Source organism: Schistocerca serialis, chromosome 8 (assembly GCF_023864345.2).
Source record: "Schistocerca serialis cubense isolate TAMUIC-IGC-003099 chromosome 8, iqSchSeri2.2, whole genome shotgun sequence".
NCBI lineage: Eukaryota > Metazoa > Arthropoda > Insecta > Orthoptera > Acrididae > Schistocerca > Schistocerca serialis.
Window position 1 is genome coordinate 82062993 of NC_064645.1, and position 72089 is coordinate 82135081.

Below are 72089 nucleotides of genomic sequence, written 5' to 3' on the forward strand. Positions count from 1 at the left end.
TCAGAATGGGTACACATGTCGACGTCACAAGCAAGGGAAGAAGAAAATATTGAAGATACTGAATTATGAAAATTCAGTATCTAAACGGAGAAAGTAATAATCTTGGGTGACTGGAACGCTTTAGTATAGGAATCAATAGAAGGCAGAGTTATAGGGGAAATAGGCTCAGTAGTTGAAATGAGAGAGGAAACCGACTGAAAGACTTCCACAAAAATTTCAGCTAATAACTGTGAATAAACTGTTCAAAAGTTACAAGAGCAAGAGGTATACTTGGAAAGCGCCTAGACTGTAGAGAAACGGCTGGATTACATTATGGTGACACAGAAATTAAGAAATCAGGTACTGGATTGTAAGGCGTGCCCATGAGCAGATACTGTATAGACTCAGACCACAATTTAGTCATGGAGGGAGTACAGTGAAGTTTTTAGAGAATCGTCGAAAAGAATCAATGCAATAATAATGGGATACTGAGATATTGACATATGGTAAGGTGTTTGAAACTGTGTAAGGTTGTAGCTAGCCGGTTAGTGTGGCCGAGCGGTTCTAGGCGCTACAGTCTGGAACCACGCGACCACTACGGTCGCAGGTTCGAATCCTGCCTCGGGCATCGATGTGTGTGATGTCCTTAAGTTAGTTAGGTTTAGGTAGTTCTAAGTTCTAGGGGACTGATGACCTCAGATGTTAAGTCCCATAGTGCTCAGACCCATTTGAACCATTTGCTGTAGATTCTGCGATAGTTAATACCACTGTAGGCAGCTCAGTTGAAGAGGAATGGAGACCTGTAACAAGTGCAGCCACAGCACTACGACAAACTAATATATGTACATGGAAGGTGACATCGAAGGAACCTTGGCTAATAGAAGAAATACTTCAACCGATCATCGAAAGAAGGAATTATAAAAACGTACAAGGAAAGTCAGGAACACAGCAACATAATTCACTTAGAAATGAAGTTAAGAAGTGCGGGGAAGCCAAGGTGAAATGGCTGCAGGAAAAATGTGAACGTCTACGAGGGAAAGGACTCGTATGATGGCGTGATACGGGAGAAATGAACGTCAGTATGGGAAACATAAGAGATCAAATATTACCCTTATTCTCAGAGTTCGGAAGATTTGCAATCACATAAGGCAGAAGGGATTTATAACATTCCTAAGGAATTTCTAGAATCATTGAGGGAAGTGGCAATCAAACGACTGTCCAGGTTAGTGTGTAGAATCTATGTGACTGAAGACATATCGTCAGACTTTCGAAATATATCGTCGACACAATCCCGAAGATTGAAAGAGCGAAGAAATGTGAGAACTATCGCACAATCAGCTTAACAGACCGTGTATCCAAGTTGATGACAAAGAAAATATACAGGAGAACAGGAAATGAAACTGAAGATCTATTAAATGATGATCAGTTTGGCTTTAGCAAAAGTAAAGGTGCCACAAAGGCAGTTCTGACGTTATGATTGGTAATGGAAGACTTAAAGGTAAATCACGACGTCTTCATAAGATTTGTCAGCCAAGAAAAAGAATTCGACAATGTAAAATGGCAAAAGTTATTCGAAAATCAGAGAGAAACAGGACTAAACTACAGGGAAAGAGGGGTAACACATAAAATGTAGAAAAACCAAGAGGGAACAATTAGAATGGAATACGAAGAATGAAGCGCCCGGGTTAAAGAGGATATAAGACTGGATGCAGTTTCTCGCCCCTGCTGGTCAATCTACAAATCGAACAAGTACTAACGGAAATGAGCGAAACTTTCAAGTGTGAATTTAAAGTTTGGGGTGAAATGAGATCAGTGAGAAGATTCGCTGATGACACTGCTATCCTGATTGAAAATGAAGAAGAATTGTAGGATATCTTGAATGAAATGAACGGTCTAAATAGTACAGATCATCGATTGAGAGTAAATCGGAAAAAGACAAAAGTAATACAATGTAGTAGAAATGAGTATAATGATAAACTTAATATCAAAAATGGTGACCACAGAGTAGACGAAGTAAATGATTCTGCTACCTTGGAAGTAAAATATCGGATGAAGGACGAAGTAAGACCATAAAAACGAATTTAGGACAGGCAAAGAGGGCGTTATTGGCCATGAGAAATCTAACAGTTTCAAATACAGGCCTTAATTTGAACAGGAAATTTCTGATAACATACATCTGGAGCGCTGAATTGTACGGTAGCGAATCATGGAGTGCAGGAAAATTGGAAAAGAAGAGAATGAAAGCATTGGAGATGTGGTGCTATAGAAAGGTTTTGAAAATTACGTGGACTGGTAAGGAATGAGAAGGTACCCCGTAGAACTGGGGAGAAACGGAACATGCAAAAAATACTGACAAAAAGGAACTGGATGACAGGTCGTGTTTGAAGACATCAGACAGTAACCTACTTGAGCGAGACGTAGGGTGTAGAATCTGTAACAGAAGGCGGAGATGGAACATATCTAACCAGTACTCTGGTATCAAAAATTAAATCAACAAATCGCTATTTCCCCGTCCTGTGTCACTATATAATCATACCAACTGTCAACAGATTTCCGCATGAGAGTGTTCTGCACGGAAGATGGCATTCCGGTCAACGGACAACCGCGCCAGCTACGACTTCAGGACAGCTACCAAACGCGGTAGTGTTTGTCGGTAGTCCCACATCCACAATTGGTGTGCACACAGTCGCAGACGGTGCAGTTTGGCACAGAGAAGGCGCTTAGCTGTCTCTCTGCAGTGGAGTGCCATAGGAAGACTGCAGCCAGACAGTCGGAAACTGATGTGGCCAGGTGGTTGTTTCTCAGATGAGGCGAAGGTTTATAGAGACGACCAGGGCACAGCCGACCACGTGTGACATAAGAAAGAGAGGACCGTTATTTGGCTGTAAGGACACGACGGTATTGCCTCAGTACTGCACGGCAGCTGGCATCTGACCCCACAGCTTCCACAGGACGTGTTGTAGCGAGGCAAACTGTGTAGGGAAAGCTTCGGCAGAGTGGCCTTACTGTCGGAGACCTGCTGTATGTCTACCTCAGACGCGTCTTCACAGAAGGGAACGTCTACAGTGGAGCCGTCAACATGCCACCCGGACAGTCGAACAGTGAGCCAATGTTCTTTTCACAGATGAGTCCCGATTTGGTCTGGAGAGTGATTCTCGGCGGATTCGCCTCTGGAAGGACCGTGGAATAAAATTTCGCGACCCAAACATTGTGGAAACAGACCGATATCGAGGAGGATCCATAATGGTGTGGGCAGGGTTATGTTGGCCACTCGAACAGCTCTTCATGAGGTTGTGCTGGTGAATCGGCAAGGTTTAACTGCTGTCAGGTATCGAGACTAGATATTGAGATGTGCGGTTGCTGCGAGGTGCTGTGGGCCCAGACTTCGTATTGATGTACTTCTTACTTTCTTGGAAACGGAAGATAATGCATGCCTGGTGTGGCCTGCTCGCTCTTCCGGTTTGAATTCCACAGAGCATGTCTGGGGCGCACTGCGGAGATGGGTTGCATCACGACAGCATCCACCAACCACTCTCCAAGACTTGCCAGCAGCTCTGCAGGAAGAATGGGCGATACTGCCTCAACATGAGATTGATGACATGACATGACGTCGTTGTCAGGCCTGTATTGCCGCCAGAGATCGTCACACCCCATACTGAGCACATTAACCAGTTGTCGAATTGTACAGGGTTATTACAAATGATTGAAGCGATTTCACAGCTCTACAATAACTTTATTATTTGAGATATTTTCACAATGCTTTGCACACACATACAAAAACTAAAAAAGTTTTTTTTAGGCATTCACAAATGTTCGATATGTGCCCCTTTAGTGATTCGGCAGACATCAAGCCGATAATCAAGTTCCTCCCACACTCGGCGCAGCATGTCCCCATCAATGAGTTCGAAAGCATCGTTGATGCGAGCTCGCAGTTCTGGCACGTTTCTTGGTAGAGGAGGTTTAAACACTGAATCTTTCACATAACCCCACAGAAAGAAATCGCATGGGGTTAAGTCGGGAGAGCGTGGAGGCCATGACATGAATTGCTGATCATGATCTCCACCACGACCGATCCATCGGTTTTCCAATCTCCTGTTTAAGAAATGCCGAACATCATGATGGAAGTGCGGTGGAGCACCATCCTATGGTACGTTTAGCTCCCTGCTTGCTTTATTCGTCGACTTCCGCGGGCTACGCGTGAAACTTGCCCGCACGTGTTCAACCGTTTCTTCGCTCACTGCAGGCCGACCCGTTGATTTCCCCTTACAGAGGCATCCAGAAGCTTTAAACTGCGCATACCATCGCCGAATGGAGTTAGCAGTTGGTGGATCGTTGTTGAACTTCGTCCTGAAGTGTCGTTGCACTGTTATGACTGACTGATGTGAGTGCATTTCAAGCACGACATACGCTTTCTCGGCTCCTGTCGCCATTTTGTCTCACTGCGCTCTCGAGCGCTCTGGCGGCAGAAACCTGAAGTGCGGCTGCAGCCGAACAAAACTTTATGAGTTTTTCTACGTATCTGTAGTGTGTCATGACCATATGTTAATGAATGGAGCTACAGTGAATTTATGAAATCGCTTCAATCATTTGTAATAGCCCTGTATATGCAAAACCGTTAACTTGAAAAAAAAAAAAAGATCAATTTTGTCTACTGTTACCCGTTGTGCATTCATTACATTGTTTCTACTTTACTATCACCTGTTTTGTGGCAAATTAACGCAACCTTGCAAAATTTACGTTTGTTACTTTAATTTTGGACACCAGCGTAATTGACGGTGCAGTGTACAAGTGATGCTCTGAGATCAAGAGGTGGGCACCAGAGAGAAATTCGTGGCGTTCCGAAACGAACTAGTCACAAGACTGAGGAAACACGGCGTGCTGCGGTTCAAATGGCTCTGAGCACTATGGGACTAAACTTCTGAGGTCATCAGTCCTCTAGAACCCAGAACTACTTAAGCCTAACTAACATAAGGACATCACTCACATCCATGCCCGACGCAGGATTCGAACCTGCGACCGTAGCGCTCGCGCGGTTCCAGACTGCAGCGCCTAGAACCGCTCGGCCACTCCGGCTGGCGCGTGCTGCGGTTATTGTTGCGCGTCGCGCCGATTTCACTGTGCACCAGCATTTCAGACAGGTAACTGCAGTTTTTTCCGATTCTCCGATGGGCCAACTAAGAATCACGTTCCATTTTCGATGTCCTAGTTTTTGTTCGCCTTTCTGTCAGTGTTTTTCCCTCTGTTCACTATAGTTTTTTCCTGTCTCTTAACCACTTAAAAAAAGGTTTTTTTCACTTCTCTAACCTGCAATCCTTCCATACCTTTTCCCAAAACACCTCTCTGACACCCGTTTCTTCAGATTTTATGTTAGTTTATTCTAAATCCATTCTTACTTCATGTATCCAACTTTCTCGTGATTCTTATCCCACAAATATTTGAATATCTGTTTTGCTAATTTACTGTATCTCATCATATCCTAACGTCCACAAAGATATGAGTCTTATTTTTCATAGTTATTCTAATATGTTGTGTAAGTTTCGTAAATTTCATCATTACTAAGTAATTTTTAACTTTCAATAGTTTTTCGTGGGCCTAATATTTTACTAACAGTACGCCTTTCTAGCATTTCTAATTTATGTAAACTATGGTTTAAAACTACATACTCGCTTGTTCATAGACACTCTGGTTGGACTACTGTTTGTAATACCTTATTTCTGCAATTTTAGACAACCTTTTTTTTGTGAAAGTTTATTAATATACCATTTGCCCTTCCCATTTTATCTACTGTTTCCTGTATAGCACCTTTATATAGAACATTTTCTTGGCTTTCTCTTCAAGACATTTCAACTTTTTTAACCTTTCATTTTGTCTAATATCTGTTTTCAGAAATGTCACTGCATTCTAAATGTTTGTAAAAAATTGTTTTTGTGCAGAAAATCTCTAATCCGCTCTTACTATCTATTTCTTCTAAAAGATTAATTTTTATTACATGAGCTGTCAAATTTTCAGAAAGTATAACAAAGTCGTCAGCAAATATGAGTCACTTTACTCCAGTATTTTCGTTTCCACCTCCCAACGTTATTGGTGACATCTTAAATATATTCTGTTTTTATTCTAAATTATCGGTTTTTTCTAGTACAGTTAAAAAAATTGGCGATGGACCACCGCCCTGTCCAACACCTGTGTTTATTTCGATGGGCTGAGACGTTTCTGGATAAATCTCAGTTTAGATATTGTGTCTTTAAATGCTTCACGAATTAGATTAGCTAATTTAGACTTCACTCGAAGTTGTCGATGTATTTCACCCATAATTTGTCTGCCAACGGTTTCAAAATTACTTTTCACATCAATAAACATTTCTACAATATTTTTTGAATTCAGTAATCTGTGGCGAATGACTCACTCCAGATTAAATTTTTGTTCTGAACATGATCTTTCCTTCCTAAGAGTATGTTGATACTCACTTAAATGGCTGTTCTACTCTCTATAGAAAAATCTTGGAAAATATGTTATACGTAAGTGGTTGCAAAATAAATTCATCTGTGGCTGTCAATGTCCTAATTATTGTCTCTCTTAGGTAGTGGCTGCATTTTCTCAAAGAGTAATCTTAGCTCAGAATGAGATTTTCACTCTGCAGCGGAGTGTGTGCTGATATGAAACTTCCTGGCAGATTAAAACTGTGTGCCGGACCGAGACTCGAATTCGGGACCTTTGCCTTTCGGGGGCAAGTTCTCTACCAACTGGGCTACCCAAGCACGACTCACGCCCCGTCCTCACAGCTTTACTTCTACTTGGTATAGCACTTGCCCGCGAAAGGCAAAGGTCCCGAGTTCGAGTCTCGATCCGGCACACAGTTTTAATCTGCCAGGAAGTTTCAATCTTAACTCAGTTCTTATTTTTGGAACAGACCATTTCAAAAGCTCCGCTGTAAAAATGTCTTCTCCACTAACTTTATTGGGATTATTTAGTTTTTTAGTTTTTAATTACTTCTTCAATTTCTCTGATGGTGAGAGATAATTTTCTTCTAGATTTTCATTGGTGTTGGAGAGTTCCAACTTAAAGATTGCTTGTGGACAATTAAGAAGCCGATCATAAAATTCTGTAAGTATTTCGCAATTTGCAGTGTTCCTTAAGCTGAGTCTCGCATTTCCATTTATGAACCACACACTTTTGGGTTTCGTATCCTTTCAGTCTACCCTTAAATGTCTGATAAAAATCACGGATATTACTGTTTGAAAAGGTTTCCTCAAATTCTGCAAGTTACCTCTTTTGAAACTGTTGTTACAGTGTTTCTTAACATTTTTGTGTTTACTTTCTTTCCGGTTTAAATTGATCACAGTTTTCAGTTTTTGTTGACGATTTCCACTTGTTCTCAGTTAAAGTTTCCTCCTATCAATTATTTAATTTCAATTTCTTTAGATGATAATTAAAACTTTATGACTACCCCTATTGTAGTCGTATTAACACAGCAGCATGTCATTCTCAATGGAGAGAAGTCTTCCGAAGTAAGAGTGATTTCAGGTGTGCCGCAGGGGAGTGTCATAGGACCGTTGCTATTCACAATATACGTAAATGACCTTATGGGTGGCATCGGAAGTTGACTGAGGCTTTTTGCAGATGATGCTGTGGTGTATCGAGAGGTTGTAACAATGGAAAATTGTACTGAATTGCAGGAGGATCTGCAGCGAATTGACGCATGGTGCAGGGAATGGCAATTGAATCTCAATATAGACAAGTGTAATGTGCTGCGAATATATAGAAAGATAGTTCCCTTATCATTTAGCTACAAAATAGCAGGTCAGCAACTGGAAGCAGTTAATTCCATAAATTATCTTGGAGTACGCATTACGAGTGATTTAAAATGGAATGGTCATATAAAGTTGATCGTCGGTAAAGCAGATGCCAGACTGAGATTCATTGAAAGAATCTTAAGGAAATGCAATCCGAAAACAAAGGATGTAGGTTACAGTACGCTTGTTCGCCCACTGCTTGAATACTGCTCACCGGTGTGGGATCCGTACCAGATGGGGTTGATAGAAGGGATAGAGAAGATCCAACGGAGAGCAGCGCGCTTCGTTGCAGGATCATTTAGTCATCGCGAAAGCGTTGCGGAGATGATAGATAAACTCCAGTGGAAGACTGCAGGAGAGACGCTCAGTAGCTCGGTACGGGCTTTTGATGAAGTTTCGAGAACATACCTTCACCGAAGAGTCAAGCAGTATGTTGCTCCCTCCTACGTATATCTCGCGAAGAGACCATGGAGATAAAATCAGAGAGATTAGAGCCCACACAGAAGCATACCGACAATCCTTCTCTCCACGAACAATACGAGACTGGAATAGAAGGGAGAACCGATAGAGGTACTCAGGGTACACCGTCAGGTGGCTTGCGGAGTATGGATGTAGATGTAGATGTAGATGTACAAATAAAACTGCTTTCAGAGGACAGCATGTGTCGGTGCAGGCGTTCTATACAGCTGTTAAACGTGAGAAGCAGAATGGGAGCGTCTTAATTCCCGTTATCTGCGTCTCCCAGCATCCCAGGCGGATACGGCCAGCTAGCGGTCGTAGCCCTCACTGCCCAAAGAGTCTTCCCAGAATTCGCCCCAGGGGGCCAGACTGCTGGCGCCAACGGCCCTCCACGGGAGGCGCAATAACGACCAAGGACACCCACAGACCCTTCCTCTCAAACTGGCGACTTTTTCATCTCGGTCGACCACTTCTGGCAAGCGAGTCTGCAGGAATTCCCGGAGCTACGAAGAGAATGGAATCTTCTTGCCACGGCACACCCCTGCATCTGAATACGATAACCCTGCTTAAGTTGTTCTGCGTGTGAAGTGTTAGGTCTACAACTTTACTTCCACCGTTTTGCAATAGGCGGCAGTAGCGGTAAGTGGGGTTCAGGTGGTTGGTCATAGGTGTAATACAATAAGCTTAGGCATCTGTAAACATAATGCCATAAAAATATTAGTCGATTTGTGATTGCATCATAAGGTTATTCTCGATTAAATAGGTCAAGTTACATACCCATTTCTAGTCATTTGCGGGAGATTTTAATTTTTTGCTTTAACATGAAGAAATCTGCGGCTGTGGCTCTTAAAATGCTGGGTAAGACCGATGGTGAGGAAACCATTAGTGGAACAACTGTAAGTAGGCTGTTTATTTATTTATTTATCCTGGCAAGATTAGGGCCATCAGGCCCTCTCTTACATCTAACCAGGCATTCTACTTATTTTACATTCATTCGTTTTAGTAGACATGTTAAACTACATCTAGTACAAAAAGTGAAATAAACAATTAGAAAGGTACACCTGGAAAAATAATACATATAGAGTTTATATTCGTAGATCATAAGTACTGTTATAATTAGACGTTATTGAAGAGACAAATTTTAGATAGGAGTGCTGGCAGCAGGGAGTATGAGGGAGACTCATGGTGAAGAGAGGAGAAGAATAGACATGATGAAACATAATTAAGGAAATATAAAGGAAAAGAAGATTGCCTGGCTAATAGAGATAGATGAAGAGGAAGGCATCTCAGGAGCAAGATAGGAGACGCTAGCTTTGCTATTTGACAGATGAGAGGATTGGCCTGGTACATTAATTTTGTGGAGAACTTTATGAGGATGATAGTAGGAAATGTTTCAACTTCTTCTTAAAAGCAGCAGGAGATTGAATTTAGCGCAAGGTAAGGGGCAGTTTGTTCCAGAGGTGGACATCGGCAACTGAGAAGGAGTTTGCAAAAGTTTTTGTTTTGTGATTGGGCACAATTAGGATACCAAATAAGAGTGACCTCGTGTTTCGATTATGATGGCTGTTTAGGTTTTTATGTTGGTAATGCCACGTAGCGCTCTGTATGAATATCACTGACTGTGCTGTGTGAAGTCCGTGGCTGGTTTGCATTGTTGGAATATTTGCTATTGTAGTGTTGGGCAGTTGGATGTGAACAGCGCATAGCGTTGTGCAGTTGGAGGTGAGCCGCCAGCAGTGGTGGATGTGGGGAGAGAGATGGCAGAATTTTGAGAGCGGACGATCTGGACGTGTGTCCGCCAGAAAAAAAAATTGTAAGACTGGATGTCATGAACTTTTGAACACTATTAAGGTAAACACATTGTTTGTTCTGCAACAAAATCTTTCATTTGCTAACTATGCCTATCAGTAGTTAGTGCCTTCAGTACTTAGTATCTTTTATTTAGCTCGCAGTATTGGCGCTCGCTGTATTGCAGTAGTTCGAGTAACGAAGATTTTTGTGAGGTAAGTGATTCATGAAAGGTATAGGTTATTGTTAGTCAGGGCCATTCTTTTGTAGGGATTATTGAAAGTCAGATTCCGTTGCGCTAAAAATATTTTGTGTCAGTTTAATGTTGATCAGAAAAAGTAAAGAGAGAGGTGTATGAGTACCTTCAGTTTTGCTCAGCTGTTTGAAAATCAAATAACGTAAGAGATTTACCAGCACAGTCATTCATAAATGTTTCTAAGGGGATGTTTCACAACGTGCAGAGAATGTTTTCAACGCCTTAAGAACGGTGATTTTGATGTCGGATACCGGCATGGCGGTGGAAGACAGAACATTTTCGTAGCTACTGAAACAGACGAAGACAGTCACAGGACATAATTATCGAAAGCAATTGATGCGTTAGAGCCCAGCACTGAAACACAAACGGCCACAATACAGCGATAGAAACGTAAAGGTAATTTTGCAGCAGGTCAGTGCTCGACCCCATGTCGCAAAACCCTTCAGAATATACATGGACACGTGGAAATGAGAAGTCCTACCCCTCCCGCCGTATACTCCGGACGTTGCTCTCTATGACTACCACCTTTTTCTATCAGTGGCATACAGTCTGGCTGAGCAGCACTTCCGAGCATACGAACAATCGTTTCATGGATCCCCACAATAGACGCCCAGTTGTTCCCCCACGGGATTCGTATGGTATCCGAAAGATGGGAGAATGTAGTGGCCAGCGATGGGCAATACTATGAGTCATAATTTTTTGTAAGTTTTGCACAATAAAGCCCCGAACTTCGTGGAAAAAAGCGGAAGCAAAGTTTTAGACCTAGTAGGACACGGAGAAACCGCGAGAGGAAATCCTGATAGTCTGTACTCGCCTTCAATTCCTCTCCATAACTCTTGAAACAAAGATGTTATCAACAACGAAACTAAGTGTGGTAACTGAGGCCATTACTACTATCACTATTACACTGAAGAGCAAACGAAACTGGTATACCTGCCTAATATTGTGTAGGGCCCCCGCGAGCACGCTGAAGTGCCTCAACACGGCGAGACTTGGACTCGACTAATGTCTGAAGTACTTCTGGAGGGAACTGACACCATGAACCCTGCAGGGCTGTCCATACATTCGTAAGAATACGAGGGGCTGGACATCTCTTCCGAACAGCACGTTGCATGGCATCCCAGATCTGTTCATGTCTGGGGAGTTCGGTGGCCAGCAGAAGTGTTTATACTCAGAAGAGTGTTCCTGGAGCCACTCTGTAGCAATTCTGGAATTGATTGTATCGCATTGCCCTGCTAGCATTGCCCAAGTCCGTCGGAATGCACAATGGTCATGAATGGACGCAGGTGATCAGACAGGATGCTTACGTACGTTTCCCCTGTCAGAGTCGTATCTAGACGTATCAGGAGTCCCACATCACTCCAGCTGCACACACCCCACACCATTACACAGCCTCCATCGGCTTGAACAGTCCCCTGTTGACATGCAGAATCCACGGATTCATGAGGTTGCCTCCATACCTGCACGCATCTATCCGCTCGATACAATTTGAAACGAGACTCGTGTGACTAGACTACATGTTTCCAGTCATCAACGGTTCAATGTCGGTGCTGACCGGCCGAGGCGAGGAGTAAAGCTTTGTGTCGAGCAGTCGTCAAGGGAACACGAGCGGATATTCAGCTCCAAAACCCAATATCGTTGATGTTGCGCTGAATGGTTAGCACGTCGACACTTGTTGATTGCCCAGCATAGAAATCTGCAGCAGTTTCCGGAAGGGTTGCACTTCTGTCTGAACGATTCTCTTCAGTCATCGTTGGTCCCATTCTTGCAGCATCTTTTTCCGGCCGCAGTGATGTCGGAGATTTGCTGTTTTACCGGATTCCTGATACTCACGGTGAAAGTCGCGAGCTCTATCTTCTTATCTCGTGTTTTCTACTGAAAATCTCGTGCTTGTACTCTTGTTAACTTTACTATTACAGAGATCGCCAAAACGTTATTCTTTTTTTTTATTGGTCCTGTGCGCAACAAATAACTTACTTGGTCTTTTTGCTGCCACTGCTTGATCTGCTGCATTCCATTATTTAACAAAAACATAAAGAAAACCTATTATTCATGCTGAGTGCAATGCATGTTCTGTATGGCGGCTCCTGCTGTTGCTGTGGCTGCTGCTGCTTACTACAACTACATATAATTCAAGAGAAAGGGTTTGGTCAAATCTAAACTCGATAAATGATAACCCAAACACATAATTCTTTTTTTTCCAAAACTATATTCTGAAAGCGATTCTTTCTCATTCAGTTAACAAAACGCTAGAAGCTCTTTGAACAATCGCTTCGTGTGTAAATCTGCCTCCAGTGGCATTAAAGCAATATTACAAATTATTCAAACTCTTGAAACAGACTGAAATACTTCTCAATTGAATACATAGTGAAACAATTCCCTGACAGTTACAAAAGAAATCAATGACAAAAATCAATACTTAATCTAACAATGGTTTCCCCTTAAGAATTCAATTCCTATCATTATCAAAATTACCGTCTGCTGCTACGCACATGCGCAAACCCTTTTATTTAATTGAATAAGCGCGCTGCAAATTATAAAAAATATGAACTCAATACCAAATCCTGTGCCGCTGCTGGCGGACAGGGCAGTATGGCAGCTGCAGCTCGTGGTCGTGCGGTAGCGTTCTCGCTTCCCACGCCCGGGGTCCCGGGTTCGATTCCCGGCGGAGTCAGGGATTTTCTCTGCCTCGTGATGACTGGGTGTTGTGTGCTGTCCTTAGGTTAGTTAGGTTTAAGTAGTTCTAAGTTCTAGGGGACTGATGGCTATAGATGTTAAGTCCCATAGTGCTCAGAGCCATTTGAACCAAGTACGGCAGCTCGGCGACGACCCCTCGCCCAACACACGTGCGCACCACAGCAGGCGGGCAGGCGGGCCCCTACACTGGCTTCAAAACTGCCACTAGTTAATCCGTGCGCTGCGAGGCGCGACAACAATATCTTAGATTCCAGAGTTTGTGTATGCGCGCTGTAGCCAACCTTTACATCCTAAGAGAGTATTGCCAACTCTCAACGGTACACTCGTGAAATGGTCGTACGAGAAAAATCCCACTTCATCGCTACATCGGAGATGCTGTGTCCCATAGCTCGTGCGCCGACAATAACACCACGGCCGGCCGGTGTAGCCGTGCGGTTCTAGGCGCTTCAGTCTGGAACCGCGTGACCGCTACGGTCGCATGTTCGAATCCTGCCTCGGGCATGGATGTGTGTGATGTCCTTAGGTTAGTTAGGTTTAAGTAGTTCTAAGTTCTAAGGGCCTGATGACCACAGATGTTAAGTCCCATAGTGCTCAGAGCCATTTGAGCCAATAACACCACGTTCAAACTCACTTAAATCCTGATAACCTGCCATTGTAGGAGCAGTAATAGGGCTAACAACTGTGCCAGGCACTTGTTGTCTTATACAGGCGTTGCTGACCGCAGCGTCGTATTCTGCCTGTTTACGTATCTCTTGTGTTTGAATACGCTATACCAGTTTCTTTCGCGCTTTAGTGTATAATGTTAACAGTTTTTTTTATCTGAGGAATGTGAATGCCTCCTAATTTATTTCTTCAGTCCCGTTAAATAGGGAAAAAATTCCTGCCGACATGCTTAAATCAATGCAGCGTGAGAGTCCATAAAAACCCGTAAGTCACTGTTACGACAGCGGTGTACAATCACAATATCGAGAATCGCTCTGCTATACTTAATTTTTCTATCTTTTCTACAGAGGTATTCAATATCTCAACAAACGTGGCCAGGGACAAATTTAACGTTTATTTCGTGCGATAACGAAGCGCGCGATAGCACCAGTGGGCAAAATAAAAAGTAACGCCAAAACCTGATGACATAGTTTTGTCTCTTATATTTTCCTCTTTAACAAATCTCGGGCGCTCGCTGCCCATTGCATCAGCTGGAAGTATCCCTTGAAGTCGGATCTCTGCTCTCCGGCATAAATTCCCAAAGCCTTCCTATTGGACCAGTAAGAAAAGAAATTTATATAAGTCATTTTCAATATATAGGGTCATTTTTACTACCGTGTACAAAGTCTAGGCACTGACCGATGACAGGATAAGGAACAAAAAATGTCTAATGAACTTATGTCCGGAAGTGCATGGTTTCCATGCTAGAGACCATTTATTCAATTATATTTTGTTATAGAGACTGCGATCTAATACGAACTGTACCATGCAGCCACAGTTGCAGTATGTGTTGAAATTGGTTTCCACGTCCCTCAGCACATGCGCGTACGCTCCGTAACATATTCTGTCCCACACGTTCACATCGGCCAGGAAGCATCCGAACAGTGTCAAAGGCAGAATGCATACGCTACTGCATTGTCTCCATATCTGAAACTGGCTCTGCATACACGATACTTTTGAGATGGCCGCGTAACCAGAAATCGCACGGATTAAGATCTGGTGAACGAGCAGGCCATGCAACTGGACTCCCTCGTCCGATCCATCGACCAGGGAAGACAAGATTGAGATGCGTCCGGACGTTAACAGTAAAGCGAGTCGGAGCACCATCATGTAGCAGCCACATAACCCTTCGAATCATCAATGGCACTTCTTCCAGCAGGGGAGGCAGAGTCATCCTCATGAACCGCCTACAGTTCCGGTCTGTTAAGCCGTCGGCACACGGACCGTGCTGTCGAACGTTAACGTTGAGCGTGCCAAGTTCAACGTGCTGCTGAACGCTCAGAAATGATACGACTTGTGCACACGGTACGTGGGCCCCAACGTGGTATACGCGATCGCAACGCACTACAGCGGCAGTTGAGCGATGTTTCTAGTTCGTAAATCACACTGTTTACTCAACGGGCGCGCGTAAAATTCCCACGTTAGCACTATTAAAACGCACATTTCCTCCATCGTCCACGAAAAGGAAAGTACCGTGTCCAATCAATAAGGACAGAGACATATAAAAGTTCCATTACAAACAGTGCGGTACAAATTTGGAATACTTCTCCGCATAAGATAAACATTATTTCATCATTCCCACATTTTATTAAAACCCCAAGGTCAGTCTTACTCAATCACTGTTCCTAACCAACAGCAGAATCTTTGCAACATGTGAATTACGAAGCGAAAAAGAAAAGGAGCAAAATATCTTTATGGAAGTAGCGCAAGCTGTCCTGTAGATTAAGCCAATCGAACAAAGGCACCCCTCAAAAAATGGTGAACTTATATTTACATAATATCAAATATCATAGTATATACTTATATTAAACTAATAATAAAGTATCAGAACCTAATAAAAACGCTAATGTTAAGAAATAAAATACGGAAGTGTCAAGAAGCGAACCACCGCCCCAAACTAACAACTGAATAGGAGACAGTTTCGCTACTCATTACGCTAATCCAACAACACGTGGACACTTCTCGCAAGTAATTCAAGTATGTTACCCGTTGCAGAAAACGTTATCGTAGATACGTTACTAATTGAAATTTAATTATAACAAATTGTACAAGAACAATGCGTTTTGGGTGGATCATCCTTGTGTCACCGCCTTCAAATAGCCTACTCTCATAAGACGCAAGTTACAATAATTCTTTTGCCATGAATATGATGTTTCTCGTTATTTTATTGGAACGAATCACAGAATTAACAACGGGTTTTCCAATGATTCTCAATTTGCCGGTGCTCAGAAACGGCATATATACATATAGGCTTGAAATGAACGCCAATATGGCGCCTCACAACTCTGTACTGAAGGGAGACGGCGTGCGTGTGACGTAGGTGTCGTTGTGCCATCTCATTGGTCAACGCTCAGACGCACGCTCAGAATATCTGACATGCCAGATATTGCTCTGCACGTTCGGAAAGACTCCCGAACGTGCTATTCCACGCTATGACGTCAGAAACTCGGCACGCTCAACGTTCAACGTTCGGATGCACGGTCCGTGTGCCGACGGCTTTAGGTGACGTGGTAGGAAGACTGGTCCCAAAGTACGGTCGCCAGTTATCCCGACCTACACATTCCAGCCGCAGCGATGCTGATGATTCGCTGTCACCATACCATGGGGGTTCTGCATGCTATCCCACAGATGACTGTTATGAAAGTTGAACGTACCACTCCGTGTAAAGATGGCCTCATCTTTGAATAGGATGAGTGACACATATCCGAGAACAGTGATTGTCTGGTGAAGAAACCAGTGATAAAACTGATCCCGATGTGGAAAGCTTGTCGACAGTAAGCCCTGCACGCACTGTAAGTGATAAGGGCAGTAATAGTTGTCATGGGGAATGTTCCACACGGTCGTCTGGATTAACTTGTACTGGCGGGCCAACTGCCTGGTACTGACACAGCAGGAGCCTTCTACAGCATTAAATCACATTTTCCTCCAAATCTGGTGTCCGAACATTTCGGGTACGTCCTTCATGATTTTCTGCTTCCTGAGACGACCCTGTCTGAGGCAAACGTCGAAACACTGTTGCAAACATTGAATGCTGTGGCCGTTGTCGGCGAGGATAGGTCTCCTGATATAACCTTGCTGCCCTCCACCCGTTGCCATTTGTCTTCCCGTAAGTAAACACCATGGCGGCAAGCTCTCGATTCGAATACAGAACCATTGTGCACAACGCTGCATTTCATCCACTACTAAGTGAGTCAGCAAGAGAAGTGAATCGGACACAACATTACCAATTACTATGACAGGAGAGGGCTCTAGGGCATGACGTGTGAGGAACAGTAGCACTCTCCAGGAGGAAACCATGCATACTGTAGCCTAACTGTGGCAGCATGGTACAGCGAGTATTAGACCGCAGTCTCTGTAATACAGTATGACAATAAATGGTCTCTAGCATGGAAACCATGCATTTTCGGACATAATTTCATTATACTTCTTTTGTTCTGTATCCCCCCATCGTTCACTCACTGGAGTTTGTACACGGTGGAAAATATCCCACTGTGTTTTCTATCAGTTTACATGAGACAATTTAAAAATATTAAGGTCTAACAGAATGGTGAGGTGTTGAGAGAAACGTTATTTCCTTCGAACACGGAATCAAGACAAAAGTGTGCACCGAAAATGAACTTTTTCGAGATATCGCAAAACGGTTACGCACGCTGAAAGAAAATTCAGTTTAGAATACCTGCATCAAAATCCAATCAAAATTGGATGTACGGATCTCAAGTTATGTTTCTCGTTAATGTGAGAAATACGGTTTCGAGTAAAACGTGTTTACAGTTTTGAGTTTCATTTTTTTGTAGTTAAGTGAAATATACCTCTAGTGAGCGATCCCTGGACCACACAGCAGTACTTTCCAGATCCAAAAAGAGATCCTCCTCCATCTTCTTCATGGCATTGACTGTCCTCCGGGCCTCTTTGGCAGCTTCTCTGGTCCTCTGCTCTGCTCGCTAGTTACGCTTTTTGTCCGCTCTTGTACAGAAGTTGAAGCAGGCAGGTCCGTTCTCAAGTTCGAGCACGTTCATAATTTCTATAATGCCTGTTAGGGCATCGTTGATACATACCGACTATTTTGTTCCCGTTGTGAATGGTTTTCGGAGATACTTTTTCACAAATTGCCTCTTAACTCAATAACAGTTTATGTGCGAACTTTCGATGAACACTGCAAGAAAGCAGAGGCTCCAGAGGACATTTAAAGCGAAAAAATCGTTTTTTTGAAATTTTCGAAGAAGACTACTCCCTAAGGTAAATGCCTAGATGGTTCCCTTGAAAAAGCGCTCGGTCGATTTCCTTCCCCATCCTTTCCTAACGCGAGCTTGTGCTCCGTCTCTAATGAGCTGAGATGTTAAACTACAATCTTCCTTTTTTTCCTAGCTAGACTGTCTTAAGGCCACTCCGAATAGTTTCTGATTCTACCGCACAGGATACATTTCTGTCAAACATCGGCCACCTGCGCCGATATTCGTCACGTTAATTTGACTGATCAGCATATGTTTGAAAGCTCATTTAAATAATTTTGTAAATACGAAACGTCACTATGCAAAAGAATTCCAGTATGATCAGCTTTTTTTAAATAAGTTATTACCATCTCAAGTTATGCATTTTACCGCCAATTTTGTAGGTCGTTTCTACGGTCTGCTGTAGCCAGTAGCATGTACTTATCTTTCCGTTAAGGTAAACAGCTACAAAAGCATAAACGTCATTTTTAAATACAAAATTAGCTTTTTGGGGAATTCGTTGATTAGTGTGTAGAACTCAGACCCCAGCTGCTGCAGGAGATACCTTTCTGCTGGTAATAGAGCATAAGTTTGTAAGTCGCTCCTGCGTTTGTGAAATACATGCATAGGTTTGTATTCTTTTTATGGCTTCAATGCTTCTCTGAAGCACTGGATTCAGAAATAGTCAAAATAACTTCAACGGGTTTTATAAAGTATGCAGTCTGGAAGTTCACTTGAGAGTAAAATTCAGCGAACCACGAACACTTTTATCGCGCATTTCTTTGGAAATATACACAAGCACCAGCTGTCACCTTGTGCAGAAAAAATCAATAGCAATCTTTTAGTGATTGTGTGCAAGTACTGATTAATAGTGTTTACAGTCGTGAAAAGTGTTGTTTCTGGAACTTTTAAATATACGCAGTGTCCATGTCATTGAACCTTTCTTATAACTGTTCCGTAATTGCGTCCAAATTTTACAGAAGATTCTCACAACGATTGTATCCAAATTGACCGCAGTATCGTGCCTAGAACGTTTAGTTAGTGGTTCGTCCATATGTTCCCCACGAATGAGACTTTCCCATATTTCTTTAAATCAGTCACGTTTGCTATTCGACATTTCTTGGAATTCATTATTTCTTGTTACACATTAGCCAGGGTCGTAACCTCTGGCCTGCAATATCAAATAAAGCATCCGTGAAAGGGAAAAAAAATTCCCGAAAAGTACGGTCAGTTCCACAAGAAAGTGTACGGCATTATCTGCATGAAATAAAGATCCTTATTATAAATATATTATGACGTTGTTGGTTTATTTTGTGTTGTTAGCGGTGCTGATAGCCAATAAAAGCGGGTTAAAAGCTGTGAGCTGTCTGGGGAAGTTAATCTTGCATTACTGAGCAACTGTTTCACCAGGTATCCAGTTTAGCTTACCAAATTCCCAACCAGACTAACATGAATTATAATCTTTTAATAGGCATACGATAACTGGTGATATATATTTATATATATAAAAGAGAATTTAAATAAAAAGAAATAAATCAGTTTATATTTGGAAATTTATTTTAACATTGATCATTAAAATTTCAGTATATTAAACGTGAGTCATAACTAAGCTGGTGCCTTATTTAAGACTGTGAAAATGTGGGTTTGTAATCTTACAGAACACATCAAATAGGGAGCCAAGATTGGGAGACTGCATACAACACTGCATTCATAAAATAACACACGAAGAACGTTGAAACATGTCCAAGAGGAAATTAGCCACAACCAACCGATTCAATTTTCGCCCAAAGAAGTTACGTCCCTAGCGCAATCCTGTCCGTCATGAAATTACCACACACTGGTATACTAAATTCATACTAACTCTCTGTGAAATCTTCCCAAAAAGAATAGCTGAGGGCTACTTTGATGATTACACCACATGCTTCACGTGGTCAACATGGTTTACACAAAGAGTGTAACTCCACAATAATTTTGATAGTTAAAATAAATTACATCGAAACGGAATTTACAAAAGAAAGACCTCAAACTGGTTACTATCGTCTTACTATTAACCTGATGGGTCAAACAATTATATAAGCACGTGGTAGTGGTCTCACAAAGTACACCCCACGTGGGTTGAACATAAAGAAAAGTTGCTACATTGAAAAATATTGTCAAGACGAGATGTTATAATCTCACGCACACTCGCATTTAAGATTGATGATCTTAGTTAGAGTTACTGATCAACACGTGGTTCCACTTTACTCACAAAGTAGTGACAAAGAGACTACTCGAAGATATTCTGAACTTCACACTCGAATTACACTGCGTTGCAATTTAAGATAACATTAGATATTTTAGAGCTAAACCTGAAATAAGGGTGATTAAACTTTCAGTTAGGCTGAACTTAAGAAATCCATTGTCCTACGGACTTAGCAGACACGCGCTTAACCGGAGATCTCACCACTTCAGACGCTCGAAACGGACAGACTTACCTGGTCCCTTTCTGAGGGTGGCTCACAAATACAAACGGAAGTGGCCAGAGGGGCAGCTTCCTATACCAACATGACAAGAGACGGCAAGGACCATGCTAAGAATGGAAACCTCTCTGCTTTTAGACAGCGTAGCTACCTGTTCCGACGTTGGTCCTACTGTTTTCTAGCTGTGGTGTCACCGCCAGACACCACACTTGCTAGGTGGTAGTTTTAAATCGGCCGCGGTCCATTAGTACATGTCGGACCCGCGTGTCGCCACTGTGTGATCGCAGACCGAGCGCCACCACAAGGCAGGTCTCGAGATACGGAATAGCACTCGCCCCAGTTGTACGGACGACGTAGCTAGCGACTACACTGACGAAGCCTCGCTCCTTTGCCGAGCAGATAATTAGAATAGCCTTCAACTAAGTCAATGGCTACGACCTAGCAAGGCGCCATTAGTAACATTGCATGTATCTAAAGAGTCTCACTTGTATCGCCACAATCTCCAGATGTACCAAAAGGATGGATTAAAGTTAAGTATTCCAGAAGCTACGTACTTTTCTTTATAGCTTTCAATACGTATCCTGTTTCAGACCCCACGTCATCCTGCTTTAACTTAGCGCGTGCCTTTCGGCTTCCTCTCATTGTGTCTAGGCTGTCTTGTCTAGACACAACACTAGGAGACAGGCTTGTCTGCTACCCTCAAGTATGCAACTAGAAACACATTTGCTCATTCATCCTCTCACACAGAAGGGAAGGGGGATGACAGTATCTTATCATATACAGTATATAAAAGAAAGCGGATGTAGGTTCCGTATGAGACTGTGTGACATGAATTACATATAAACTGTGTTTTAAAGAGTAGTAGTGTGACAGATCGTTCTTGTTTATGTGTAAAAGTAACACGTTTCACTGCTCAGTCTCCTCCCAGATAGTCAGAAATACCACAGTAAAATTAGAAGAGGAATTTATGCCGTAAATGACAACAGATTTAAGAAATTAACATGAAAGGAATCCGACAGAGACCTTTCAATATGTTTACGTGGAAATAGATCTTATTACTAATTGCACTATTACCTAATAGTTAATGCATTCGCTGCCATTATCGATTATAGCTTGGTACGTTTTTCGCATGCTTTTCACGAGATTTTCTGCATACTCTCTCGGAAACGACCTGCATATCCTCCTGACAGCTGCTTCAAAGTATATACTGGCCTTCCTTTAACCTTCATCTTAACATACGACCAAACAGTTGCGATAGGATTTGCATCCGGACACATTGCAGGCCAATCCATATTGGACAGGCCATTGTCTTGTTTCCACGCTGTACAGGGACGACAACAATGTTCCGGATCAGTATCCTCTTGAAGCACCCAGTTTGCCTAGTTCGAATCAAATAGCTTCTAAACGCACCTCAGAAACCATTTTTGATAAATGTTGCGTTTATATTGGCTGCAAATAAGTGCAAACCGCCAAAACCGCGTTTAGAGAAACATCCGCAAACATGCACTTTTACCGTGTGTTTGACAGTCACTTGAAGCAACCTTTCACGCTTCGTACACCAGGCTTTTGAAAGAGGAGACCAGGTCCAAAAAAAAAAAAAGATTTTTAAGGAACACTGCCTCGTGATGCTTCGGATACCCTGCATTCATTTTGAAATGCAACCGACAAAGAAAACATTCAACTCTCACGCTATTTATCTGTACACTTTGCACTGATTACAGGTTCAAGACCGCCACCAGAGATCTCGCTCCGGACGTTACATTTAAAATTATGGCGTGTACTTTCTCGTGGGACTGACTTTATGTATTACGAAACAAACCGACATCTTCAATCGTGATTTCAAATCCACGAGCAACAGTAGAGGCTTTTTCGTTTCACTTATCTGGATCTATTATCTCCCTGAAAAGTGAAACCAGTTGACTTGAGTATAAAGTTTTCACCAAACGAGACACAGAGTTCCATCGTGTGGTAGACGTCTTAGGCAGTCGTTCCCCTACTACCTCATCTAGAGCCCAGATTCTTTTGTTGACTTGGAAAAAAGGACATTGTCAAGAGAGGAAAAAATTCAGCATTTCTTTTTAATCTTTGATATGACTGGCACTGGCGCTGAATTCATTCGATGAGTGAAATGGTGAACAAGCATTGGATTAGGAAACGGGTTTATCACTTTTGACTTCAGTCATTTCATATAACCAGATATAAGTTTAAATACCAATTAAGTTAATATTCTGTAAACCTACTTGCTCCGCGTCACTACATTATTCGGGTAGAGTGATCCATGGAGGGTCATTGTATGGTACGACAGCATTGACAGATAAATATTAATAATAAATCACCCTTTTTGTTAGAGCGCAAAGAAAACTTAATTTCCTAAAACCGAAACGCATGTCTGAATTCTCCGCCAAACTCATCTCTTACGAAGTAAGAACAAACTTACGTATTTTTAATAATCTTGTAACGTCTCTTCCGAGAATTAAAGGCGTTGACTGAATTTTCTCATTTTGAGAGTATTGAAAGGTGATCTGTTTTAACTGTAAATAACCATTCGGTCGCAGGTTCGAATTCTGCCTCGGGCATGGATGTGTGTGATGTTCAAAAAAATGTGTTGAAATCCTATGGGACTTAACTGCTAACGTCATCAGTCCATAAGCTTACACACTACTTAACCTAAATTATCCTAAGGACAAACACACCCACCCATGCCCGAGGGAGGACTCGAACCTCCGCCGGGACCAGCCGCACAGTACATGACTACAGCGCCTGAGACCGCTCGGCTAATCCCGCGCGGCTATGTGGGATGTCCTTAGCTTAGTTAGGTTCAAAAAGGCTGTGAGCACTATGCGACTTAAGTTCTGAGGTCATCAGTCACCTAGAACTTAGAACTAATTAAACCTAACTAACCTAAGGACATCACAGACATCCATGCCCGAGGCAGGATTCGAACCGCACGGCCACTCCGGCCGGCAGCTTAGTTAGGTTTAAGTAGTTCTAAGTTCTAGGAGACTGATGACCTCAGATGTTAAGTCCCATAGTGCTGAGAGCCATTTGAACCATTTTTGAAAAACCGTTCAGTACCCAAGGTCGCTTAAAATAGTTGTTTAACACATCCGGTTTCGACAGACTTCGCTGTCATTTTCAGGTCTTAAGCGAAAAGTGAACAGGTTTTGCAACACAAAATTTTATGACCTGAACAAGACAGCAAATTCTGCTTAAACCGGTTGTCTTAAATAAAGAAATATTTTATGCGATCTTGGCTGTTGAATGGTTTTTACAATTAAAGGCACTTATTATAAACTGAAATAAATCTAGAAATAACCTAGAATGTTTTCTGTCTGATCACTCTTGGTTCACAGGAGTTTTTAATACATTAATTCCGCTCTATCTGTTCCATATTCGGTCAGTACGAAAACAAAGATACATTGTCATTTAGTTTTTAAACTGTTTAACATATTTTACATCATAACTAGCTATCACTATCATGAGCGCTGGCATATGCGTGCCTTAAAATACTTTCGTTAACTAATGGAGCCTTCGCAGCAGATTGCAGAGAAACTTCCTGGCAGATTAAAACTGTGTGCCGGACCCTGACTCGAACTAGAGGCCTTTGGCTTTCGCTGGCAAGTGCTTGGTAGAGCACTTGCCTGCGAAAGACAAAGGTCTCGATTTCGAGTCTCGGTCCGGCACACAGTTTGATCTGCCAGGAAGTTTCACATCAACGAACACTCCGCTGCACAGTCAAAATTTCAATCAGGAAACATCCCCCAGGCTGTGGCTAAGCCATGTCTCCACAATATCCTTTGTTCCAGGAATGCTATTTCTGCATGGTTCGCGGGTGAGCTTGTCTGAAGTTTGGAAGTTACGAGGAGAGGTGCTGTCGCAATTGGAGCTGTGGGGAAGGGTCGAGGATCGTGCTTGGATAGCTCAGTTGTTAGAGCACTTGCCCGCAAAAGGCACGAGTTCCCAGTTCGAGTCTGGGTGCGGTACACAGTTTTAACTTGCCAGGATGTTTCACATCAGCCTACACTCCGCTGCGGGATGAAAATTTCATTCTAGTTTGCATAGTGGTTGTCGCAATGAATTCATTTTGAGGAAACAGGTCGTCCACAAAGAGAGAAGTGAAAGGAAAGGTTTCTGGAAGTTAAATTACTGGAGCCTATCGCCTTTTGTTTTGTTGTTCAGTTTTTTATTTTTCATTTCTTATTTTTTTATTTTTTATTATGTAATTCTGTGATGTTTACTATTAATTGCGTAAGTGATGATCAGTGTTAGCTAAACGAAAGACAAATTAAACGTAAATCGAAATTTCAGTGCTAAAACTGTAATTGTATTATCTTCCAAGTTGATTGTTTAATAGATTTTACAAATATCATATGCCAATTTTGCCATATTACTACATGTGATTTTGTAGTAGAGAAACAGATACATTCTTACTGACTGCAGAGTGTGATACAAGACCTGAAGAAAGAGAATCTCTTTGATATAACATTAGCCATACTCTTTGGTTTATTTACGTTTTGTAAAGCGTGTGGAATGTGTTACGTGGAACTAAGTGCGTAAAGTGAAGTACAATAACGTCATTGGAAACATTAATTGTGTTTTCCAGAACACTATGTACACAAACATCCAACCAACGGATACTAATCACTGTAAGTAAAGCAACAAAATGTATCTCATAATGTGAATAATTCTCGCTACATTCAATGCTTACGTGTTTAGTTTATACATTTTGCCACAGCTACATGACTCCCACACTGATGCAGACAGTTAATGTATGTAACATATGAAGATGAATCGCTAGGCGGTTCGAAACCGGTAATGAAATAATGTACAAAAAAAAAAAAATTGAAGAACAAAACAAAAGACGACTAGTTGCAGTAATTTCAAGAAACGTTTATTCTTCACAGTCGCAGCGTTCCTCATCCATAATGGATAAACGTTTTAGTGAAAGGAAAGTAAGTGAACTGAAAAGGGATACACCGATTACACATTACTTGGGAATTCAAAAGAGTGTTCTGACGTGCTTTAGCAAGCGTCAAGACGCAATACGTGTTTCCTGTAATCGACATTGTCCTTACGCCACACGTGTTCTCCTCGCATGATTCAGACGGAGAGGACGCACAGTCTGGAGGAAAGTCTCTGGCGTGGAGGTCGCTACAACTTCCCAGGACGAGTGAGTCACGTTGCGAGGAATAGACCACTCACACACGCCCTCCACTAAATCATGTGCCGAGCCTATAAAATCGACTGCCGACCGTGTAGCTGAAGGACAACGCTGGTGTTAAAGGTTGCTTGGACAAAGAACAGCAGTAATACTAAGCACAACTGGTCTTACCCTCGGAACCAGGAAATTGTAACAGGTCTTCGTCTTTTCCACTCAGTATCGAAGAGAATTTAAATGTCTATGCCCCACAGCAGTAGGCTAAACGTCGGATAGAAATTTGTTCCGAGAATGACAGCATAAAATGGTAAATATTTGACCAAAGGAAGTATGGTATAACTTGAATCCGCTGAAGAGCAATATGACGACAAAGGCAGTCTTGGAGGCAGGAGAAAATGGTAGGTGTTATTTAAATTAACGTATGATCGGAGAGTGATATTTTATTGTAGGATTGTGCACGTAGGTTTATACGATTAGAAATCGGTTCATCGAATAGCGTATCTCTCTGACAGTTCTTCATTTCTTTGTGTCGACATCTCTGAATCGTTTGCGCTTATATGTTCTTCCTCCTTTCCTCCACCCCCACCCCTTCTCCTCGCCCCTTCCACCATCGTCACCACCACCGTTAGCTGAAGGACGTCCTGCATACATGGAGCAGCTTGGCTCAATCACAAGTCATGACAAAAGACGTAATACAAGACACATATACTCAAAGCATGTAGGAGCAACATGGATTCTAATAGCTGAAGACAGTAACGCATGAAGAACACTGGAGAGGCATTCGTCCAGCAATGGATACTACATGGTTCCCAATGCTGACCCGAGAATACGAGGCTGAGTAACCGTAAGGGTGGTTTGCATTGGCGATAACGTCACGTATTCCGACAACAGCAGCATGCAAGTCGTATCATGAACGAAATAATAACAATGATGTTCTTTTAACAACTTCTGCTCATCAATCCGTTAAGCAATGGCAGGCTGCAGACACAGAATTCAGACCAATCAATGTGACAGAAACATCCGGAACACTACCAAGAAAACAAATTACCTACAAAGGGACTGCAAGAGAAACAGGCGAACGACCTCAGCCAGGATAAAGTCGATTTGCAAGCATCGGACAGCTGGTTCACCCACACAGGCCTTCATGCAGAAACTGAGGACTTTCTGACAGCTATACAAGATCAACTACTGGAAGTATATCCTGAAGGAGGACGGAATATTTGGTGGCTCCAGGATGCGATCGCTCCCTTTTCTAAAGAAATATTGGATCCCGTAGTCTGGAGCTCAAGTTGTTTTTTATAGTTTGTCTCGGCTGTGCCACCGCTATTGGGAACCTAAAATAAAAGTCACAGAGCGAGATGACGCAGTGGTCAGCGTACTGGACTTGCATGCGGGAGGACGACGTTTCATATCCCCGTCAGGACTTACAGACTTAGGTTTTCCGTGATTTCTGCACAGCACTCCAGGCTAAGGCCGGGGAGGTGCCTCTGCAAGGGCACTGCCGATTTCATTTGAAACTTTACGAGCTTGTGCTCCGACCCTAATGACCTTGCTGTCGACGGGAAGTTAGGCCACAATCTTCCTCCCTCTTTTCTTGTAAAGTAAAAACCGCCTGGAAACATTAACTTACCAGTGAAAAAAATCATGACTGGGTTCCTTAGAATATGCGTCTGACTTGCGTTAATGACCTATCGCTGTCCCGGGCTTCTTTAACTTCTAATAACTATTAAATTATAAAACAAGAGCTGACCATTTGTACCAGTCAAAACGCAGTAATTAATAAAAAAAACTACACCCTGCACTCAGTTACTGGAAAGAGTATTAGAATATTTTCAATTCAGCTCATTCTTCACAGGGAGGGACGGAACGCTGAGAACAAAAAGGAATTTCTAACAATGACATTACAAGAACAGCGCGTCGTAGAATTAACTTCCTAACATTCCACGACGTTTCAGGATTTCAGTCCGATGATGTGGAATTCTTACCATGATATTTCGGCTGATAACCATTCGACTATCTTCAGGCGAATGTTTTTGCACTGGAGATTGCTAGTTCACATCGCTAACTTTATACAAAAAATTGGCGCGAAGACGCATGCGCAAAGTCAGCCGTTACACGAGCGCCTTGCTTTAGTGTCTCTGCACAAGTCTACATCCATGAATAGTGCTGTGTCGTGTCTGTTAGCCAGTTTTCGATCCAGTCTCAGACCTGTTTAGCTATCTCATAGGTTCTCATAGGTACGTGTTTTATTTACGAAGCTCTGACGGGATATTAAATAAAATATACACTACTGGCCATTAAAATTGCTACACCATGAAGATGACGTGCTACAGACGCGAAATTTAACCAACAGGAAGAAGATGCTGTGATATGCAAATGATTAGCTTTTCAGAGCATTCACACGAGGTTGGCGCCGGTGGCGACACATACAACGTGCTGACATGAGGAAAGTTTACAACCGGTTTCACATACACAAACAACAGTTGACCGGCGTTGCCTGGTGAAACGTTGTTGTGATGCCTCGTTTAAGAAGGAGAAATGCGTACCATCACGTTTCCAACTTTGATAAAGGTCGGATTGTAGCCTATCGCGATTGAGGTTTATTGTATCGCGACATTGCTGCTCGCGCTGGCCGAGATCCAATGACTGTTAGCAGAATATGGAGTCGGTGGGTTCCAGAGGGTAATACGGAACGCCGTGCTGGATCCCAACGGCCTCGTATCACTAGCAGTCGAGATGACAGGGATCTTATCCGCATGATTGTAACGGATCGTACAGCCACGTCTTGATCCCTGAGTCAACAGATGGGGACGTTTGCAAGACAACAACCATCTGCACGAACAGTTCGACGACGTTTGCAGCAGCAAGGACTATCAGCTCGGAGACCATGGCTGCGGTTACCCTTGACGCTGCATCACAGACAGGAGCGCCTGCGATGGTGTACTCAACGACGAACCTGGATGCACGAATGGCAAAACGTCATTTTTTCGGACGAATCCAGGTTCTGTTTACAGCATCATGATGGTCGCATCCGTGTTTGGCGACTTCGCGATTAACGCACATTGGAAGCGTGTATTCGTCATCGCCATAGTGGCGTATCACGCGGCGTGATGGTATGAGGTGCCATTGGTTACACGTCACGGTCACCTCTTGTTCGCATTGACGGCACTTTGAACAGTGGACGTTACATTTCGGATGTTTACGACCTGTGGCTCTCGCCTTCATTCGATCCCTGCGAAACCCTACATTTCAGCAGGATAATGCACGACAGCATGTTGCAGGTCCTGTACGGGCCTTACTGGATACAGAAAATGTTCGCCTGCTGTCCTGGCCAGCACATTCTCCAGATTTCTCACCAATTGAAAACGTCTGGTCAATGGTGGCCGAGCAACTGGCTCGTCACAATACGCCAGTCACTATTCTTGATGAACTGTGTTATCCTGTTGAAGCTGCATAGGCACCTGTACCTGTACACGCCATCCAAGCTCTGTTTGACTCAATGCCCATGCATACTAAGGCGGTTATTACGGCCAGAGTGGTTGATGTGGGTACTGATTTCTCAGGATCTATGCACCCAAATTTCGTGAAAATGTAATCACATGTCAGTTCTAGTATAATATATTTGTCAATGAATACCCGTTTATCATCTGCATCTCTTCTTGGTGTAGCAATTTTAATGGCCAGTAGTGTAGCAACACCAACAGAACCTGGTTCCTTCTATCGAAGGCACGGAAGATATTGCGAGTGAAAAGCAGGGGTCGAGCTTCGCATGATCGGTGTTTTCTGAACCGACACTAATTTCCTTGGAGAATATTGATTTATTCAACAAGTTGATTATAATTAAAGTTAAACTTCCAAACAGCTGTAGAAATAACACCATTGCTCAGAATGACGTCAAATTGCAACGGGATGTTATCGGGGAAGGGGAAAAACGTATGGCAGAAGAAAAATAAATAGTTACAAAATGTAGCAATAGATGACGCTGTAAGCATCATTATTTAATAGTGGTCGGCTACAAATGACAACTGAATCATACAACAATGCCTAAGGTGTACGTTTGACAGTCGCGCAGTATTAGCCGTGCGGTCTATGGCGCTGCCGTCATGGACTGTGCGGCTCATCCCGGCGGAGGTTCAAGTCCTCCCTCAGGAATGGGTGTGTGTACTTGTCGTTAGGATAATTTAGGTTAAGTAGTGTGTAAGCTTAGGGACTGATGACCTTAGCAGTTAAGTACCATAAGATTTCACATACATTTGAATATTTCTTTTTTTTTTTTTTTACGTTTGACGTTGAAAAGTCCCTGTTGGATTGCTTTCATGTTAATTTCTTAAATCTGTTGTCATTTACGGCGTACATTCCACTTCTAAATTTACTGTGGTGTTTCTGACTATCTGGGAGGAGACTGAGCAGTGGAACGTGTTACTTTTACACATAAACAAGAACGATCTGTCACACTACTACACTTTAAAACACAGTTTATATGTAATTCATGTCACACAGTCTCATACGAAACCTACATCCGCTTTCTTTTATGTACTGTATATGATAAGATACTGTCATCCCCCTTCCCTTCTGTGTGAGAGGATGAATGAGCAAATGTATTTCTAGATGCATGCTTGATGGTAGCAGACAAGCCTGTCTCCTAGAGAACAGTAGGACCAACGTCAGAACAGGTAGCTACGCTTTCTAAAAGCAGAGAGGTTTCTATTCTTAGTATGGTCCTGTCCGTCCCTTCTCATGTTGGTATAGGAAGCTGCCTCTCTGGTCACTTCCGTTTGTATCTGTTAAGCACGCTTGGTAGGAGCCCAGGTCGGTCTGTCCACGGCGAGCGTCTGAAGTGGTAAGATCTAGGGCTGAGCGCGTGTCTGCTAAGTCCGTAGGACAACGGATTTCTTAAGTTCAGCCTAACTGAAAATTTAATCACCTTTATTTCAGGTTTAGCTCTAAAATATCTAATGTTATCTTAAATTGCAACGCAGTCTAATTCGAGTGTGAAGTTCAGAATATTTTCCGGTAGTTGCTTTGTCACTACTTTGTGAGCAAAGTGGAACCATGTGATGATCAGTAACTCTAACTAAGATCATCAATCTTAAATGCGAATGTGCGAGACATTATAACGTCTCGTCTTGACAATATTTTTCAATATAGCAACTTTTCTTTATGTTCAACCCACGTGGGGTGTACTTTGTGAGACCACTACCACGTGCTTATACAGTTGTTTGACCCATCAGGTTAATAGTAAGACGATAGTAACCAGTTCGAGGTTTCTCTTTTGTAAATTGCGTTTCGATGTAATTTATTTTAATTATCAAAATTATTTTGGAGTTACACTCTTTGTGTAAACCAAGTTGACCACGTGAAGCATGTGGTGTAAGCATCAAAGCAGCCCTCAGCTGTTCTTTTTGGGAAGATTTCACAGAGAGTTAGTATGAATTTAGTATACCAGTGTGTGGTAATTTAATGACGGACAGGATTGCGCTACGAACGTAACTTCTTTGGGCGAAAATTGAATCTGTTGGTTGTGGCTAATTTCCTCTTGGATATGTTTCAACGTTCTTCGTGTGTTATTTTATGAATGCAGTGTTGTATGCAGTCTCCCAATCTTGGCTCCCTATTTGATGTGTTCCGTAAGATTACAAACTCACATTTTCACAAATAAGGCACCAGTTTAGTTATGAATCTAGTTTGATATGCTGAAATTTTAGCGGAACAATGGTCAATGTTAAAATAAATGTCCAAATATAAACTGATTTATTTCTTTTTATTTAAATTGTCTTTATATATATATATATATATATATATATATATATATATATATATATATATGTCACCGGTTATCGTGAGATGAGTACTAAAAGATTATAATTAATGTTAGTCTGGTTGGGAATTTGGTAAGCTAGACTGGATACCTGGTGAAACAGTCGCGCAGTAATGCAAGGTTAACTTCCTCAGATACCTCACAGCTTTTAACCCACTTTTATGCTCTTGAATATCAGCACCGCTATCAGAAGAAATTAAAGCATCAACGTTACAACGTTAAACAAATTCAGTCTGCGTGGGTGTACAAATGTGATACTTGTTAGCTACGTAAGCCCATCTACCCCAGCAAGATCATATCACATCGGATGGGAAAAATCGGTTTTTAATTGTCCTGAGACCAAGAACCGAATAAAAAGCACGAATCAAAATCAAATCGGATTATTAATTTCCGTGTGACTGGCGCAAAAATTCTTCAATATTCTGTCCACCGTTTTCTGCAACAAGTTGAAATCTAGAAACAGCATGTTTCAGAAGAAAGTCTTTTCCAGGGTCACGTTCAGAATGTGTTGCGTAATGCGTGCCTTCAATGCAGCTAAATTTCCAACCGGAACACTGAACACAACATCTTTCAGATAGCCCCACAGCCAGAAGACACACGGATTAAGATCAGGTGATCGGTATGGCCCGGCTGTAGGGAAATGGCGGCTAATAATTCTAGCATTTCCGAAACGGCTCTTCAACAGCTGCTTAACTGGATTTGCAATGTGCGGAGGTGCGCCATATTGCATGAAAATGATCCTATCCACACATTCATGCTGTTGGAGAGCTGAAATGACATGGTTGCGCAAAAGACAATCACAGCGTTTACCAGTGACGGTATAGGTAACAGGGCCGAAAGCACCTCTCTCTTTGAAAAAATATCGCCCTATGATAAACGATACAGTAAACCCCCACCACACAGTGACCTTTTCAGGATGAAGTGCTACTGGTTGATTTGCGCGTGGATTTTCTGTTGCCCGTATTCGACTATTCTGTGTATTGACATATTCTGCCAGGTGGAAGTGGGCTTCGGCTCTCCACAAAATCTTCCATGCCCAGTCATTGTCCACTTCCATGCGAACAAGAAGATCTAAAGCAAAGGTCTCTCTTGCTGCCAGGTCAACAGGAAGCAACTCGTGCAATGGGTAATTTTGAATGGATAGCAAAGAAGGATGTTTCGTAGGATTTTACGCATCGTGCTCACGGGTGTGTCCAATGTTCGGGCAATTCTCCGAGCGCTACACATTTGCACATCACCACTCGTCTCCTCCTGCACTGACCACTGCTTCCACTGACGTCGAAACAGGCCGGCTGGTGTGGCCGAGTGGTTCTAGGCGCTTCAGTCTGGAACCGCGCGACCGCTACGGTCGGAGGTTCGAATCCTGCCTTGGGCATGGATGTGTGTGATGTCCTTAGGTTAGTTAGGTTTAAGTAGTTCTAAGTTCTAGGGGACTGATGACCTCAGATGTTAAGTCCCATAGTGCTAAAAACCATTTGAAACATTTGACGTCGAATCAATTCGTTTCCTTCCTCTATCAGGTTGCATACGAAAAGAACGGGTATTTTCGAATTTCCGAATCATTTTCTCCAGCCACACAGCAGTCATCGGACCAACGGCTTTTTTTCAAATCCTTCAGTGCCCGGAACTTCTACAGAGCATTGCAACAGTCACGGCGAACGTCGTAGACGCGAAAGGAGGAAAAGCCGTTTTTTCTTTCCTTTACTGAATATCAATTCCCCACGAAGGGGGCGGGCTGGCAGCAGCTTAGTACGCTGCTCTACAGCCTACAGACTTTTTTAAAAATGGAAGAAGAAAAGAAACAAGAAAAACAGGTGATAAAACGGTGACTTAAAGTGTAAAAAGGCGGAAGATTGTGGAAAGTTAAAACAGAAAGCAAAGGGGCTGGCAATGTTAATAAAATACACAGGAATCAGACAAGCAGTATAGTAGACACACAATTAAAAAAACATGGCGACAGTCTGGTTTCTGTTCACAAGAGATAAAAAAAAAATCACACCCAGTAACAGTATGATGGCCGTTCACAACACTTCTCAAAAGACACACAACACGGAACACACACTGTAAAACACTCACTGTAAGTCACTCCACGAAAATGTCGGCACAAAGATGACACTCCCTAGCCAAGGGCAGATGGGGGGGGGGGGACCTGGAGGAGGGGGAAAACAAGGAGGGAGGAGAGGAAAAAACGAAAAGGGGGGAAAACCAAAAGAGGGAGAGGACTCATAAGGTGGAGAGGGGCAGAGGTGCAGAGTATGCAGATATGTTTGAGGAAGAGGAGCAGATGAGGGAAAGGAATGAGGTCGTAGAGGATCCACGTGGGGGACAGGAGGCGTATATGGAAGGTGAGGCGGATTGCATGACACTCAAGGATCTGGAGGGACTTACAGAATTTGGGGGGGGGGGGGGCAAATATCCAGGTGGGATTGGCATAACAGAGGATGGGACGGATTAAGGATTTGTAGATGTGGAGGATGGTAGAGGGGTGCAACCCCCGTGTCCATCCGGAGAGGAGTTTGAGGAGTCAGAGGCGGTTGTGGGCTTTGGATTGGATGGAGCAGAGATGAGGGATCCAGGTGAGGTGACGGTCAATGGTGAGGCCAAGGTAGGTGAGAGTGGGGGTGAGGCGGACAGGACAGGCGCAGACGGTAAGGGAGAACTCCAGGAGCCGGAAAGAGTGAGTGGTATGACATACGATGATTGCCTGGGTCTTGGAAGGATTGATTTTCAGGAGCCACTGGCTACACCATGCGGTAAAAAGGTCAAGGTGATTCTGGAGAAGGTGTTGGAACTGTTGGAGGGTAGGAGTGAGGGCGAGGAATGTGGTGTCATCAGCATATTGCAAGAGGTGTACTGGAGTTGGGAGGGGTTGGGGCATATCTGCCGTGTACAGGAGGTAGAGGAGAGGGGGGAGGGGAGAGGACAGAGCCCTGGGGCACACCTGCAGAGGGGTAGACGGTGTGGAAATTGGCATTATGGATGGTAACATAGGAGGGGCGGCGGGAGAGGAAGGAGGCCATTAGATGGATGTAGTTGACAGGAAGGGTGTAGGTTTGGAGTTTAAACAGGAGACCGGGATTCCAGACACGGTCGTAGGCCTTTTCGAGGTCGAGGGAGACAAAAATGGCTGAGCGATGGGAGTTAAGCTGGAGGGAGAGGAGATTAGTGAGGTGGAGGAGTTGGTCATCGGCAGAGAAGGAAGGTCGAAAGCCACATTGGGTGTTGGGGAGGAGGTGGTTTTGGAGGAGATGGTGATGGATGCGCCGGGAAAGGATGGATTCCGAGAGCTTGCTGAACACTGATGTGAGACAGATAGGACGATAGGAAGAGGTATCAGATGGAGGCTTGTTGGGTTTGCAGAACATCAGGATACGGGAGGTTTTCCACAGGTCGGGATAGAAGCCAGTGGCAAGGATGACATTGTAGCGGATGGCAAGGACTGAAAGGAAGGAGGGAGGGCAGTGTTTGAGGTGGCGGTAGGCAATGCAGTCGTGGCCGGGAGCAGTGTTGCGTTTAGTGCGGAGTGTGAGGCTGATGTCCTGTGTAGTGATGGGAGTGTTGTCCGCCCCAGTAGCTGAGTGGTCAGCGTGACGGATTGCCGTCCTCTGGGCCCGGGTTCGATTCCCGGCTGGGTCGGAGATTTTCTCCGCTCAGGGACTGGGTGTTGTGTTGTGTTCATCATCATTTCATCCCCATCCGGCGTGCAGGTCGCCCAATGTGGCGCCGACTGTAATAAGACCTGCGATATGGCGGCCGGACCTGCCCCGTGAGGGGCCTCCCGGCCAATGACGCCAAACGCTCATCATCATCATCATCATGGGAGTGTTAAGTTCAGATGGTGGTGTGTGGCGAAAAGCCGTGTGCCCGGCGTGTTTATATCAACTTCAGTGGGTCGTGCACATGACAGGTGTTTTCATTTACGTATTCTTACACATACAGCGCCATCTATTGATCTATTTTCACACTGTTTTTTTTCCTTCTGCCATACGTTTTCCCCCTTTTCCGATAATATTCCGTTGCAATTAGACGTCATTCTGACCAGTGGTGTTATTTCTAAAGCGTTTTGAAAGTTTAACTTAATTATAATCACCCTGTATATAGGTCATAAACTCAGAACAGAGTGTTCTCCTATAAACAGATTTACGATGGCGAATCAGTTCTATTTACTTCCTTGTAGACCAGTGAGCCCCAACATTCCTTAAAGAACCGAAGTCCCATGTGTGAAACAGTTTCAAACGTCTAATTACTTTATAAATTGGTTATCGTGTTTTTCATCAACTCAGTGTTCATGATGTCATGTCTCTTGAACTAGGTGTCGTACAACCATATAATTTTTCAGGTGCTTTCAGCGGTATATTTGCATACTCTCTGGCCGGCCGGAATGGCCGTGCGGTTCTACATCTACATCTACATCTACATCCATACTCCGCAATCCACCTGACGGTGTGTGGCGGAGGGTACCTTGAGTACCTCTATCGGTTCTCCCTTCTATTCCAGTCTCGTATTGTTCGTGGAAAGAAGGATTGTCGGTATGCCTCTGTGTGGGCTCTAATCTCTCTGATTTTATCCTCATGGTCACTTCGCGAGATATACGTAGGAGGGAGCAATATACTGCTTGACTCTTCGGTGAAGGTATGTTCTCGAAACTTTGACAAAAGCCCGTACCGAGCTACTGAGCGTCTCTCCTGCAGAGTCTTCCACTGGAGTTTATCTATCATCTCCGTAACGCTTTCGCGATTACTAAATGATCCTGTAACGAAGCGCGCTGCTCTCCGTTGGATCTTCTCTATATCTTCCATCAACCCTATCTGGTACGGATCCCACACTGCTGAGCAGTATTCAAGCAGTGAGCGAACAAGCGTACTGTAACCTACTTCATTTGTTTTCGGATTGCATTTCCTTAGGATTCTTCCAATGAATCTCAGTCTGGCGCCGCGTGACCGCTATCGTCGCAGGTTCGAATCCTGCCTCGGGCATGGATGTGTGTGATGTCCTTAGGTTAGTTAGGTTTAAGTAGTTCTAAGTTCTAGGGGACTGATGACCACAGCAGTTAAGTCCCATAGTGCTCAGAGCCATTTGAACCTTTTTTTTTTTTTTGGCATACTCTCTGCAAAACGTGTTGCCAATGCATTACTAGTACAGAAGTTATAAATAAAAACTTCAGGCCTGATTCTGAAGTTTTACTGCATGTACAGCGAAAATGTAGTAAGCTATAAGCTTTTCCTTTCATTATTATGCGGGCTGTCAGCGAGAAAAAGTTTCTAAAACATTTGGCCGTATGTGTAAAGTTTCTTGGAAATCGCTAACTGCTCTCATTCTCAAATACTGGATAAATATATCGTGGGTTATGTCTCATGGAATATACACAGTTCCCAGTTCTAATATCCAAGTTATTCTTTTAGAACTTTAACGTAATGTTATTTTGAAAGGCCCGACATTGAGAATAGGTACAACATTCTTCGTTATTCTTGTCAGAACAACACATTTTTTCTAATAATAACTCAATTTCAATTAATACAGCGAAGCCGGATACCAGTGTGGTAAAGAATGACAATTTATTTATTTAATTGACCACATGTGCACTCCCACAAAATAAATCCCTACATTCAGTTTGGTGAGATCTGTGAAATGAATGAATGTATGGTCGTCTGCTAACCGCAGATAGTGAATGTGAATAAATGATCATCTTTGAGACGGTACTTGGGTCACCTTTGGTGGGACCAAAGAGATGAAATTTACCTGAGCTTTGAGCGCCTGAAATGTGGCTGACCAATACGGTAGAAAGGAGCTCCCCCACTTCGGCAGAGGTGCGAGAGGACCTGAAGAACGGCCATGTTTCAGCACTCTGCCGCTGGATCTAGTGTTGGTAAGACCTGTCTTAGGGGTGCTCCTTAAGGACAAAAGAGTGGAGACATGGTATGCATGTGAAATACTTAAGAGTAGTTTAGAATAATAATTTCTCTATTTCAGAAACTTTTGTGGGGAGAATTAAATGTCAGGCAGGTAATATTAAGGGGATCGTAGTAATCTTCGGAAGTGGCCAATGGTCACTATGAAACCACGTGTAGCAATAAGTTGAAATACTTCCGAGTGCTTAAGTTTAGCTGAATTACTAGCGTGTGTACTATAAGTTGGAAATATTTAAGAAATGGTGTGTGCAGGACTTGAAATTAGAGACGAGTACTTCCACCTGGTGAATTCTGTGTGAGTCTCAATCTGTGTATGAGACAAAAGATAAAGAGAAGTACTCGTCCATGGTATCAGTTGAGGACTCGCGTGTGTGATGAATATGTTCTTAATATTACTTTGCCTGTTATGTTTCCGTGTGATGCTTGATTGAAACTATAATACTCTGAGAGTGAAGCAAGGTGAGTCAGCCGTCTATCCAGCAACGCCACTTGGCTTGCATTGCACAGGAAGACGTGCATATATCCTCCAGAGTTCATAGTAGGAAAGAAAAGTTACGAAGCGGGGAAGCGCCGTGTGAAACTGGGATGAATACGAATTGAAGTGGGAAAGCTGAAAGTGATAATGTTGTGACTATTCCTTGTGTTGTATTCCATGTTGCAGTGTGGTGTATGTCATGTAATTTAAGTATGTGTGGTTTGCATGGGAGAGTCGCAAGGTAGTTTCATAGGTAGTGGGTTATGCGTGTTCCTTTTGTACCGCTCGTTCTGGAGGAAAATTTCGTGATGATGGTTGTGAGAGTCTAAGTGTGAGATATATAAAAAAAAGATCCACCATCCTATCCAGAAAATGCACTATAGCATTAAATAATTACGAGACCATAAGATAGAGAATCACCAATGTAGAGCCATGCCCACTGGGCGGAATTTCTCATGTGTTATTGTTGTAGGTTATAGAATTTGTGTGTTTAGGTTATAGAATTTATCGGAATAAATAAGATAGTGAAAAGAAAAAGATTGGTGGCCTTTTCCTTCGAATTGTATGTTGTTCAAAAATGGTTCAAATGGCTCTGAGCACTATGGGACTTAACATCTATGGTCATCAGTCCCCCAGAACTTAGAACTACTTAAACCTAACTAACATAAGGACAGCACACAACACCCAGCCATTACGAGGCAGAGAAAATCCCTGACCCCACCGGGAATCGAACCCGGGAACCCGGGCGTGGAAAGCGAGAACGCTACCGCACGACCACGAGATGCGGGCAATTGTATATTGTCATGATATCCACAATTTATAATGTGTTCGCCATTCATATTCAGTGTGATGGCCACGTGTTGATCAAGGCCGTTAAATAAGAAAGAAAATGTGGTATTGCCAGTGCCTAGTGAACAGTCAGTGTTCTGTAAATTACTAATAGTCAGACGTGCGTTTCCGTTGCGTAATATTCAAACAGGAGAATAACTTGTAACTTAATTGTGAGTACTAGAGTTCATGTTACTCGATAAATAAGAATGAGTCCACTCGCTTGGCAGACCACTCATCTTGCAGGCCTGTCTGCTTGATGCCACAGTATGAGCAAGGCATGTGGGTGCCTCTCAATTTCTCTTAATGAGTAGATTCTGACAGCAGTTTACATTTTTAAATCCGGTCAATAATTATATGAAGTATTAAAAACCAAAGTACTGCTTGCGTTAGAACAGTTACAAAGGCAACCTACAACTAGAATCAGGTGAGTGTGTGATCGTTTTAGCCATTTAGAGGCCGGCAGGAGTGGCCGAGTGGTTCTAGGCGCTACAGTCTGGAACCGCTCGACCGCTACCGTCGCAGGTTGGAATCATGCCTCGGACATTGATGTGTGTGATGTCCTTAGGTTAATTAGGTTTAAGTAGTTCTAAGTTCTAGGGGACTGATGACCTCAGAAGTTAAGTCTCATTGTGCTCAGAACCATTTGAACCATTTAGAGATAGGCAGGTGTGACCGGTATTTCTTTGTTCAAATGTGTGTGAAATCGTGCGGGACTTAACTGCTAAGGTCGTCAGTCCTTAAGCTTACAAACGACTTAACCAAATTTTTTTATTTTATTTTATTTTATTTTATTTTTTTTTTTTTTACAGGGTTAATTTCTGTGCTGGAAGGGATCTGCGGTAAATTACAGTCGAGAGCACAGTAACTCACTGATGTATAGAACATGGCAGGGACTCCATCGGTCCTTGGCGCCTCAATGAGTTTTAGTTGCTCAAGGTGCTTTTCGGCGCCGCTGACTAGTATGATAGCAGTGGTACGGTTATTGGTCTTTCTCAAGAAATATTTGAAGGCAAAATTTAACATTTCTAGTTTTGCTTTGCTATTTCCCTCCTTCGGTTCTCGTGTCATGCTCAAGACAATCCACACAATAATGCAGCAGATTTGAGTAAAGATAAACATGCTTTTGCAGAACGAACATACCGCAGGCTGACAGGCCTACTCACTTCACCCTATTACACAAGACCATATCTTCTATATGAATGAAGATAGAAACTTGGGGTATGTTTTCACATGGGTACAAAAACCAAAAGTTTACTTTGGCGCCACTGGTAAGTTGCCAGTTCTTATCCACTGAGGTGACAAGAGTGAGCGAACAGCGATATGCACACATAAATATGGCGGTAGTATCGTGTACAGAAGATATAAAAGTACAGTGCATAGGTGGAGTTGTCATTTGTACTCGGGTGATTCATGTGAAGATGTCCGACGTGATATGGCCGCACGACGGGAACTAAGAACTTTGAACGCGGGATGGTAGTTGGAGCTATGACGCATGGGACATTCCATTTCTGAGCTCCTTAGGGAATTCAATATACTGAGATCCAAAGTGTCAAGTGTGTGCCGAGAACACCAGATTTTAGGCATTACGTCTCACTGATGCGTCGTTCCTTTCGACACATCGAAATCAAACACATGACCAGTCTGCAGTTGCCAAACACTTCTTTATTACAAACACATGCTGTTAATGAAACCAAGAGTAACACGATTATAGTAAAAGGCACCTGGCCTACAAAACCAGCAGCAGTACTCAGATTGTAACATTAATGCATTTAAATGTGACAGACCCAGACCTTTGAGAATTTACTCATGCAATTTTCACTAAATGAAACAATGTTCGTAAAACCCCATTAATAAAATGTAACTAACATAACTGAATGCGTCATGACGTACATAGGAACTGCCTTTCACACAAGCCATATCAAATTCTGAAAAATGCTTCCATGGACTGATTTTAAGCAATTGTAACAAATTAAAAGTATTATCAGATTAATGCACTCGACTGAGCTCCTCTTTAGCATTACTCACAGGTACGAGGTTCACATACATTTCATGGCCATAATATACACTTCTGGAAATTGAATTAAGAACACCGTGAATTCATTGTCCCAGGAAGGGGAAACTTTATTGACACATTCCTGGGGTCAGATACATCACATGATCACACTGACAGAACCACAGGCACATAGACACAGGCAACAGAGCATGCACAATGTCGGCACTAGTACAGTATATATCCACCTTTCGCAGCAATGCAGGCTGCTATTCTCCCATGGAGACGATCATAGAGATGCTGGATGTAGTCCTGTGGAACGGCTTGCCATGCCATTTCCACCTGGCGCCTCAGTTGGACCAGCGTTCGTGCTGGACGTGCAGACCGCGTGAGACGACGCTTCATCCAGTCCCAAACATGCTCAATGGGGGACAGATCCGGAGATCTTGCTGGCCAGGGTAGTTGACTTACACCTTCTAGAGCACGTTGGGTGGCACGGGATACATGCGGACGTGCATTGTCCTGTTGGAACAGCAAGTTCCCTTGCCGGTCTAGGAATGGTAGAACGATGGGTTCGATGACGGTTTGGATGTACCGTGCACTATTCAGTGTCCCCTCGACGATCACCAGTGGTGTACGGCCAGTGTAGGAGATCGCTCCCCACACCATGATGCCGGGTGTTGGCCCTGTGTGCCTCGGTCGTATGCAGTCCTGATTGTGGCGCTCACCTGCACGGCGCCAAACACGCATACGACCACCATTAGCACCAAGGCAGAAGCGACTCTCATCGCTGAAGACGACACGTCTCCATTCGTCCCTCCATTCACGCCTGTCGCGACACCACTGGAGGCGGGCTGCACGATGTTGGGGCGTGAGCGGAAGACGGCCTAACGGTGTGTGGGACCGTAGCCCAGCTTCATGGAGACGGTTGCGAATGGTCCTCGCCGATACCCCAGGAGCAACAGTGTCCCTAATTTGCTGGGAAGTGGCGGTGCGGTCCCCTACGGCACTGCGTAGGATCCTACGGTCTTGGCGTGCATCCGTGCGTCGCTGCGGTCCGGTCCCAGGTCGACGGGCACGTGCACCTTCCGCCGACCACTGGCGACAACATCGATGTACTGTGGAGACCTCACGCCCCACGTGTTGAGCAATTCGGCGGTACGTCCACCCGGCCTCCCGCATGCCCACTATACGCCCTCGCTCAAAGTCCGTCAACTGCACATACGGTTCACGTCCACGCTGTCGCGGCATGCTACCAGTGTTAAAGACTGCGATGGAGCTCCGTATGCCACGGCAAACTGGCTGACACTGACGGCGGCGGTGCACAAATGCTGCGCAGCTAGCGCCATTCGACGGCCAACACCGCGGTTCCTGGTGTGTCCGCTGTGCCGTGCGTGTGATCATTGCTTGTACAGCCCTCTCGCAGTGTCCGGAGCAAGTATGGTGGGTCTGACACACCGGTGTCAATGTGTTCTTTTTTCCATTTCCAGGAGTGTAATAATAGGATATTAAATAGTCTTAACATGAAATTCTTCCAGTCCATATGTGGCATAACAGCAAACCAGTGCTTAACAGTATTGGTTAAAAACAGTCTTGGTTGCAGGTTATCTAGAAAAGATAACCTGAAGATGCCTAAATAAGGCGAAACGCGTCGTTGAAAAATAAAAAAACCTAGAACTGCAACCAAGACTGTTTTTAACCAATACTCTTAACATGAACCGTTACAATTTTTACGTTGAAAATTAGTGATGGACGCGAGCAGACCGAAAGGTGCTACCAGATAGAGGAGATTCAAGGACGAGTAGCTAAAATGGAACTATACTCAACTTTGGGCTACAATTGAGCTTCCAGTAAACTACAGTTAAGCTTCCAGAAAACCACAAAGCGCCACCGGAAGGATGGAATTGCAGGACACTAACAACATAGCCACAGACACCGATCCAGGTCGTTAAATTTCCTTCTTCCACCGTGATACCCCGGTTGAGTTTGCTCGCGTCGACCACTGCCAATTATCTGAAACATAAACACATCAGCGGCAGTCAACATTCTGGCGCATCAAATAGACAACCATATCTGCCTAACTGGTTATAAATAAACCTTTAATTATACACTGCACCAATGAACCCAAGCCGGATTAACCTAGGTGAGCACTTGCCCAGTAACGGCTCTTAAAATTTGATTAGCCGATTCTCTAGAACAAAGAAATAAAAGAATAACATAGGAACAGGAAATAGGAAAATTATTTCGGCCCGCTCTTGAACGTCAGGCACTTCTTGGCATGACCTCTAGCTACTCATTAAGCACGGCTTCATGTCTATTTGTTGTGCGTACCTAGCACTTCCCTAAATACCATCAACATATCAGGCACCGAGGCCAATTACAGTGACAAATAACTGAAACTACGAAGATAGTTTTCAGTGCACTCGGTTATTCAATTAACGTGAACAGAACCCACCAAGAAACAATTCGACGACTCCAGTTCGTTTACTTTGAGTAACATGTAACAGACGCGAAGGAAATCTGTCCTCCAAATCTCCAGGAAATCCCAATCACCATCGGCAGCGGATCTGCATTCAAACGGCGAAACACGCCGCAACAGCTGCCCACGCTTCTTCGTCCTACGGACTCGGTCACTCGGCAGCGCCACACGTCCCTGTCGCTCACACAGCTGATACCCGAACGCAAGCCCCTGGAGAGTGCACGCGCCGCACTTAAATAGCCATAGCCAAAGATGCGAAGGAAACAAGCAGGCATCGAAAATCGACTCACAACGATCGAGATGACAATCGATGGAGACTGGCGCCAGCAGCGCACCAGCTCACTCACCTCGGACAACGCAGTGGCCGATGGCTTTCACTTAACGACCAAGGGCAGCGACGTTTGCGTAGAGATGAAGGTGTTTACCAGACAAGCAACACAGCGACAAGCATATCCTTTAGGACAGTGCGGCGAAATTTGACGTTAACGGTCTGTGGCAGCAGACGACCGACTCGTGTGTCTTTGATAACAGCACGACATCGCTGGAAGCACCTCTGCTGGGCTCGTGAAGATATTGGGTGGACGCTAGACGACTGCAAAAACCGTAACCTGGACACACCTCAGTTGGTAAGAACTGACGGCAGATATCGAGTGTGGCGCAGACTCTCCGAAGTCATTGACCCAGATTGGCAACAAGTCACTGCGCAAGCTGGTGGCAGCTCCATAATGGCGTGGGCGGTGTTTACGTGTAATGGACTGGGTCCTCTGCTCCAACCGAACCGATCATTGACGGGAAATGGTTGTGTTCGCTTACTTGGAGACCATCTGCAGCTATTCATGGACTTCATGTTCCAAAATAACGGTGGAATTTTTATGGATGACAAACTGTCAATGGGCCACAATTGTTTCCCATTGCCGGCCGGAGTGGCCGAGCGGTTCTAGGTACTACAGTCAGGAACTGCGCGACCGCTACGGTCGCAGGTTCGAATCCTGCCTCGGGCATGGATGTGTGTGATGTCCTTAGGTTAGTTAGGTTTAAGTATTTCTAAGTTCTAGAGGACTGACGACCTCAGAAGTTAAGTCCCATAGTGCATTCTATACAATTCGAGCGAATTGTGGAGAGCTATAGATGCACCATGGCTACATAATTCTGCAGGGGTCTTCCAACGACTTGAGACCATGCAACGCCGAGTCGATGCACTTCGCTGGGCAAAAGAATTCCGACCTGATATTAGGACACACCTCTTTACATTTGTCACCTCACTGTTGTGCAACTATAACGCTCGCAAGAATCACGTAACTGGACATTACATAATAAAACATAATCGAAAATCAGGTAACCAAGGAGAATGTGCTCTGGGATACCATCTTGCATTCCATACTTCAATCATCTTGGATTGCGTACCACTCAGGCTATACTAAGACCCGTCATCTTGCATGGGATAGGACAAGGATATGCTGAACAATAGCCATCTGTTGGATGAAACTGCAATACTCTGTAGCGGAAAATCAATTTTTAGACCATCCATTGCATATCCACATGCACAAACACATACACGGAGAGAGATAAACATATGCGGCTAGTTTTGACACTTCTCTATGTAAAGCCAGGTAACATTTATGTATGTTGGGACGCACCTTGTTAATACCTTTGCGGTAACGTGGGACAATTACACTGTAGCATGAGACAAAAAAAATGGTTCAAATGGCTCTGAGCACTATGGGACTCAACATCTGTGGTCATAAGTCCCCTAGAACTTAGAACTACTTAAACCTAACTAACCTAAGGACATCACACACATACATGCCCGAGGCAGGATTCGAACCTGCGACCTTAGCAGTCGCGCGGTTCCTGACTGAGCGCCTAGAACCGCTAGACCACCGCGACCGACTAGCATGAGACAGTTTGTTACAGTTTTGCTGTAATGTGATGTACACGGTGAAGTGTTACGTGGTCTCCACTATGTGGTGGTGTAAGTTAGCATTATCCGTCTACTGTATTTAGTAATTCCCCAACACAATCAAACAGTCCCATGTAGTTTAAATTGTTGCTGATCACTGCTTGTATTGTTCAATTTCCAATGATATTCCCAATTAAGATAAAATATTCGAAGTCCGAACTTCGTGGAAAATATTTGAGAGTAGCCTTCACAAAATCGTACTTCACCTGATCCTGAATGAGTTGAAATGTCAGACTTTTCGAGATGATTCAGGAAACACATGGCGCATGTGGAAGAACTAAATATTTATGGGACTGTCTGGAAATAGTCCAATAGTTTGACATGTTTAGCAGTACTCCATGTCATATATGCTGTGTTTATGTATTTTGTTGGTGATATGCCTTCCGAAACTCAGATCGTAAGTTCTCACAGGTTGCACTCCACATGACAGCTTAGAACTGCTGGCAGAACACGCATACTGGTGGAGCAGTGTTACAGCAGATTCTTCCAGATTTCCAGACATGTCTAGCATCACATGTTTATAAATACCTGTAAGTTGTAGGTACAGCTCTGATATCCAGTAGCGTCCCAGCTAAATACATATCACATCAATTTATTGACAAAGACATCAATTTGAGTGCCTCTCAAACCACTGTAGCTTGATTTGAACCACATACCACAAACAATTATAGTGATGCTTGTAGAGGAAGTCTTTTGACAGCCAGTGTTGTGAGTGTTGGCAGATGAGCAATGAAAGGGCTGGACTTGAAGGAATTCTACAAGTCTGCTAGATTGTGAGATGCTGACATATGTTCAACTGTAGTTAAACTTTGAAATAATTCTGACAATTATCAAACTTATGTGATGCTAGACATGTCTGGAAATCTGGAAGAGCCTGCTGTAGCACTGCTCCACCAGTATGTGTGGTCTGCCAGCAATTCTAAGCTGTCATGTGGAGTGCAGCCTGTGACACTTACGATCTGAGTTTCGAAAGGCACATCACCAACAAAACACATAAACACAGCATATATGAGAAGAAGTACTGCTAAACATGTCATACTATTGGGTTATTTCCAGACAGTCCCACAAATATTTAGTTCTTCCACATGCGCCGTGTGTTTCCTGAATCCTCACGATAGATTTGCTTCCATGTACAGGTTCAACAGTATGAGAGCAGAATAGCAGTATCACCCCCCCCCCCCCCCCCCAATTATGACCATGAAAATCGCTTGCCTGCCAGTTGCATTGAGCTTCTGCCACGGTGCTGCATGGCACTTCGAGTTCCTTATATCGTACTATATACCATTTCAGTCAGCACTTCTTTGCTGGCTGGATCAAGTGATGCACTTCTCTGCAATGTGTTTAAAAATGGATGGAACGGCCTACAGGACTGCAGATAGTACTGTGGGCTGCTGTGTTCATCCTCTAGATAACGTTGCACTTCTCCATAGATGATGTCAATGCTGTATCATGTTAATGTGCTTTGAGTAAGAGGGCTACCGTCAAATACTGTCACAAAAGTTGTTCTTTTATGTCATCTGTGTTTGGAATGTTTTTCATGATCGTGGTCTGACCTGTAAAATAGGAAAAACGCGTTTCATTCTAAAATGTAGGCATAGAAGGTGACAGATGGAAGGCTAAGAACAATGCAAGTTGTTAGTTGCTTAATGGTTTCCATCCACCCCACACATTAATTTTCTGGCGGTGAATTTGAGAAATATAAATGGTGGACGTTTTCTTTGGCTCCTGAGTGATTGAAAGTTTTCTCAGCGAATGATGAATGCGAATGCGCATCTGTGATTTTTTTTAATTTCCCACTTGGACACTTAAAATAACACTTTGCTATAAGATATATGTATGTACAATTGTACAACTGATACCATTTCAAACTTAAGACAACTGGGCCAGTCGGGAAGTCAGTCTGGATTTCAAATTTCCCGCTGTTTTAAACTTAGCATAATTGAGTTCTTCGTTACTAATCCTGAAAGACGATGAAAATAGTCTGCACGTGTGGTGATGGTGGTGCGGGTGCACAACTGTGCTTGTTCTTCCATCTTGAATTTTTAATTTGCTACAGTTTTTTAACTTAGTACATGTGCTCTCGAGATTCTAAAAAAAATGGTTCAAATGGCTCTGAGCACTATGGGGCTTAACATCTGAGGTCACCAGTCCCCTAGAACTTAGAACTACTTAAACCTAACTAACCTAATGACATCACACACATCCATGCCCGAGGCAGGATTCGAACCTGCGACGGTAGCAGTCGCGCGGTTCCGGACTGAAGCGCCTAGAACCACGCGGCCACCGTGGCCGGCGTAGATTCTAAACTTTGATCTCAGTGCCTGAAGGAAACAGGTAGTGGGGGGTGGCTGAGGTATCTATGGTCGTGCAGGGGGAGGGACTGAGGTGGTGACGGTGGAGGCTGGTGACACACGATTGTCTGATCCACTGGCAGCTGGCGACGTGGGTCATGGCCAATGGAGCACACAATGGAAATGTTAACGTGACAGCTTTTTAAACATAGAGCTATGGGGTTTCGGGAACTTGTTTAAATAGTCAAGCTGTGTCAATTAGCTACACAGTTTTAAATGCAGGACGAGTTGATTTTCTAATTTTTAGAACATATGGAATCTGACAACCACTCAGCTTGCTCCGATATCCCCCGCCCGCCATCTTGGATTGTGATGTCGTAGGGCAGAGGTAAACCCATGGGACTGAGGGCCTATGTGTGGCATCTTGGTTTTCATACACACATTGCTGCGCCAAAGAAACTGGTATAGGCATACTTATTCAAATACATGAATATGTAAACAGGCAGAATACGGTGGTGCTGTTGGCAACGCTTATATAAAACAAAAAGTCTCTGGAGCAGTTGTTAGATCGGTTACTACTGTTACAATGGCACGTTACCAAGATTTATGTGAGTTTGAGCGTGGTGCTATAGTAGGTGCACGAGCGACGGGACACAGTATCTCCGAGGTAGCGATAAACTGGGAATTTTCCCGTGCGACCATTTCACGAGTGTACCGTGAATATCAGGAATCCGGTGAAACATCAGATCTCCGACATTGGTGCAGCCGGAAAAAGATCCTGTGAGAATGGGACCAACGACGACTGCAGAGAATCATTCAACGTGACAGAAGTGCAACCCTTCCTCAAATTGCTGCAGATTTCAATGCTGGGCTATCAACAAGTGTCAGCGTGCGAACCATTCAACGAAACATCATCGATATGGCCTTTCGGAGCCGAAGTCCCACTCGTGTACCCTTGATGACTGCACGACACAAAACTTTACGCCTCGCATGGGCCAATCAACACCGACAATGGGCTGTTGGTGACTCGAAACATGTTGCCTGATCAGACAAGTCTTGTTTCAAATTGTATCGAGCGGATGGACGTGTACGGGTTTGGAGACAACTTCAGGAATCCATGGATCCTGCATGTCAGCAGGGGACTGTTCAAGTTGATGGAGGCTCTATAATGGTGTTGGGCACGTGCGGTTGGAGTGATATGTAACCCTGACACATCTAGATACGACTCTGACAGGTGACACGTACTTAAGCATTCTGTCTGATCACCTGCATCCATTTATGTCCATTGTGCATTCCAACGGACTTGAGCAATTCCAACAGGACAATGCGACACCCCACCCGTCCGGAATTGCTACACTGCGGCTCCAGGAAAACTCTTCTCAAATTAAACATTTCCGCTGGCCACCCAACTCCCCAGACATGAACATTTTTTAGTATATCTGGGACGCTTTGCAACATGCTGTTCAGAAGAGATCTCCACCCCTTCGTACTCTTACGTATCTGTGGAGAGCCCTGCAGGATTCATGGTGTCAGTTCCCTCCAGCACTACTTCAGACATTAGTCGAGTCCATGCCACGTCGTGTCGCGGCACTTCTGCGTGCTCGCGGGGGTCCTACACGATGTTAGGCAGGTGTACCAGTTTCTTTGGCTATTCAGGGTAGAACACCTTGCACTTTCGGTTAATTGTTATGGCCTACTTTGGATATACGGATATTTTCAAAATCAGCTTTTATGTTATAAATGGTCCCACTGCTGCTATAACACATGTAATACAATTATCTCCTTCAAATGAGTATACAAAACCGTTTGCTTGACAGTTTTCATTTGTGTTTTATAAACTCTAAATGTATGTATGATGGGTTCTGACCCAGTGTTTGTGCAAAACTGTATAACCAGAGTGCGATGTATTTTTTTTGGGACAAAGCTTTTTTACTTTAAAAAGAACACTGTTTCCTTATACCCAAGTTCTGTTTGTATCATATGAAGAATTTTTTCTATAAATAATAGGTGTGGTAGTGGAGGTTTCTACTTGGCTAGCGTATTTCGTACACTTGTGTCCCTAGCCAACATATCACTAATTCTTTGCAATTTGTAAGTAGTTCTTACTCATGTGTGCTCTAAACGATCTCTGTATCCACAATGTGCTTTTATATCATTCTGCTTTTCATAATTACGATGACTTTTTGTAATTAAGCCTCAGAAATAGTTATAATGTGTTAACATGTCCCAACGGCACGAATGAGATGTGTGAATCATCATGTCGTTAAATACGACAAAAAAATTGTTATTCTGCACCATAAAATTTTTTTTTGTAAAGCATAATGTGTTTCTTGGCATTCTGATCTTTTAAATAGTGAGATATATTGTACAATCACCACTATTCATGTATCTGACTTCTTGGTTTCAATGTAATATTTTACGTAAATTAAGAACTTTGTACCTCTGACTTTCCACGCCAGATGGCGGTTACTGGGCTATAACAAATACTGTTATATTTGATGTCATCTGTATATTTTTCGTTTTACTAATCCTGTAAACTGACACCTTATAATTTTACCTGTTGATTTTCATTCTTGCACGTTTTTTAAGTTGTTTTGAAAATAACACGCCAGTGTGTGTTGGCAAGATGAGCATTTCCCCCTTCCTTTTTGCTATGCGTTTTTAATGTACAATTTTAAATTTGAAATATTCAATTAATAATTTGCAAGTGCAAATTTGGTATTTTGTGGTAATATCCTGCCAAGTAAAGTAATGTTAAGCCTTCACGTGACACATGTCACATAGAGGGCATTCCAAGCCCCTGTCACACCGAGGTCTGCTGTATAGGTGGATGTAAAAAGCGGCTTCAGTTATTGTGATCGTTTCGTAGCTTCTGTTACTGCTAATAACCAGACACCAGTGCCTACGAACTTTAATTTCTACGCTGAAGATATGTTTCTACCAGCAGTTGGTTTACACTCAGGTGTATTTGTGGTCGTTTGTTTCTTGTCCACTGATCGCTGTGTAAAACATTTTAACTTCCAGCACTGAAGATGATCATTATGTGATCGAAAATCGAATTTGCTGTTAATAAATCATCAAAATTACGGCCAACGCTGAGCTTCCTTCTAATTTTATTCATCCAATGGTCGTTGTGCACGAAGCACTCTATGGAGTAGCCAGTCAATTGAAGAACTGGGTTACGCCCATCATCTTGGACATTTTAATTCCCTATCATTTTACATTTAGCACAATTGGGTTATTTTTATTTTCTCGCCATTTTTTAAACTTCCTGCCATTTTATAAATAGGGGCTGTGAAGTCGAAGGGTGGCGTGAAGGGAGGGCTGGGAATAATTCAGACTGCAGCCATACTGGTACAGCTACCCTACTGCCCTCGCAGTCTTCGGTCATAGCATTGGTCTCATGCTGCTGCCCATGCCATTCTGTTCTATGCAAGCCACTTCATCTCTACGTAACTAATGTAACACATCGGTTTCAGTGTACTCTACAATTTGTTCCCCACCACACCTCCTTCTGGTAACAAACTGACCATTCTTCATGACGCAGTGCGTGTTTTATCAACCGAACCGCTCGTTCCTCCTATTCTGGTCAGTACAACCTCATTAGCTATACGATCTTTTCCTCCAGTCTTCAGCACTTTCTGTAGCCCCACATTTTCCTTGTCTAAACTGTCTATCGCCAACATTTTACTCAAAGACTGCAGTCCATACAGATAATCTCATAACACACATCCTAACAGTTACACTGATATTCGATGATATTCGATGTGGACATATTTCTCTTCTTTCAGGGCACTATCCTTGCTATTGCCAGTCTGAATTATTTATCCTCTCTACTGCGGCCATCGTCAGTTGTAACGTTCCCTTTGGAAAATTATGAATGACTGTGCTATTAAACCTCTTACGTTATTTGGTTTTCAAACAGCTGAGCAAAACTGAACGTACTCAGACATTTCTCTCTTTTCTTATTCTGATCATCACTAAATTGACACACAATATTTTTTTAGCGCAACGCAATCTGACTTTCAATAATCCCTACAAAATGTAAGTAGGCTGTTTAGGTTTTTTTATTGGTAACGCCACCTCTGTATAAAAATCACTGGCTGTGCTGTGTGCAGTCTGTGGCTAGTTTGCATTGTTGTCTGCCATTGTAGTGTTGGGCAGCGGCAGCTGGATGTGAACAGCACGTAGCGTTGCGCAGTTGGAGGTGAGCCGCCAGCAGTGGTGGATGTGGGGAGAGAGATGGCGGAGTTTTGTAATTTGTCATGAACTGCTACATATACACTCCTGGAAATTGAAATAAGAACACCGTGAATTCATTGTCCCAGGAAGGGGAAACTTTATTGACACATTCCTGGGGTCAGATACATAACATGATCACACTGACAGAACCACAGGCACATAGACACAGGCAACAGAGCATGCACAATGTCGGCACTAGTACAGTGTATATCCACCTTTCGCAGCAATGCAGGCTGCTATTCTCCCATGGAGACGATCATAGAGATGCTGGATGTAGTCCTGTGGAACGGCTTGCCATGCCATTTCCACCTGGCGCCTCAGTTGGACCAGCGTTCGTGCTGGACGTGCAGACCGCGTGAGACGACGCTTCATCCAGTCCCAAACATGCTCAATGGGGGACAGATCCGGAGATCTTGCTGGCCAGGGTAGTTGACTTACACCTTCTAGAGCACGTTGGATGGCACGGGATACATGCGGACGTGCATTGTCCTGTTGGAACAGCAAGTTCCCTTGCCAGTCTAGGAATGGTAGAACGATGGGTTCGATGACGGTTTGGATGTACCGTGCACTATTCAGTGTCCCCTCGACGATCACCAGTGGTGTACGGCCAGTGTAGGAGATCGCTCCCCACACCATGATGCCGGGTGTTGGCCCTGTGTGCCTCGGTCGTATGCAGTCCTGATTGTGGCGCTCACCTGCACGGCGCCAAACACGCATACGACCACCATTGGCACCAAGGCAGAAGCGACTCTCATCGCTGAAGACGACACGTCTCCATTCGTCCCTCCATTCACGCCTGTCGCGACACCACTGGAGGCGGGCTGCACGATGTTGGGGCGTGAGCGGAAGACGGCCTAACGGTGTGCGGGACCGTAGCCCAGCTTCATGGAGACGGTTGCGAATGGTCCTCGCCGATACCCCAGGAGCAACAGTGTCCCTAATTTGCTGGGATGTGGCGGTGCGGTCCCCTACGGCACTGCATAGGATCCTACGGTCTTGGCGTGCATCCGTGCGTCGCTGCGGTCCGGTCCCAGGTCGACGGGCACGTGCACCTTCCGCCGACCACTGGCGACAACATCGATGTACTGTGGAGACCTCACGCCCCACGTGTTGAGCAATTCGGCGGTACGTCCACCCGGCCTCCCGCATGCCCACTATACGCCCTCGCTCAAAGTCCGTCAACTGCACATACGGTTCACGTCCACGCTGTCGCGGCATGCTACCAGTGTTAAAGACTGCGATGGAGCTCCGTATGCCACGGCAAACTGGCTGACACTGACGGCGGCGGTGCACAAATGCTGCGCAGCTAGCGCCATTCGACGGCCAACACCGCGGTTCCTGGTGTGTCCGCTGTGCCGTGCGTGTGCCCTCTCGCAGTGTCCGGAGCAAGTATGGTGGGTCTGACACACCGGTGTCAATGTGTTCTTTTTTCCATTTCCAGGAGTGTATTATGACTATTAAGGTAAATACATTGTTTGTTCTCTATCAATATCTTTCATTTGCTAACTATCCCTATCAGTAGTTAGTGCCTTCCGTAGTTTGAATCTTTTATTTAGCTGGCAGTAGTGGCGCTCGCTGTATTGCAGTAGTTCGAGTAATGAAGATTTTTGTGAGGTAAGTGATTTCTGAATGGTATAGTTTAATGTTAGTCAGGGCCATTCTTTTGTAGGGATTTTTGAAAGTCACATTGCGTTGCGCTAAAAATATTGTATGTCAGTTTAAGCACAGTCCTGTATAATTGTTCAAGGGGGACGTTTCATATGTCGACCCTTAGCCGAGGATACCTCACTAGAATCTTCTGATTTTTTTCTCGTAGTTTGTGTAATTAGTGTAGCTTTTGTTTATTGGTAGCGCGTAATTATAGAGAGAGTTTCCATTGTAGTTGTAGTTTTTCATTGTTGTACAGTAAAACAGTCGTGGCACACATGTAGATTTGCAACAAGTATTTCGCAGCTGCGCTTGCAATTAAGCAGACATTATTTCCATTGCTATGTTATTTTATTTTGCTCTTCTAATTGTGCTTTTCTGTGTTATCGTGTGAAATATTGTGAAAATTATGGCGTGTGAAAAACGTAATACTAGGCTCCAAAGTAAACTGAGAAATGACAGTGAAGACGAAAGCAGCGTGTTAGCGCCGCAGAGTAATGAATTAACTAATGTTCAAAGTAGTAATTTGGTAATTGCGCATAGGGAAATGGAGCGGGTTGCAAATAATGGTGTACAGTGAAACAATTACTGAACAGGGAAGCATTATCGATCGATCGGTCGGCAACAGCTCGCCTCAGGAATCCGAAATGACAGGAAACAATCTCGCAAATACCGTAGATTCAGGTTTTGGGTCCTCACCGTTTTCTGAAATAAGTCAAGACACATTTTCTGTTTGTCAAAATGTGAATGTTGCCGGTGCAAATGTACTGCCGAAAAGCATAGAGGAACAGATTCCAGACACTAATACATTATTATTGCAATTAATGCAACAAATGAAACAAAATCAGAGACAAACACAGCTACAGTTAGACACAATGGAACTAAATCTTAAAAAGTTAGACACAATGGAACAAAATCTTCAAAAATTAGACACCACGCTTGAACACACACGTGAAGATTTAACTACTGAGTTACATAACATCGAATCGAAATGTCAAAAAGTCTGTAATGACGTAAAAACACAAATTTGTGAGCATTTCCAACCTATTTTTTCGCGTCATGAAAATGCATTACAGAATCACGAAGCAGCATTAAAAGAACTGCAAACTATTGTTCATGAAAATCACGACACCTTGCAAGCTAAAATTGACTCAGTTGCATCTACCGATTCGGTTATGCAACTTGCAAAAACTCAAGAAAACTTAAAGGACACAGTAGATTCGATTTCAACACAAATGGACACTCTGAAACTTGGTTCAGAAAAACACACTGAGGAAATGTGTTCACTATTGGAGAAAGTAGCCGAACTTTCGGATCAGGTCACTAATTTATCTACGAAGGTAGATGATAATCTGAATGACACAGAAGAGTGCAAACAAATTAGGAAATTCAAACAAAATCAGAATGAAATTAATACGCAACACCAATTTCAGAGGACACTCGCGCTCCAACACGGGAAGAGGGACTTAGAAATACGGAAAAGCCGCAAAATAATAACACAGGGCATTTCGGAAGTTATGAAAGAAATTGGCAATGCGCACCGAATTTTGAGATGTAACGGCCAACACGACCTAACAATGACCGATATGCGACTCGCCGACATGATGATTTTGACTATAAGCTGTTCATTACTACACGTAAATTCAAAACATTTAAGAATTCTGGCAACGATATACATCCACAAGCATGGCTCCATCAATTCTCTCATTGTTTTCCTCCCAACTGGTCGTTAGAACACAGATTAGAATTTTTGTGTGGCTACTTAGAGAATGAACCAGCTGTAAGAATGCGATCGGTAATTCACGATTGCCACAGTGAAGGAGAATTTTACCATGCCTTCCTCTCAGCATATTGGTCTCAAGCCACACAAGACCGAGTAAAACATGGCATCATAATGATGAAACATTTCGAACAATCTGAATTCTCCAGTCTTGTGAAATATTTTGAAGACATGTTGCACAAGAATCAGTACCTGTCAAACCCATATAGCCCCTCAGAACTCATCCGCATTTGCTTAATCAAATTACCTGAACATTTACGACATATTATTTTAGCAGGACGTTGCAAAGAAGACATTGAGGCTTTTCAGGGACTGTTACAAGAACTAGAAATTGACACAGACAGTCGTGGGATGCGAAAACAGGAAAACAATCACTAAAGGTCACATCCGTCACAATTCCGTGACGACAGGAACAATAACTGGACACGACAAGTCTATTCTTACAACGCAAATCGTGACCAAAACAGACACCACCCATATGACAACCACTGGCAGAGTAATAATAGTTACAGAGAAAGTTCGCATTTCCGTAGTAATGAATATGACAGAGACAATCATAGAAACAGACAATATGGGAACCAAAACAATTATTACCAAGGGAGACAGAATAACTTCAGACGCAACAGTTCAGTGCGGAGTTACGATTCAGGGAGAAATTCTCCACCACGTGACCGACAAGATAGAAACTACGGAATCTACCGACATGACGACAGACGATATGATCGTAACGACAGACCTGGATTGCATCAGAACTGGCGGGATTTAAACAGGGCAGGGCCCTCTCGGCAAGGCGAATTTGTAGAAGTTAGGTCTCCAAATCTCAATAACGGCGCGCGCCAACAAAGAGACAGACAATGACTCGCACACCAGGCAGCCGCGTGCGCCCGCTGGCTCCGAGAAAAATAACATAAGACGCTAACCTTGAGAAAAATTTTAGCACTCCTCAATGACGTATACCGCATGATAATTCCGATCAAGTTGAAACTCTGAGTACTAGGAAGAGTAAAGGTTTACACCACATTTCACATGCAAAACCGTTTATTGAAAGATAATCTGCTTTTTAACTTTGTCTTTGCCATAAAACTCTTAACTTCACATTTCTAGTATGCATTGTCAGACTTAGAAACTGTTACCATGCAACAATGTTTGAAGTTAAATATCCAATCAAGAACCTAGGGAACATTTTTAAACAGAAATTACGAATGCATTGTTATTGTGAAGAGACGACCCAGTGTTATTGTGTGTGTGCATTCTTGCTTGTTAGTTGCACGATTATGGAACGACTATAAGGCTCACATACTTAGAACATTTACCAGTACTGCTAATGAGATTTTAATGCAACATTTCGGTTTACTTGCAAATACATTGTGGATTCAAGGTGCTTTCTGAGAGATACCAGGTGACACAGTGGTTAGATTATTTGACAGCTACACGACTATATCACGACGCTACTAATGAGTGACAATTTACAATGTTGCTTTTACGGTGTATCTGTTTTATATCTGCACAGTTTTCTGAATTCTTCTGGAAAGTAAAACATGTTTTAGTAGTAACTTTTGTGGTATAGCTACAATGAGACAGCCTTTTCCGTAGCACAACAATACGTTACAACACAGTAATTTCTTCATCACAACAATAAGCGTAATAACTAAGATATCTATACGCAAAGCATTTCACTTTTGTTTATCATGAGCTAAGTACATTGACTTCTGCAGAACTTAGCTTTTGGAGGACAATAACTACGACACTTTCACAGAGATTATCTTACAGCAAGACGCACATTTAGCGCTACAGGACATGTGTTTGAGTGATTCATTTTGTACTTAAATCATTTATTTTTAAAGATATTTGAAGGACAATGATACAAAGGTTTTCAGTGATACATTTCATTTCATTGCTGTAATCTGTAACACCTGGGGGTATAATTACATTGATCCTCAGGGGGGTACACGCCTACTTTGTGTACCGTGTGTTTGGCAAGCACAAGGAGCCCTAGCTAATATGGTATTTGCTTATACAACTTTACACATCGGTACCATATTTCTCTAACACAGAATTACACAGCTATCCGATCATTTAACTGAGAGATAAACTTTTTTACTACATCAGTGACACATGTTTACGCAATTTCACAGTTGGGTAACTTCACACTTATGAAACTGTACTTTGTCTGTACTTTGTAAACTGTTCATATTTTTTTTGGAACCACTGTGATACTATGAGAACTTTGAATGATGTATTTGGTGTGAGATCATGATTTTTAAAGTACGTTTGAGGTAGATGACACTATTGAAATGAGCAGAGAATTTTCTTTAGGTTTTGAAATTATTGGAGGAAGCTACGACGATTTTGAGAGTTGACTGAGAGGTTATGATATTATTACGACGACGATGTGTATTATGCTGTTGAGGTATGTTTATGATCAATAAGATGATGATACCGTATATGAGGAGTTTGATTATGCTACGTATTTCTTATGATGAAATACCGAAGAAGTGTCGACGAATAAGGTAAGGAATAATGAGTAGTGATTAGGGAGTCTGATTTGTGGGAAAGGTTGTTGGAAACCAAGAATCGTACTTTAAGAGTTATGAAATGTGTGTATATGCGTGAATGTATCACAATGCTGGCGAAAATTTTTTGGATGCTGTTATATTTGTAGGATTTTGTTTCTACAGATTTGTAACCCAAATTCTTGACCTGTGAAATATTTTTATATGAGACTGCTGTCGTAAATATTTCTGTAAGAAAATTAAGTGACCACCTGCACGTAATGCATCGTGGGCAGCCAGCTGTGTCAGACGCCTGGAGAAAAAGCCATTAGCGCGTGCCTTTTCAGAGCACAGGAAGAAAAAAAAAAGGGAGGCCATTATCCTCGCTATCGACATTCCTTTGTAGAAAGCACCGTAAATACGACACGCTCATTACTTGGAAAGATACTTACATCTGCACACCTGATTATGACCAGCGTTTTTCTCGAGAATTGAGAGAATTTTTACTGCCTTATGAAATGCCATATGGTTAATGAATGATGTTTCATGCCGTCCTTTGTACATATTTGCTCATTTTCTTTAATATCTAGTTTCTAGCTGCACTGCAGCATTGGTTAAAATAAAATTTAATATATGTACTAATGTAGTTATTTTATGCCTACAGATCCAGTCAGTAAGAAATTTATGATCTACTTCCAAGAAAACGAGGGCACATAAATAGCCATTTCCCTTCACAGGAATTGCATAAATAATTTCTTTACGATTTGGTAACTTATCTGCTAGTGTAAGTTCTCGTGATGCATCACTCTAGTGTTAAGATGTGACATAGGTATTAGACATGGCCATTTTTAGTGTAATATTTTTTTCTGCTTGAGGTCTAGGTTTAAATTATTTCATTTGCTGCTGCTGTTTGCCAGGCATAGTGCTACTGAATTTTAATTTGTGTTACTCCGCTAAGCCAGTTTTACTACTGATTTATTTTGCTTGTTTGCTGCTCGTTGCCTTATATTAGTTGTAATATTGCAATTGCTTTGCCAGTTTGAATTTTTTGTCATTGATGTTTGTGTTACTTGTTTTGTGCTGCTGCATTGCCTCGTCCCTTAGTTTAGCATCTGAGCTCAGTAGATTTAAGTTAGCTTAAGAGGGGGTAGACTATATAAGAAACTGACTATGGACAAATTGGAAGAAATGCATTGAGAAGTTATATGAAAACGATTTGGGCCAAAATGAGTATTGTATAATGAGCCATAATTATTTTGAAAGAAATATGAATAGAATACAGAAAGCAGGTATAGATAGGACTTTTTGGGAATAATGATAAATGAAGGGAGATCTCCAAGAAGTAAAGAAAGCTTTGTTTGCAAAATACTGCAGTAAAACAAACCCTGTCCTTTCCTTTTGTATTATTATGCTATGTGTTTGTGTACCCTTGTGTATTTGTGTACTTCCTGTATTTATATGTTTATCTGATAAGACTTATATTGTAGAATTTTTCTAGTACTAAGCTACATTCACTATGATGTTATCCTCAAATATAATTTGCATTTATAATATGTTATTTTCTTTGTAAATATGCTTAGACATTATTTATTCTGTTTTGTTTTAATGCTCATGTGTAAAGTTGATGTTCCAAAAGTTATTCTGATATTTTATGTATCTACTTATCACATAATTCGTGTAACATTGATGTATATGTTTATTTCTATTCTTTTGTAAAGCCCCTATTATCTACAAATGTTATCTGTATTATTATGTTTTAATGATGTTTTCTGTATCTTTGTAATTGTGTTCTCATGTTATAAAATTGTACTTGACACCAGTTCATCATATTATTAACATGTAAGTTCCATTTCACTGCACACGTTTCTGTTAGTCATAGTATGTGGACGGTGTGTGAGAAGTAGGGACTGATAGTGTTTGCACGTGTGTTGATGATCCAGCAGGGGACTGGATAACAGCATTGCTGGTTCTAAGGACAATTCCAAAAACTTTGTGAGTGCACAAGTGGTGGTTTATGGACTTGCTATATTATCCGCAAGACTCTTCAGTGGTGATTGTGCACCTACACAGTCACAACAGATGGCTGCTGGCCATCTCTTCAAGGACTACAGTGGGTCTACATCTTTGATGATCCATCACTACCATTATTTCTACAAGGACTGCAGTGGGTCTACACCTTTAATGACCCACCAATACTGTAATCTCTACCAGGACTACAGTGAGTCTGCTCTGTGATGACCTACCCACCAATATTCTTCAAAACTTCGACTGACTCTGCTGTGGGTTTGCTCTGTTGTGGCGCATTACCTGTCTGCATGTCGAGAGTCAGCACTGTCTTTCCGTTGGAAGGACAACACTACTTCTTCAAGACTGAATGGAAATCCACTACTTCTGTGTGCATTTTCTTTTACTGCTCAGACTTTGAGAAAAACACTGCAATTTTACTGTGACGAATGATGAGGACTGTCTTTATAGACTGTGAGAAAATTTTAGCTTTTGACCAACATTGTATCAATAAGTGTGTGCATTTGATTTCTTTGTTATTGTAATTATGAAAAATTTTTTCAAATCTGTATTGGCCACTGCCCAAACCAATTTGTAAAATTCTTTTGTGGGGAGCATGGGGGCTATGTAAGTAGGCTGTTTAGGTTTTTTTATTGGTAACGACACCTCTGTATGAAAATACTGGCTGTGCTGTGTGCAGTCTGTGGGTAGTTTGCATTGTTGTCTGCCATTGTAGTGTTGGGCAGCGGCAGCCGGACGTTAACAGTGCGTAGCGTTGTGCAGTTGGAGGTGAGCCGCCAGCAGTGGTGGATGTGGGGAGAGAGATGGCGGAGTTTTGTAATTTGTCATGAACTGCTACATATATTATGACTATTAAGGTAAATACATTGTTTGTTCTCTATTAATATCTTTCATTTGCTAACTATCCCTATCAGTAGTTAGTGCCTTCCGTAGTTTGTCTCTTTTATTTAGCTGGCAATAGTGGCGCTCGATGTATTGCAGTAGTTCGAGTAATGAAGATTTTTGTGAGGTAAGTGATTTCTGAAAGGTATAGTTTAATGTTAGTCAGGGCCATTCTTTTGTAGGGATTTTTGAAAGTCAGATTGCGTTGCGCTAGAAATATTGTATGTCAGTTTAAGCACAGTCTTGTATAATTGTTCAAAGGGGACGTTTCAAAAAGAATGGCCCTGACTAACAATAACCTATACCTTTCATGAATCACTTACCTCACAAAAATCTTCGTTACTCGAACTACTGCAATACAGCGAGCACCAATACTGTCAGCTAAATAGAAGATTCTAACTACAGAAGGCACTAACTACTGATAGCCATAGTCAGCAAATGAAAGATTTTGATAGAGAAAAAACAATGTATTTATCTTAACAATGTTCAAAAGTCATTATATATATATATCAGTTCATGACATCCGGTCCTACAAATTTCCTTTTTTTGGCGGACACACGTACAGATCGTCCGGCCTCAAAACTCTGCGATCTCTCTCCCCACATCCACTACTGCTGGCAGCTCACCTCCAACTGCACAACGCTACGCACTGTTCACATTCAACTGCCCAACACTACAATAGCGATTATTCCAACAGTGCCAACCAGCCACAGAGTGCACACAGAGCAGTTCGCGATTTTCATACAGAGCGCTACGTGGCGTTCCCAACATAAAAACCTAAACAGCCTACTTACACAGTTACTTTGCTGGCCAAACAGCAAAACTCAGTGACCTTTTTACTCATTTCCTAATCTATCCCCATTACCTGGTTTAAATGGTTCAAATGGCTCTGAGCACTATGGGACTTAACATCTGAGGTCATCAGTCCCCTAGAACTTAGAACTACTTAAACCCAACAAACCTAAGGACGTCACACACATCCGTGCCCGAGGCAGGATTCGAACCTGCGGCCGTAGCGGTCACGCAGTTCCAGACTGTAGCGCCTAGTTTCATCCGACTATCTTCAGTTGCTTTTGTTGATGTTTATGTTAAAACATTTTTTCAAGACATTATCTCTTCCATTAAATTGATCTTGCAGGTTATTTGCTTCCTCTGACAGAATTACGATACCTTCAGCAAAAGATGTAATCCAGTGAAATCGGAAGAATCTTTTTGAGACTTCCTACTTTTAACTTTTAGATATGATTTGTATTTTATCCTTCAAACCATTCTCGAGCAAAAATTTCATGTCACTAAATCCATAGCATCAATTGTTCACGACGTAACTGGACTGCAACACGTTGTGACACAAGACCGAAAGCAGCAACAAGTAACTACCTTTTGCACAGTTGAATCTTAATCGCTGCACACAGTAGATTCAGTACCTTTGGAGGCTACCACAAAATAAAACACAAAAAGATGTTAAAAAAATTATTATCGCATTAATATTCAATGTACACCCTTTCTAAAGACACACAATGGTATCACCGATCGTAAAGGCTCTGAAACACCGTAGCAAAATCTTCAACTGGACTGCCGTTAAGAATCGCCTCACACTGCGTTGAATCGATTCTGCATCCTCATATAACAATGAGGAGCTGTTACGCCCACCTGTGCGGTTGCGCGTACACGCTGCCTCCGTCCCAGCAGCGTGACTCATCCAGCCACGACAGCGGATTTACATGTAAAACTGGTGTGGCGTGTTGTCACGGCCGGCGCCTAGCCGGTTCCGACCTGCCCACTACGAGGGGCGGCCACAGCACACCTCTGAGTCATACTGTACGGGTCGTCTGACAGGGCGGTTTGGCAGGCGACTTCCCGCGTTTCCAACGAGACGCGAATACGAGAAAGGAGACTCTTACGATAGTTAAGGGGACCACACCCTGCCCATCTAACACATGTTAATTTAGGCATGTATTTGACCCATTTCTGAAAAAAACTATTTGATGCAGGAGCTCAATATTTTTACTGTATGTTACATAATGCTAATAGAGTCAACTGTACTAAAATCTACTTTATCCATTTTATAGTTTCTAAGAAATACTTTTTAAATTTATTAACAAAAAATATTAAGTTTTTCTGCAGAAAATATTTCTTTTTGTGAACTTCCTAATGGGGGAATATTCATTTATCTGTGATAGTTTCTGATGTATGGGGCATATGTACTGAAAATTTTAGTTTGCGGGAAATTGACTTTAAAGAAAAAACTTTTGAGACTTGTTACTTACAGTTAATTAAAACTGTCCTGCTGCATATGATGGCCCTTCTTTGGCCTCTAACAGGTCTTCCAGCTTCTTTTTCATCTTCCTGGATGTTTGTCTTGCTTTCTTGACCATATTAATGCAGACCTGCATCGGCTATCCTCATTTTATCGCAATGTTGCAACCCAGTGATCATATCTTCACCAGGATTAATTCCTAGCTTTTTCAGTACCCAACACTTTCCAATATTACCACAATTGAATGTAATAACAGCATCATGAACTCCTAGTTTCATTGTATGCATGCCTATAAATACAGCTTTAGGAAGGCGGTTCCAAATTATGCTGTTGAAACATTCATTTGGGTTCTGTGCCTGCCCATGCAGACACTTTCTTAGAAGATCAGGATGAGCCAAGTCTCTGAAAGTAGGTTTAATTGCTGCAATAACAGCAGCAGGAAGAGGATGCTGGTGAGAATAAGATTCTACAGTTGCATGAACCCTATTGTATTTGCACCACGAATTTTCTCCTGATGGACACAATCTATGACGTGGCTTATCATCAGTAGAAGACTTATGGAAGAATATGACCCAAACATCTCTCTTCATTGCCTCCAGATTTTCTTAATTTCTCCGTAATGTACCTGCAAGTTTTCTACACTCCTGGAAATGGAAAAAAGAACACATTGACACCGGTGTGTCAGACCCACCATACTTGCTCCGGACACTGCGAGAGGGCTGTACAAGCAATGATCACACGCACGGCACAGCGGACACACCAGGAACCGCGGTGTTGGCCGTCGAATGGCGCTAGCTGCGCAGCATTTGTGCACCGCCGCCGTCAGTGTCAGCCAGTTTGCCGTGGCATTCGGAGCTCCATCGCAGTCTTCAACACTGGTAGCATGCCGCGACAGCGTGGACGTGAACCGTATGTGCAGTTGACGGACTTTGAGCGAGGGCGTATAGTGGGCATGCGGGAGGCCGGGTGGACGTACCGCCGAATTGCTCAACACGTGGGGCGTGAGGTCTCCACAGTACATCGATGTTGTCGCCAGTGGTCGGCGGAAGGTGCACGTGCCCGTCGACCTGGGACCGGACCGCAGCGACGCACGGATGCACGCCAAGACCGTAGGATCCTACGCAGTGCCGTAGGGGACCGCACCGCCACTTCCCAGCAAATTAGGGACACTGTTGCTCCTGGGGTATCGGCGAGGACCATTCGCAACCGTCTCCATGAAGCTGGGCTACGGTCCCCCACACCGTTAGGCCGTCTTCCGCTCACGCCCCAACATCGTGCAGCCCGCCTCCAGTGGTGTCGCGACAGGCGTGAATGGAGGGACGAATGGAGACGTGTCGTCTTCAGCGATGAGAGTCGCTTCTGCCTTGGTGCCAATGATGGTCGTATGCGTGTTTGGCGCCGTGCAGGTGAGCGCCACAATCAGGACTGCATACGACCGAGGCACACAGGGCCAACACCCGGCATCATGGTGTGGGGAGCGATCTCCTACACTGGCCGTACACCACTGGTGATCGTCGAGGGGACACTGAATAGTGCACGGTACATCCAAACCGTCATCGAACCCATCGTTCTACCATTCCTAGACCGGCAAGGGAACTTGCTGTTCCAACAGGACAATGCACGTCCGCATGTATCCCGTGCCACCCAACGTGCTCTAGAAGGTGTAAGTCAACTACCCTGGCCAGCAAGATCTCCGGATCTGTCCCCCATTGAGCATGTTTGGGACTGGATGAAGCGTCGTCTCACGCGGTCTGCACGTCCAGCACGAACGCTGGTCCAACTGAGGCGCCAGGTGGAAATGGCATGGCAAGCCGTTCCACAGGACTACATCCAGCATCTCTACGATCGTCTCCATAGGAGAATAGCAGCCTGCATTGCTGCGAAAGGTGGATATACACTGTACTATGCCGACATTGTGCATGCTCTGTTGCCTGTGTCTATGTGCCTGTGGTTCTGTCAGTGTGATCATGTGATGTATCTGACCCCAGGAATGTGTCAATAAAGTTTCCCCTTCCTGGGACAATGAATTCACGGTGTTCTTATTTCAATTTCCAGCAGTGTATTTCAGTTTTAGTCAACCGACCCTGTCCGGTCAACAATTTTCCATCTTCTAATTTTTTTCCTCTCATATCAACAGTTAGTTTTCTCAGCCTCGTTCCCAAACGTTTTTCAACATGGCCTACAAATTCTATTTTGCTAATAATGGCATCTCCATATGGCTTAGAGTTGACATCAGGTTGATTGACAGTGGGTGACAGAAAAGTGGGCGTTGAACCATTTTTGAAGTTACCATCCCTTTTTAGGATTCTGTATCTGAATTGCTGAAAACGGAACCCTTATAGAGTCACATTGCCAATAAATCTTTTTTTCCTAGCCAAAATATCTTGCGACAAGAATTCGACAAAGCTCTGAAAGATCTAAGACGAAACAAGGCCCTGGGAGTAGACGACATTCCGTAAGAACTACTGATAGCTTTGGGAGACACAGCCATGACAAGACTCTTCCATCTGGTGTGCAAGATACCCTCAGACTTCAAGGAGAATGTAGTAATTCCAATTCGAAAGAAAGAAGTTGCTGACAGCTTTGAAAATTACTGAGTAATCTCTTTAATAAGTCTTGGTTGCAAAATACACAAATTCTTTACAGAAGAATGAAGAAACTGGTAGAAGCCGACCGCGGGGAAGAACAGTTTGGATTCTGGATAAATGTGGGAACACGCGAGGCAGTACTGACCCTACGACTTATCTTAGAAGATAGGTTAAGAAAAGCAAACCTATATATACAGAATTTATGGACTTAGAGAAAGCTTTTGACAATGTTGACTGGAATAATGTCTCTCAAATTCTGAAGGTAGTAGGGGTAATATACAGGGAAAGAAAGGCTATTTACAACTTGTACAGAAAGTAGACGGCAGTTATAAGAGCATGAAAGGAAGCAGTGGTGGGGAAGGGAATGAGACAGCGTTGTAGCCTGTACCTGATGTTGTTCAATATATACACTGAACGACCAGTAAAGGAAACCAAAGAAAAATTTGGAATAGGAATTAAAGTTCAGGGAAAAGAAATAAAAAACTTTTAAGGTTTGCCGATGACATTGTAAATCTATCAGAGACAGCAAAGGACTTGGAAGAGCAGTTGAACGGAGTAGACAATGTCTTGGTAGGAGGATATAAGATTGACATCAACAAAAGCAAAACAAGAATAATGGAATGGAGTCAAATTAAATCTGATGCTAAGGGAATTAGATTAGGAAATGAAACACTTAAAACAATAGACGACTTGTACTATTTGTTCAGCAAAATAAATGGTGACGGCCGTTGTAGAGAGGATATAGAATGTAGACGTAATGGCAAGAAAAGCATTTCTATAGAAGAGAAATTTGCTAACACAGAATATAGACTTACGTGTTAGGAAGTCTTTTGTGAAAGTATTTGTCTGGAGTGTAGCCATGTATGGAAGTAAACCAGAGACAATAAACACATTAGATAAAAAGAGAAAAGAAGCTTTCGAAATGTGGTGCTACAGAATAAGGTTGAAGACTAGATGGGTTGATCACGTAACTAATGAGGAAGTGCTGAATACAATTGGGTAGACAAGAAATCTGTGGCACAACTTGACGAGAAGAAGGGGTCGATTTGATACGACATGTTCTGGGACATCAAGGGTCACCAATTTGTTATTGTCTGGGAAGTGTAGTGGTGAAAATCGTAGAGGGAGGCCAAGAGATGACTACAGAAATCAGATTCAGAAAGGTGTAGGTTGCAGTAGTCGTGTGGAGATGGAGAGGCTCGCACAAGATAGAGCAGCATGAAGAGTTGCATCAGATCAGTCTTCGAGCTGAAGACCACAACACAGCAACGATATCAAATATAAATGATCGAAAAAGCAAGACAATTTCGTCAAATGCGTCCGTACAGTAGTTTGAAGGGGGGGGGGACTGGGTCTGGAGGTGTGGTATATTTTTAATGTTTCTGAAGATGAATGACAGTTTGTAAATAGCCATAAAAACTTTCAGATACAAATATGTTAAAAAACTCTGTAATACTGATTTTTAAATCGTTTTCTTGAAAGAAAGACTCTTGGATACATTATAGTTCTTCCTTTTCCTTGCCCACAGGTATAGGCAGTCTTGAATTTAGTTAAATCTTTAATACACAATACGAAATCAATATATCCATATTGGCTCTCCGACTAAATTAAATTTTAGTTTGTATTCATAAATCTGAGATTGCTGTGCTTAACCCGTTGAACCCCAGCGGTTTGTGCGTCAAACCACCATTTTATTAATTTAATTCTTTGCAAGTAACAGTGTCATTCGCACGAAGCCACCGATGCTGTTCTAAGACTGAGACTGCAAATGTACACTGAAGCGCATCTAGGAAATGCAGTGCAATGCAGCAGAGCGCTGTCAGCGTTTGCTATGCGATAGGAGGACACTTCTGTCTGCAAATTTTTCTTACATTATTTAGTTGACGTGTGATCTTTGCAAAGTGATCATATTCAGGAAGTCGTTGACAGTGAAAGTAAGTGTATGTAAAGTTATTGTATCGCAAATTTGAATCTGTGAAACAGCCTTTATGAGTTGTTTCGACAGGAGACCACTGGGGTGTATGTACGTTTAAATTAATATTATAATTGGATTTAAATTTATCAAAGTTTAGACCCGTTTTTGCTTGTTATTTAGGACTATATACTGTTATAGGCACTGGTGGTTTACAACGTGTAAAGTAGCAGCTGAGCATGACTTCTCAGAAGAGATCGGACCAAATGTTAATGTAAGCTATGAATCTCCCATGGGAATGTTTCTGAGCTTGACGCAGTCGTTCCCAAGTGAAACCACCTCCATAAAACAATCGGCTGTTTACTTACTCACAATTTCTTGTTGTAGTCGTTGCTTAGGATGACAATGAAGGTTAATACAGGGGCAGTTCAATAACTAATGCAACACATTTTTTTTCTGAACAGGGGTTGTTTTATTCAGCATTGAAATACACCAGGTTATTCCCCAATCTTTTAGCTACACAACACTATTTTTCAACGTAATCTCCATTCAATGCTACGACCTTACGCCACCTTGAAATGAGGGCCTGTATGCCTGCACGGTACCATTCCACTGGTCGATGTCGGAGCCAACGTCGTACTGCATCAATAACTTCTTCATCATCCGCGTAGTGCCTCCCACGGATTGCGTCCTTCATTGGGCCAAACATATGGAAATCCGACGGTGCGAGATCGGGGCTGTAGGGTGCATGAGGAAGAACAGTCCACTGAAGTTTTGTGAGCTCTTCTCGGGTGCGAAGACTTGTGTGAGGTCTTGCGTTGTCATGAAGAAGGAGAAGTTCGTTCAGATTTTTGTGCCTACGAACACGCTGAAGTCGTTTCTTCAATTTCTGAAGAGTAGCACAATACACTTCAGAGTTGATCGTTTGACCATGGGGAAGGACATCGAACAGAATAACCCCTTCAGCGTCCCAGAAGACTGTAACCATGACTTTACCGGCTGAGGGTATGGCTTTAAACTTTTTCTTGGTAGGGGAGTGGGTGTGGCGCCACTCCATTGATTGCCGTTTTGTTTCAGGTTCGAAGTGATGAACCCATGTTTCATCGCCTGTAACAATCTTTGACAAGAAATTGTCACCCTCAGCCACATGACGAGCAAGCAATTCCGCACAGATGGTTCTCCTTTGCTCTTTATGGTGTTCGGTTAGACAACGAGGGACCCAGCAGGAACAAACCTTTGAATATCCCAACTGGTGAACAATTGTGACAGCACTACCAACAGAGATGTCAAGTTGAGCACTGAGTTATTTGATGGTGATGCGTCGATCATCTCGAACGAGTGTGTTCGCACGCTCCGCCATTGCAGGAGTCACAGCTGTGCACGGCCGGCCCGCACGCGGGAGATCAGTCAGTCTTGCTTGACCTTGCGGCGATGATGACACACGTTTTGCCCAACGACTCACCGTGCTTTTGTCCACTGCCAGATCACCGTAGACATTCTGCAAGCGCCTATGAATATCTGAGATGCCCTGGTTTTCCGCCAAAAGAAACTCGATCACTGCCCGTTGTTTGCAACGCACATCCGTCACAGACGCCATTTTAACAGCTCCGTACAGCGCTGCCACCTGTCGGAAGTCAATGAAACTATACGAGACGAAGCGGGACTGTTTGAAAATATTCCACAAGAAATTTCCGGTTTTTTCAACAAAAATTGGCCGAGAAAAAAAATGTGTTGCATTACTTATTGAACTGCCCTCGTACTACGGAAATCTAAAATTACCGGCTATTCGAACCATACGTGATCGTGTTGCGTACCGATTTGCACCCTATACTACCATGCGAGGTTCTGGGCCAGTCGTCGTTGGCAGTTATGATGCGGAGCATGCATATCTTTTTCCTGCTTAGAATGGTTCAAATGGCTCTGAGCACTATGGGACTTAACTGCTGTGGTCATCAGTCCCCTAGAACTACTTAAACCTAACTAACCTAAGGACATCACACACATCCATGCCCGAGGCAGGATTCGAACCTGCGACTGTAGCGGTCACGCGGCTCCAGACTGTAGCGCCTAGAACCGCACGGCCACTCCGGCCGGCTTTCCTGCTTAGAGTGAGCATTTCAACTCACTGTACGCATGTGTTTCCGATGACTGAACAGACCAATCCTTGCACGAAACATGCGCCCACATAAATCGCACTGAAGGTTAGATGAGATCGGAAGTGTAACTGATCGAGCTTTCTTGCTTGTCGCTTGGTCTCTTCGTATCTGCGGCGCTCTCCTTCAAACAAGGCGACAGTGATTGATGTGGTGTTGCTCCACAGTAAGCAGCACGGCTCAATCTTCTCACGTTTGTATGTTTATACCGGTCGTCTTCACGCTTAACAGGCGCTCCAAGAGGACTGCTGCCACAGCAGAGTTCACCGTAAAGGACTTGGCGCGGAAGCCCGGTATCACTCAGGCGTTGAGCATGGACCAACCAGATCAGTAGATGAGCGACGTTGCTTGCCTCAGTGGTGTTAGATGCAGTGTTGATCACTTCATCTTCTAGATGTGTCTCATTCTTTGTTGGTGGAAGCACTCAGGTTTTTTGATATCATTGTGATGCAATGTCCAAGTTCAACAGCAGTACATCTCTGTACATCATGAGTTTGGTGTGAGCTTTAGGTTTTTCATGGAGATTCTGTGCGTTAACTGTCGGAATGCGGTGTGGGCAGCCACGATTCCTTTATCAACATCGTATTCGCAGATATACCGTTTAGACAAGATGCTTCCAAGTTATGAAAAGCGATCAACCTGCTCCATTGTTGTCTAAGATCGAGACATTGAACTGCGGAAGAGTTATCCGTGGGGCAGGTTGTGCGAGTACCTTCGTTTTTCCCAGATAGATGATAAGACTTCAGCGATCACATGCAGTTTACTGACTGTTGATGCTCTGCAGGTGTTACAGCCGGAGATGTGGGTAACCTCGGTGCGTCTCTTGTCAGACTGAAGAGGCCCCCATGAAAAGGAAAATCTCTATGTTTTGCTTGTTTGCAAAGGATTCATACAGCATGGCAGCCATGTACAGGGAAAAGATTGTAGGAGCAAGCACACAGCCTTGTTTCAAACCGTGGGTGATTGGCAACGAATCCGACGCTGAGTTACCACACCAGCTTCAGGTCCCGCAGGATAATGACGAATGCAATCTGGCGACATCCATTCTCTTCGGAGCCGACACACAGGGATAGGACCATCGTGACTCGTCTAAATGACGACGTGTTGCTACTCCTACGTCCACTGTTGTCTTTGGATGAATCACTGCCGGTGTGGCCGAGCGGTTCTAGGCGCTTCAGTCTCGAACCGCGCGACCACTACAGTCGCAGGCTCGAATCCTGGGTGTGTGTGATGTCCTTAGGTTAGTTAGGTTTAAGTAGTTCTAAGTTCTAGGGGACTGATGACCTCAGATGTTAAGTCCCATAGTGCTCAGAGCCATTTGAACCACTTATGAATCACTGCCGGGGCACCTCTTACTGCTGCCGCATCATGGGAAGCCACAATAATGGACGCCGTGCTAACAATGGCGTGCTTCTCCCGCCACACTGAAACATTGATGTCTTGTACGGGCTTGAGTAGGATCCCTCTCAACACATCGATTCCATATTCGCATGACTGGGCTCCCGACAAACAGTATCAGCAATACTGTGCATTGTTGTACACACATAGACAAAAGAAGCGACACACCACGAAGGAATCATCCGAATGGGACGGAAATCGGTAGACTTTTGTATGTCCATCCTTTTAGCTGGACGTCTATGGGACGACGGCCGTTTATTATCGTGACAAAAAATAAAAGCACCTACAGCCGTCCTTATGATTTTATTTTATTTTGTCGCTACCAGTTTCGACGCTTCGTTGCGTCATCTTCAGGCCTGTATGCATAAAACATTAAAGAGAGCATTATCAGCTTATCGGTCAAGTTATATAGAAACAGATTAAAATAGAATGAGAACAAAGGCAAGACTCTACAAATGAATTTACACCGGACATATGACAGAATGAAAAGATACATCCATTGTCACATATCTAAAATGTACCATCACGAATTTCCACTCAATACATTGTACAATTATACTATCTATTAAAACTTCTTTAAATTCTTCACGATTTTTATTTGGCAGTCGGACATGCGTTATCTGCACAACCTTGAAATAACTTACTGTAAGAAAAAATAACTGTAAAAGGTGATGAGTGGAAGGAAACAATACCTCACAAAGAAATAAAATGGAGGAAGATGAACTATGTGTCGCGTCAAAGTATCAAATGCTTATGTGTACACAGACGAGGGACATACACTGTCTCATATCTTGTCACGAAATCGGTAGATGTGATGTACATGTACAGACAAAACAAATAATGACAATTTCAGAAAACTGGATGATTTATTCGAGAGAAATAGCTTCACAAATTGAGTACTTCAATAACGTGTTAGTCCACCTCCGGTGCTTTTTGTGCAAGCAGAGATTCGGTTTGGCATTGATTCATAGAGTACTTGCATGTCCTCCTGGGTTATATCGTGCAAAACTCTGTCCAACTGGCGCGATAGATCCTCAAAACCTCGAGAAGGATGGACGACCCTGGCCTTAACGCTCCAAACGTTCTCAATCAGGGAGAGATTTGCCGACCTTCAAGGCGAAGGTAGGGTTTGGCAAACACGAAGACAACCACTACAAATTCTCACCGTGTGTAGGCGGTCATTACCTTGCTGACATGTAAGCCCAGGGTAGCTTGCCATGAAGGGCAAAAAAACGGGGCGTGTGCTGTAATGGTGCAGCGGATGACAACCAAAATAGAAATGACACCTCACACCATGAATCCTGGTTTTCGGGCCGTATGGCGGGCGACAGTCGGATCGGTATCCCACCAGGCCTTCTCCAGGCACACTTTTGACTGGAGTATGTCTTCAGTGATGTGCCCACTTCGAAGTGAGCCCCGATGACCGATGAACACGTGCCTGGAGATTCCCCAGACAACGGTGGG